This window comes from Diadema antillarum, unplaced genomic scaffold, assembly GCF_040938485.1.
Source record: "Diadema antillarum isolate AM-2024a unplaced genomic scaffold, OU_Dant_1.0 seq00000403_RagTag, whole genome shotgun sequence".
In the NCBI taxonomy this organism is placed as follows: domain Eukaryota; kingdom Metazoa; phylum Echinodermata; class Echinoidea; order Diadematoida; family Diadematidae; genus Diadema; species Diadema antillarum.
This window is the reverse complement of record NW_027271393.1, coordinates 705,931-778,019: the sequence shown is the minus strand read 5'-3', so window position 1 is coordinate 778,019 and position 72,089 is coordinate 705,931. Positions and strand designations below refer to the sequence as shown.

General features: G+C 38.9%; 2 protein-coding genes across 3 annotated transcripts; both read left to right on the top strand.

Moving 5' to 3' along the window:
• Positions 1-15,281: 15,281 nt before the first annotated feature.
• On the top strand, positions 15,282-31,445 carry LOC139732190 (uncharacterized). 2 transcript variants are annotated; one of them, XM_071643064.1, is made up of 12 exons: positions 15,282-15,416; positions 16,702-16,786; positions 17,525-17,547; positions 18,067-18,228; positions 18,761-18,868; positions 19,790-19,823; positions 21,332-21,812; positions 23,464-23,504; positions 24,016-24,125; positions 24,558-24,707; positions 28,614-28,827; positions 29,201-31,445. In XM_071643064.1, exons 1-12 carry the CDS (start codon positions 15,282-15,284, stop codon positions 31,432-31,434), a joined length of 3,777 nt encoding a protein of 1,258 aa, XP_071499165.1. In that variant the 3' UTR covers positions 31,435-31,445. The 2 variants fall into 2 exon arrangements, with proteins under 2 accessions (XP_071499165.1, XP_071499166.1); XM_071643065.1 differs by having other exon boundaries at positions 15,392-15,416; positions 21,392-21,812.
• A 7,795-nt stretch (positions 31,446-39,240) lies between these two features.
• LOC139732188 (normal mucosa of esophagus-specific gene 1 protein-like) lies at positions 39,241-65,318 on the top strand. The gene is made up of 5 exons (XM_071643062.1): positions 39,241-39,436; positions 58,189-58,272; positions 60,965-61,053; positions 63,402-63,462; positions 64,261-65,318. Exons 2-5 carry the CDS (start codon positions 58,210-58,212, stop codon positions 64,336-64,338), a joined length of 291 nt encoding a protein of 96 aa, XP_071499163.1. The 5' UTR covers positions 39,241-39,436; positions 58,189-58,209; the 3' UTR covers positions 64,339-65,318.
• The last annotated feature ends 6,771 nt before the right edge of the window (positions 65,319-72,089 follow it).

Sequence of the window (72,089 nt, the reverse complement as noted above, 5' to 3'; positions counted from 1 at the left end):
TTGATTGTAATTTTATTGGCATTACACCATGTTTGAACTTTATGCAGGTTTTCGTGTACTTCATTCACATCAATTTCTTTTTGGCGAGCAGCATAAGTATGAAAAACATTTGAATCGTCAACAAACAATCTGAATTTAAAGAAAGAGGAAGAGCGTGGCAAATCATTTATAATATCAAAAAGAGTGTAGGCCCCAAAACTGACCCTTGCGGGACACCACAAGTTTTAGTCTTCGGTGTCGAGACCATTCCTTTATAAGATAGCAGCTGAGATCTGTTGGACAGAATAATCAGCAAACCATTGAAGTGGGATTCCACGAATATCATATAATGAGCCAGTTTACATAAAAGAACATCATGATTTATCGTATCAAAAGCCTTTTTAAAATCTATAAAAATGCCAAGTCAATTTTTTGACGCTTCAGCATCTAGCATCATGCTATAGGCACAATTCGTCTGTTTTTAGCACAGTTCTAGCATAATTGCTTACAGAAAGGAAATCATTATGCGGTGTGTTTTTTTTTTGTACTGTGGTAATTTTTGGGTCCGTTTGTTTGTCAGCCAATATTTTGATGAAATTGACAGTAAAAAGTTGTTAAGACCTAGTTTTTGATTGAGCAAATAGGGAACAAAGAATTTGGAGCACATTTGGGGGTTTGTCAATTAAAGCTAGAAGTGAGGACTTTTGTTGTTGCTGTTGCTTGTCAGCTGATTGGGAACCAAAATCCTCAAATCCGATCGGGCATCATACAGGTTGAGATGAGGATTCAGCTTGTAACGTTTAACAAGATATAGAAACCACTCTATGTAATGGTAAAGAGCATACAATTCTAAAAGGAGAATCAAGAGTTTATTTGATGAAAATCGGTTTTGAAATGACTGAGATATCCAAAAATAAAGTAAAACAAAGAGATCCTGATAAAAGTCGCGGCCTGGCAATTTTGTTAGGATCGCTTTTTTGGATATCTATCCATTTCAAGACCATTATTCAACAAAATAAATGTTGGATCCTTCTTGCATATTTCAAAGGTTTCCCATTTTCTCATAAAAAAACAACAACAAACAAACAGTTATGAACCTGACGTTAGGTCTCAACCAAAACTAACGAGCCTAACCTTGCTCGTCAGCCGCTTGGAAACCTCAATTTAAAACACAAACACACAAACAAACAAATCCGATTTGGCACCATGATTTTGGCACCACTATTTCTAGAAGTTTTAGAACGTTTTCTGCTTTTGCTTGTCAGGCGATTGTGCACCACAATTTGTTGCAAAAAAAAAATTTGAGGACATTTTTGGTGTTTTGCTTGTCAGTCAATTGGGCCCCACAATTGGTTGATATGATTTGACATAAGTTCATGGCGATTTAGCATAATTCAACTCCGGCCGCCTCAAGCACAATGCCCCTTTTCACGCTGGTCGTTCTGCCGGTACCTCCCCTGGTACAATCAGGGAGGTTTGAGGTACTAGTATACAAGACTTAGGAAGGTGAATCTCACCCAAAGAGGTTCTATACCACTGCTGTAAAGGCCTATATAGAACAGGGCCAGCGCGCGGGGGGGGGGGGGGGGAGGGGGGAGGGGGGCGTTTTTTCATGGTGTAATCATTAGGGTCCCTCCCCCTTTTTTCAACCCGGAAGTGGCACCCGAAAAAAATGTGGTTAAGCTCTTTTGTTGTTGTTTTTTTGCTTGTTATTCGATTGGAAGCCGATTGCAAGTTATACGATAGTTTTCTCTCTTTTTTTGAGGGGGGGGGGGCAAGCGATGAAACCTTGACGTGGTAGAAGAAGCGCCTTTTTTCCTTTTTTTTCTTTTTTTTTTTTTTTTACTCGTTAGCTGTTGAAATCCGGAAGTGGCACCAGAAATATAAACTGCCCCCCCCCCCCCCCAATACACACACTTTTAAACATGTGGCGTCGGCCGTGTAGAATCTCTTTGGTATCGTCTTCCTATAGAGAGAAAATAACAAACAAAAACTCTCTGACCAGGCACTGACAACGGCGTAGCCAGGATTTCATCTTAGGGGGGGCGGTTAGTGTGCGAGGGAGCGAAGCGACCGAGCCCGAGCGAGCGGAGCGAGCGAGGGGGGGGGGGGGGGGGGAGGGTGTGGGAGGGGGGTGTCCCCCCTCCCACGGTGAGAACTTTTTGCTTTTGATGTTGTAAATGGTGCAATTTGATGCATGTTTTTGCGCGTTTTATCGACGTGAAACAGTTCCACTTGTTTAAGGTAGCAGTTTATTTTGATGTAGATTATCATTGAACAATTTGCCTATAAAATGGTATAATTTAAATACACTTCTTGTATTAATTCTTTTCACTGAATATCATGAACGCGACTGAACCCGAGCGAGCGGAGCGAGCTAGGGGGAGGGGAGGGTGTGGGAGGGGGTGTCCCCCCTCCCACGGTGAGAACTTTTTGCATTTTGATGTTGCAAATGGTGCAATTTGATGCATTTTTTGCGCGTTTTATCGACGTGAAAGTCCCACTCGTTTAAGGTAGCAGTTTATTTTGATGTAGATTATCATTGAACAATTTGCCTATAAAATGGTATAATTTAAATAAACTTCTTGTATTAATTCTCTTCACTGAATATCATGAACGCGACTGAACCCGAGCGAGCGGAGCGAGCGAGGGGGGAGGGGAGGGTGTGGGAGGGGGGTGTCCCCCCTCCCACGGTAAGAACTTTTTGCATTTTGATGTTGTAAATGATGCAATTTGATGCATGTTTTTGCGCGTTTTATCGACGTGAAAGTCCCACTCGTTTAAGGTAGCAGTTTATTTTGATGTAGATTATTATTGAACAATCATTTGCCTATAAAATGGTATAATTTAAATAAACTTCTTGTATTAATTCTCCTCACTGAATATCATGAACGCGACTGAACCCGAGTGAGCGGAGCGAGAGAGGGGGGAGGGGAGGGTGTGGGAGGGGGGTGTCCCCCCTCCCACGGTTAGAACTTTTTGCATTTTGATGTTGCAAATGGTGCAATTTGATGCATGTTTTTGCGTGTTTTAACGAGTTGAAACAGTCCCACTTGTTTAAGGTTGCAGTATATTTTGATGTAGGTTATCATTGAACAATTTGCCTATAATATGGTATGATTTAAATACACTTCAGGGCTTTTTACACTTGTGTTTCTTAACCCCGGACTTTCTCTGACCCAGGACTATCGTTAGTCCCGTACCAATTTTTCAGCTTTTTACACTCGCCAATTAGTCCCGTACTATCTCTTGTCCGGGGCTAAGGAGAAAACTGACCTTTTTACACTCGTATTTCTTAGCCCCGGACTTTCCAAACCACATGAATATTCATAATTACGCTGTGTACTGTACACGTACACGCACGCACCGGCAGCACTTGATTGCCTCGTTTCTGATTGGTCAGTGAGGGTCGGACTTCGTCTCCGTCGCTTAGCCCAGGATTATTTTTTCGTTCTGTTTACACTCACTTGCTTGGCACCGCAATTGCGGTGCTAGCACCGCAATTGCGGTGCTAACCCCTGCTATTTTGCAGGGCCAGATAGTACCGTACTATCGGTGGGGCTAGCCCACTTTGGCAAAAACGAGTGTAAACAGAAAGTGGGCTAAGGATATAGTCCATGGGCCAGGCCAGATATTGGTACCATCTGAGGTGGCAAAACCTTTTTGGTGTCATTTTGTTTGTCGGACATAGATATGCCTATTAAGCTATGATAGCAATTCCAAATGAGTAGCTTAGTCATAGTTAATGAATTTTTAACCAATTTGGTCTCGTTGTTATATCCCTATACTTCTGAATCGAAACTAACCGCTATACAAAGAAGAGCACTGTCTTCTGTATGTTCCATAGAGCTGTAAAATGCAGCTCTATGGTATGTTCACAGGTGTTCTATTGTAAACGCGGTGCGCTTAGTCTTTATTCAAGGCAGCGAAGGGAATATCCAAAGGTTATGATGTCCACAGCGCTTAGTCTTTATTCTAGAGGGCGAAGGGAATATCCAAAGCGTATGATACAGTGTATATCCTTTTATCTAAAAACAACAACAACAACAAAAGCAATTCCTCGTGAATTTTACCGTATCTTTCAATTATTTATCATTTTCCGGCGAAAACGCTACGGTGAAAACGCTGATACCACGCCAATGTCGCTTTATTTCCCTCCAACGATATAAGATATGCAAAAACAATGTACCGGTACACTACAATACATTATAATGAATGATAATATTGTAAACGAACAGAGTGATTTTTGTTTAAAACTGATGTATTTGTTGATAGGGTAGTATAAAAACAGTATAGATAATCCCTTTTATGAGGAACTGTAGATATGATAACGGTACATTGGTCTAGATAAAGACTAAGCGCACCGCGTGACAGCGGTGGACATCATAACCCTTTGGATATTCCCTTCGCTGCCTTGAATAAAAACTAAGCGCACCGCGTTTACAACAGAACACCTGTGGACATACAGAAGGCAGTGCTCTTCTTTGTATAGCGGTTTAGTTTCGATTCAGAAGTATAGGGATATAAAAACGAGACCAAATTGGTTAAAAATTCATTTATTATGACTAAGCTACTCATTTGGAAATGCTATCATAGCTTGATAAGCATATCTATGCCCGACAAACAAACTGACACCAAAAAGGTTGTGCCACCTCAGATGGTACCAACAACCCATTTTTCGGGTCTTGGCCCATGGACTAATAGTCCCGTACCAACGGTGGGGCTAAGCCCCCCCCCCCCCCCCCCCCACCCCCCTTAGCCCCACTGTTGGTCCGGGGCTAAGCAAAATTTTACAAGTGTAAAAAGCCCTTTCTTGTATTAATTCTTTTCACTGAATATCATGAACGCGACTGAACCCGAGCGAGCGGAGCGAGCGAGGGGGGGGGGGGGGTGACCCCCCTCCCACGGTGAGAACTTTTTGCATTTTGACGTTGCAAATGGTGCAATTTGATGCATGTTTTTGCGCGTTTTATCGACGTGAAACAGTAACACTTGTTTAAGGTAGCAGTATATTTTGATGTAGGTTATCATTGAACAATTTGCCTATAAAATGGTATCATTTAAATAATCTTCTTGTATTAATTCTTTTCACTGAATATCATGAACGCGACTGAACCCGAGCGAGCGGAGCGAGCGAAGGGGGAGGGGAGGGTGTGGGAGGGGGGTTTCCCCCCTCCCATGGTGAGAACTTTTTGCATTTTGATGTTGCAATGGTGCAATTTGATGCATGTTTTTGCGCGTTTTATCGACGTGAAACAGTCCCACTTGTTTAAGGTTGCAGTATATTTTAGTGTAGATTATTATTGAACAATTTGCCTATAAAATGGTATCATTTAAATAATCTTCTTGTATTAAACAATTCTTACACTGAATATCATGAACGCTGTCTGTTCAGCAATCAAACAGAAAAAGCACAGGGTGTAGATAGGGGCATATCCCCTCCCACACGAAGGTGATTTTGCGTTTTCAGACCTGAAATTCAGCGATCATGTGTAAATTTTTGGTGCAATACTTTTTCATCGAAGTGAAATCACGGAATTTAGCTCTTATTCCGAATGTACACCATCTGTATGTATAAAGTGTGAGGTAGAGCTTAGGGGAAGGGGGATTCCCCCTCCCGCTCGCGGAGTTTTTGCGTTTTTAGAATTGAAATAAAGCGATCTGGGTATAGCCACAGTCTTTTTCTATGCATGGCGGAAGGAGGGGGGGGGGAGGGGCGGGCGAGCAGGGAGAAGGCGTGGGCGAGTGTTATCTCCACCCTTCTCTTCCGATGGAGCTTTTGCCTTTTTAAGGTTGAAATTGAGATATCTCGTATACGCATATTTGATGGAACCAACATTTGGGAAATCAAAAAAAAAAAAAACTGATGGGGCGGGGGGACTGAGGGAGGAAAGGGTCGATTAAAAAGGGAAATTCCCCTTATACATGAGGGAACCTTGAGTTTTTCGGAATATAAGTGATAAGTCTTGTGCAGTCAGAATTATTCATATTTTTTTTTTAATCTAAAAAGTGTACTAAGCTAGGGAAAGAGGCACAGAGGGGGAGGGTTTGGGAGGGGGATACCCCCTCCCAAGCACGAGAAATTTTGCATATTTTGAATTGAAATTCAACGATCTGGTGTACACTTTGAGTGAAATATTCAAAAAATATCTTATTTGATGAAAGGTTCAAAAGGAGACCCGCTTCATGTGCATGCATACAATATACACGCATTTTTTTTTCCGCCTCCCAAATCCCCGGTCCAAATCTTAGGGGGGGGGGGGGGGCGACCGCCCCCATCGCCCCCCCCCCCCCTGGCTACGCCAGTGGGCACTGAGAATTTTAAAAATTGTACCCAAATGAAAAAAATTGAATGTTCTCGTTTGTGGGACTTTTTTTGGGCATGTTAATAGTGATGGTTCGGCAAACAATATAGTAATTATATTTTGGATCAAAAATTTATTATCTATGGATTGGTTGAATCAAGGAGGTTTTATGCATGGAGTTCCAACTGCAATGGCTGTAATTATTCAAACAGTTGTCAGATTTCTATTCGATGTACAAAAGAATTCCACAGGTGCACTTATGCCTTTGATGATCGATGTTCCAAGCCGCCGTCTTGCTGAGCAATCTGAAGATTCATTTTGAACGTTATCATAATGTTGGCCATATTTTGCTTATTTATTTATTAAATGAAATGGAATTTCACTTAATGATAAAGCATGTAAAACAAAAGTTAATCCCGTCCAGAAATGCGTGCAAAAGTGTAAATCAGAGCTGTATCATGTGAAAAAGGATTCTGGATTCCGGATCCGTCACAGCAATGGTTTTGTTGGATCTGTCTTCGGCCTTCGACACTGTAGATCACAGAATTCTTGTCAATACACTTAGAAGTTTGGGTATCCAGGGACAAGCTCTCGAATGGTTTAAATCATACCTATCACACCATTCACAGTCTGTTCTTTTGAATGGTGTCACATCGTCTTCAAAGCCATTAGGCTGTGGTGTACCTCAAGGCTCTGTTGGCGGGCCCACCCTTTTTTCTATCTATTTGATCGGTCTGCGGAAAATATTTCAAAGGCATTCTGTTCGGTATCATCTATATGCAGACGACATACAAGTTTTTGTATCTTTTCCACCACATCAAATCCAAGCATCTCATGCACTGCGCTGTCTAGAAAATTGCATCATTGATATTGATGCTTGGATGAGGTCTAACTCATTGTTTCTAAACCACAGCAAGTGTGAATAATCCTTTTTGGTTCTAAATCTCACTTGAATAAGTTGGATATTAATTGTATTTCGATTGTAGGTAATGATATTCCTCTGTCAAAGTCATGTCGCAATCTGGGTGTTATGTTTGACTCTCACATGGCTATGTCCGATCAAATCACCAACATTTCTAAATCAGTCCGTTATCAATTGCGCAATATTGGTTTTATTCGCAAGTATTTGACTCGCTCTGCCACGGAAAAACTTGTTCATGCACTTATTTCTTCACGCCTTGATTTCGGTAATGGTTTGTTTTTCAATCTACCAAACTCGCAAATTGCCCAATTACAAAAGCTACAAAATGCCGCTGCACGTATTGTTTCTTTGTCAAGTAAACGCAGTCATATCACACCTATCCTGAAGAGTCTTCATTGGTTGCCTGTACAGGAGCGTATTCGGTTTAAGATACTTCTTTTGGTTTATCATGTTATTGAGGGAACAGCTCCTGATTACAATGTTTGTTTGTTTCGTCAATACCAACCTTCACGAACTCTTCGATCCTCAACTTCAGGTCTCTTACATATTCCGTTTTCTAGGAAATCTTGGGGGGAACGAGCTTTCGCTCACGCTGGACCAACACTGTGGAATTCACTTCCTCGTGAGCTGAAAGACTCGAGCTCTATAACATCTTTCAGGAGTAATTTAAAATCCTATCTGTTTAGCAGTGCATTTTGAAGACCAGTGTCTTTTGAACACAGACTTTCATGTCTTTTTTTTCCTGCTTCTTCATCCTTCTTCTATTACTGTGATGTACTTGTATTTTCAATCTGTTTGCTTTGATGTACAATTGTAAAGCGCCTTGAGCATTTAATCAAAGTGGAGAACGGCGCTATAGAAATTGTATGTATTATTATTAAAATGTTTAAAACGGTGCCATCCAGGGAAGCTGGTGTTTCACTTTTCCGCTTAATTTCCACAAATGGGTGGAAATATCTCTATGGAAGAACAAGATCAGTGGTGAAAATGATTTGCATGCTTGGCGGAGGTCTGCGCTCTCAGAGTGCTTTTCTAGTTCCATATTAACTTTTGGTAGTGATCCGAGAATTTTTGGAGATATTTCCACCGATTTTTGAGTTGTCTACTTTTTGAGTTATTTTGCGCACAGACAAACGAACGAACCGTAACCAACGGTAACGAAAACATAACCTCCTCCCTTTTTCTAAAATCGATTGGGGACCCTATCCCTAAACCTAACCGTAATCCTAATCCTAACCCTAACCATCAAACCCTAACCCTAACCCTAACCCTAACCCTAACCCTAACCCTAACCCTAACCAAAAACCCTAACCCAACGTTTTTCCCATAGGTTGCGTTTATAAGATTTTTGAAACACTGATTCTACAGAAACACTGTTTGTAAACGCACTATTTTGCGTTTACAAACAGTGTTTCAACTTGCAGCTGAGGGTTTATGACGTAACAATAAGGCTGTTTGGCCATACCCGGGGCACCGGTTTTTTTTTTTAAGACGGCACAGATTGGGGCAAACACTGTTTATGTGACGTCATAATGCCTTGCGCGCACCCTGTTTGACCTTTTGCCTCCCCAATCTGCGCCGTCTAAAAAAAAAACACGCACCCGGGCACTAATCTGATATATCTATCAATAAAGAATTATACTTGAAGATTATTACACTCGGAGAAAGGAAATAAGACAGTTGTGACTCCATTCTCTTGAACCTCCTTGGTTGAAAGAGCTTCACGTGATTATGGGTATTTTCAGCTATATCAGCATGTTTGACACTCCATAAAGTACTATTTCGATAATGACGTCACTCCTATGACGAAATTTTGCAAATAGAACACTACAGTCTTGAGTCAAACCTGCCTTAGCGACCACCTGTCTATAGCGGCCAATGAAAATCCCCCCGAAAGAAAAGCCATGTCAAAGGAAACCAAAACCAAAAGAGAAATGTGGATTGAGTGAAAGCAGCAACATTATTAAAACACATCAGTGAAAGTTTGAGGAAAATCGGACAATCGATGCAAAAGTTCTGAATTTTTAAGGTTTTGGTGTTGGAACTGCTGGATGAGGAGACTACTAGAGGTATGATGTCATATGGACAGCAATATAAAGAAAGTATAAAGTGAATTCCACAAAAATTCACTTTTCTAGCTTAATGAAAGAGCACTTGACTAATCGCTTTCAGAAAGCAGGGGGAATAATTGCTACCCTTAACATATGTCAGTATCAAGTTGATGGGATGTGTAATTTTCATGAAAAATGAATTTTTGTGGAATTCACTTTATACTTTCGTTATATTGTTGTCCACAGATGACATCATAACCTCTAGTAGTCTCCTCATCCAGCGGGTCCAAAACCAAAACTTTAAACATTCATAACTTTTGCATCGATTGTCCGATTTTCCTCAAACTTTCATTGATGTGTTCTACTATTATTAATGTTGCTGCTTTCACTCAATCCACATTTTTTTCTTTGGGTTTTGGTTTCCTTTAAAGACCCTGTGTATAGCGGCCACCTACCTAACCCGGCCAGCGGCCACAAATTTTATTTTCCGCGATTTCAACGATTCCGCGATTTCAACCTGTCTATAGCGGCCACATACCCGATAGAGCCGTAGCCGAGCCGATAATTCAGCATGTTTTTCTGCTTTGTAGCCGTGCCAGTCATTCCTGGGTAACGTTCAGCGATCGCCACCGCTGCATTCATCACTCATATAGTCATAATAATGTACTAGTGTTGAGTTTTCTTCACGACTGTAAACATGCTACTGTGCAACAATTTGATACTAGTAGTCACCGGCATTGTTCAATGCATGAAACACACGTGTGCATACTAAATACACATACATGTACATGTAAGTACTTATAGATGTATACAACGATGATACATGTACATGTAAGCAGTGCACACAAAAGTTGGATAACCTGTCTATAGCGGCCACCTGTCCATAATGGTCATTTTTTTTCGTCTCCCTTGGGTGGTCGCTGTAGACAGGTCTGACTGTATTTGCAAAATGATGTCACAAAGCATTTCTGAAATTGTGTGCGCAGCTTTGCACCGTCACTCTATGAAATGTAACAATTTTTACAAACAATTATTACGTCACAAAGCAATTCTGACATCGCGCACTGCATGCGTCGAACCGTCACTCTAAAATGTAACAATTCAAAAAACAAAACAAAACAATAGTGACGTCACAAAGCAACTTTGATATTGCGCGCTGCTCAGTCTGTGAAATGTATCAATAATTCTTGTAAAGCAGTTGTAACATCATAAAATAAATTCTGACATTGCGCATTGCTTCGTACTGTCACTCTGTAAAATGTAACATCTTTGAACTAAACAAGATTATTATAACATCACAAAGCAGCCTGACATCGTGCGCTGCTTACGAGAGTCCCTTCACAACATCGCATCCCGGCCACCACTATACGACACGACTTCTCGCTTCGCACTTCCCCCATTTCCCCCTTCTTTTATTAAGATTTGTGATCCAAAATATGAAATAAATATACTTTGCCTTGAGGGTTTCTGGTTAAAACTATAGGCCTCGGTGTCTCCAAAAGAACTATTCACTTTCGGGGCTGCGCCCCTCAGTGAATAGTTCCTTTGGATTCACCTCTGCCCATGATTTTAACCAGAAACCCTCAGGCAAAGTATATTTGTATACTGTTTTTAATCTCAAATTTGATCCTCTATCTATAGTGATTGGTTGAAAGAGCTTCAGTGTTTGTGTGTATTTTCAACTGTTCTAGAATGTATAGCCTGTTTGACACTCCATGGTATACTATTTGGAAAATGACGTCACTGTTTATAACGACATTTAATTTCCAAATACTAGTACAACTGTACATGTAGTGTACTTTTTGTTCGAAATGATGTCACAAAGCAATTGTGACATCACAAAACAATTTTCTGACATCGCGCACTGCTTTGAACAGTAACTCTGTTTGAAAGTTTGAAAGTTCATTTTACTCAACAACCCATACTCTGGGTATCGGAGTCCAATGTAAAAACATATATCACCAGGGGCGGATCCAGGAATTCCGTAAAGGGGAGGCGCCTTTACGAAATTGAAAAGGGGCGCACGCTCCCCCCCCCCCCATTTTTCTTTTGTTTTAACAAAAAACGCAACTGATCACATTATTTATTCAATAATACAGAGTTCGTGTTGTGTGCTTGTAATAAATATCTGTAAATAAACTGTACTATAATGTTAATAACATAATCTGCTAGAATCTCACACAGCTTATTGAAGGAGGCAGACATAACCAGAAGAAGAAGAGTTGCAAATAACTTAACACAGTTGCAGGGGAGGTGAGACTCACTTCTCATCCCGTCTAGAAACCTTTTGTTTACGTCATCAGCTTCCAGCTATATACGCGCAGCTTGAACTCCCAAGTTCATTGACCACATCTGCAAACGATTAAAAAAAGATCCTTAAAAAATCCATAGAAATTTCCTTATCACTACCAAAATTTAATCATCTGTTCCTCGTGTCATTATCAACTTTTTTTCTACAAGTTTCATTCAAATCCGTTCACAACTTATTTAGTTATTTTGCAAACAGACAAACAAACAAACAACTTAATTACAAACGCCGATGAAAACATAACCGTCTTCCTTGGCTGAGGTAATAATATCAGTATTACTACTGATAATGTTGATGATAACGATAGTTATATTAATGATGACAATCATTATTTTTTTCCGTAATCTTTTATTGATTCCATAGTCAATACAATTTCATGATAAATCGAATCACATGTATTCCAGAATCCACGATTCTGGGGCCCGTTGCATAAAACTTACCGTTGAATTTCAATGGTAACTACCGTCAAAATTAGGTGTCACAGCCAATCAGCATCAAGGATTATAAAATTTACCGCTAATTTGAAGACTTACCGCTAGAAAGGAGCGGTAAGTCCAGCGGTAAGGGTTTTATGCAACAGGGCCCTGGAATCCACGATAATTATTGTTACTAATCGATTATTGTTATCATCATCACCACTATCATTTCCGTTGTTCCAGTAATTTTCATTAGCCTGAATGATTGTTGTTGTTTTAGTCACTAATCGTTATGATCAGGGGACCGTTTCATGAAACTTTTTGTCAGTGATTTACACTGACAACTGTTAAAAGCTACTGAAATCCTTGCGTCTGATTGGCTGATAGCAAATTTGTCGGTGAAAACGTCCGACGAACTCGTTGATGAAACACCCCCAGGTCTATGCTATACTCTCCAAGCAATAACAAATCCAACAGTTGCAAGGGATTGTGACTTACAAAGAGATAAAAGATCTGCCCTTGTTTTTAAAAAGGCGTATGGACTTGTAACAATCATGCAATGTACATTTTTTTCGAAATATCGGACGAGATAAGGGGATGAATTATTACCCGTCAGTGTTCGATAAAAACACTGATGAGTTTTGTGATCTCACTCACAGGTGGGTTCCCGCAAGCGCAAGGAGTAATATAGTTAACTCTCTTTGTTATTCGTTAATTTTGTATTACTTTTTTACTTTTATCTCTCCGTAATACATTTTAGTTATAGGTCTATCAATCTATCAACGTACAGTGCCCAACACCTGCAATTCAGCTCCTGCTATTATGCTGGCTGCGAAAGGATGCTATATGTCATGCGGTGTAAATATCAATTCATGTATATACATGTAGTATACCATATGACACATTTCGTTTTGAAATTCATGAATGAATAAAGATCATTCAACTCCTTGGTTCCTTTTTGAGCGAGTGGGTGTGCTTCTGTTCCTGTGAGTGCATGAGTGCGTGGTGTGCTATGTCTGCGTCCGTTCGTCTGTCTGCAGTGAAATATGTCTCGGCCTGTGTGTGTATGTGTATGTGTGCTTGTTTGTTTGTTTGTTTGTTGTAAGCTAGATTCTCTTTCTATATTTCAGGTCATTCATGGATAAAGAGGGAATATATGTATATATATATATATATATATATATATATATATGTATGTGTGTGTGTGTGTGTGTGTGTGTGTGTGTGTGTTAATGAATGAAGAAACAAACTGGTAATGCATTTTTGGCTAATAAAGAATGAGTTTATTCGACTCGAATTTTCGGCGTCGTACGCCTTCTTCAGGAGTATTCATACCGTCATTGTCAAGACTCCTGAAGAAGGCGTAGGACGCCGAAAATTCGAGTCGAATAAACTCATTCTTTATTGGCCAAAAATGCATTATACCAGTTTGTTTCTTCATTTCTTCGTGGAGCCAATACGTGAAATCTCAACATGAATGCATATTGGTATATACTGTATATATATATATATATATATATATATATAGTATATATAAACCCCTCAAAAAAGTTTGGAAATCTGATTTTGATCAATTATTTCTCATTTTTCCTTAGAAATAATTTATTTGTGCTTAGTACCACACAAAGATTTATTAATTCTCTTTCAAATGATACCATACTTGTAATGATTATCGTATCGTCATGGAGGCGCCCGGTGCAGTGCTTACAAATATGAGGTAAAGTCAGAATTTAAAAGCTGCAAAATGGCCCAATTTTTAACGTCCCTAATGGAGTTTCCTTGTTATGAGTGAGTTCCCCATTGTTTCTTTGGTGTATGGAGTGAAACATGTATGCGTTCAACCAGGGAGGTGAGACTCTCACCTCCCTGGTTCAACCAAACAGATAAACAAACACACATATATACACACACACATACACACACACGCACACAAACACAAACACAAACGATCATGACTTAAACCATTTCGTCTCACAGAACCTCACCATATTAACCACAAAAAAAGACATAAAGAAGTGAAATGGCATGGTCTTGATTTTAGTGGATTTTCATCTTTATTTTGTCCTTATCTGGTCGTTATTTTGTCTTTAATTTATGTTAACTTCGATTTTATATTGTCAATGAACATGATCGGGGCTCAGTATCTGGTGGACGACCCAAGTGCTTGCACCACGGCCTGGTACCGTGTCCTCATGCTGTTGATTAGCTTCGTGATTCGCTGCTGAGGAATGGCGTTCCACTCGTCAACCAATATCTGACGGAGTCCTGCCAATGTTGTTGCATTTGTGACCCTCTTCCCCACAGCTCGGCCAAGTTAATCCCAAAGATGTTCTGTGGGGTTGAGGTCGGAACTGCATGCAGGCCAGTCCATTCTAGTGATGCCCTCTCTCTCGAGAAAGTTGCGCACAAGTCTCGATCTATGTGGTCTTGCGTTGTCATCTTTTTGAAGCATCTCAGCTTCAATTTGCCCTATGGCGCGGGCTTTTTGAACATTGCTTACACGTGGTATGATGTACAACCATAAAACTTGATGAGTTATCAAAATTACCTGGCATGGCACCACTGAAAACTTGAATGTGAAGTTAAAATGTCTATTGAAATTTGCCTTCATGGCTGACCAGTTGAGAACAAAAGACATAACTCAAAAGAACATGTTCTCTATTTACTCTTCACGACCATTCTCATTCTAGGAATGTTCTTGTTCATTTTGCAACTTTTCAATGCAGACCTTATCAGACACTTTTAAGCACAGCCCTTTACTTAACGGCATAAGGCATAATCATAATGAGTAGAATATCATTTTAGAGAGAATTTAATAACCTTTCCATTGATATCAAGCACAAATTGTATAGTGCTAACAAACTGGAGACATTTACAACTGAAGTCAGATTTCCAAACTTTTTTGAAGGGTTTATATATATATATTTCTGACAAGGTCAAGTTGGAATGTTACGACGTGTGTGATATATATGGGATAATACACGTCACAATAGTGCGTTGATATCTTTCTTGCTTTCTTTACTGTCAACTCCGATTCTTTTTTTCTGTTTGTCTATAAGTACGGAGAACCCAATGAAATGGATGGAACGAAAACAAAAAGGGATACAGATTGGCAAAAACATACATGTACATATGATACTTGATACACGAGGAGTGTGAAGGTTGAGAACTTTGCGAAACTTTGTTTTGATATCGGACTTTGTACCGGTTTCCGCGCGCTTGTTTGTCTACTGAGGATCGAGCGAACTGTGCATATAAGCGTCACTCATGTCACGTGGTTAATTATTTGCATAAACCATCATGGCGACATCAGAGGACGGTATTGTGCGACGGAAAATCACAGAATTGCGAGTCGTCGATCTCCGACTTGAGCTTGAAAAGAGAAGCTTAGACAAGTCTGGGGTGAAAGCTGTGTTAGTAGAGAGATTACAGAAGGTAAACTGTTTTGCTTACTCCTCAATTTGTTAGCCCTGTATGACTTTCAATCGTCGAAAGCAGTGACAAGAGTTGTTGGTCAGAACGCTCGTCGAATTTGTGCACTGGTACACTATTGTAGGGCCCGAGGCCTACGCTGTAAAAACGGACAAGGAAGGTAGATGTGTGCGGAACTACACACGTTACAGAGTGTGGCGTGTTTCTGACTCAGTAAATTATGTAAATTTTATTTCATCATGGCGCCCCCTAACCACGCGCCATGCTCCTGAGTCCTATTTCTGGGATTTAAAGGGTTGGGATTAAGGGGTTGTTGTGGCATAAAATATGTAAGACTAAGAGTACGAAACTGCATGTTGTGTACATTACTCATTAGCGCCATGACCCCATCGTGAAGACTCATGCGCGATGCCACATGGCCAGTGGCTTACTACATGTATAAAAGTTTACGAGCAATATCTCGCAGCAGTCTCCGCTGTGAGCTATGAGCTGTGGAGCTCCACCTTGCCCAGTCGGTCGGGTTGGTAATGCTGTGTCGGCAGAACATTCCTTACCCGATTTAGCGGAGTAGAACCTACCTCAGTACCTGATTAATCGCAGAATATGTTTCATTGATCTTTGATCATGTTGATGTCACTCACTATTGCACTAGACTACATTTAAATGTATGACTGTATCACATTTACTGCACAGTACAGACTACTGTACAGACTACTGTACAGACACGGTGTGCACGTGTGGTAGAGGCTGTATCACAGTCGCCTTCATAGCCTAGGCCACACAGCTTGTCAAAAGCCATACAGTAGCCTTCTCAACTCAGAAAGTCAAAAGCCCCAATTTCATTTCTCATGTAAAGTTATTATTGCTGTCAGTGTCATTGAAAAGCAATGGACAAACCCGACAAAATTATGTTTGAATTCTGTACCTTGTCAATTGTTGCTGCTGTTTTTCAGAGGCGTGTCATTCACATTTGAATATTTGCGTCTTCATCTTCATAATACCAATACTTTTACATAACATCAATACTTTATAAAAGAACAATAACCTGAAAAATGATATGCTGCAAAAGATAATCCATGGCCATGCCAAGACTCATTATTATTTAATGTCATTCACGAATGTATTACTGCTACCTTCTTCGGACAAGCCACATTAACAAGAGTAATATGACATTGTTAATAAAACTAGAAGAGGTCATACGGTCACAGCTTTCTTTGCCTGACAAAATACAATTGGGAATTTGTGTTTATTGTGCCTGCCGCTTTTACTCATTCCTTCTCCTTCTCAGGCCTTAATAAGTGAAGGTGCTGACCCCAATGAAATCATTATTGATGGAAGTGGTGCCAAAGGGGGGTCCAGAAAAGCAACACCAAGTAAGTATTTATTACTTTGTAATGCTACACTGTAATCGCTTCTACTTCATTTTCTCCCCGAGTCAAGTGGCAGACAAACGTTAACATCAGATACTATTTAATATGATGATGGCTAGAGAAGAATTTATTTATTATTATGTAGTACAAATTATTTGCATATTTTGTTTACTATTCAAGGAAGACTGTGTAGAAACGTAAGATGAGGAAACTCAAGGATTAGCAAAGAATAGAACTTAAGCTATTACTTAGTATGCATTATATTTCTTTTCATGTGATAACACTTGTTTTTGCCGTCATTGGACCTAGCAGATTTTTTCTGCTCCAATAATGACAAATGACCTGTTTAAGACATGTTTTGGATAGCTTAAATTTTGAAGTTCAAATACATTGTACAAGTACCCAAATTGCTGTATAGAGAGATGGGTAAGGTTATTGCTCTGGTCAAGGTGCACACTTACCTGTACTTTAGACTGAAACATATTTTGAACATTATGTTAGTGCTTTTCATATATTTCAAAATAAAAATCATCATTTGAAATTGGGGATACAACTTTTACCATATTATACCCCCCCCCCCCCCCCACCGAAAAAAAAAAAAAAAAATGTGACAGAACTTTAAAATTTGCTCCATATTCCAAATGCTTTGAAATGGAATTTGATCATTAAATGCTACAAAAATACTATTGAAAAATTCTCTTTCTTTTCAATTAAACCTGTGACTTCTCTTCTCATTTTCAGGGAGGGCTGTTGGAAAGCCAGATGTAAGTGTCCCAAATATGTTACGAGAGATGCATTTATTTCAGTTTCTTTGTGTTTGTATTGCTGTTGAGTGGACAGACATTCACTGAAACATTATGCAGGAGGAACCCTATATTGTGTGTGTGTGTGTGTGTGTGTGTGTGTGTGAGAGTGAGGAAATCATTCTTCAAATTATTATGAATGTACAGTTGTACATTAGGAACTGCCAGAGTATTCTGTCATAACACATCTGAAAGTAGGTATTGGTCAAAAGAGGATTAGTTTTATTTTGGCTTGATTGCTCATTGACTATACAATGTAACATTGACGTACCCCTAGAGCAAAATTGCAGTCAGTTTTGTGTACCAGCAACTGCAAGGGCAGTGTCATCAACTTAAATTGATAAAATGAAAACATACACTGCACTTGTTAGTGATCAATTTACCAGCCAGAGTAGAAGCGTGCATGCTTCACAATGCTTTCCTTTTTTCTGCAAAGTCCTGTTAATGTTTCTTAACAAAACTGCCTGGGACCTTTTACAGGGGGATCATGAGGAGCAGATGGAAGAAATGGAGCCAGAGGAGCTGATGGATGGTGAATTCCTGCAGGTGGACTCCACTGGAGACCAATCCATCGACGGCCTGTCGCAGGAAGAAGACCTCGCTCTGGATGGCATCACAGTAGAAGACCAGATGACTGACGAGGTGGGTGCTTTGCTAATCCAAAATGTGTAACTTTGCATCACCACAAAATGAAAACATTCTCAGAAAATGTTAAACTTTAAAGTATTTTTGAATGTTTGGACACACCACAACCAAGACATAATGAATGTGAATATGCATAAAAGCAATTTAGGCAGTAGAGTGGCTACTCAAACATAGGAATATGAAAATGGTGTGATACTTATTCACTAACAAACATGTGTCCCATTGCCCCAAAACATAATTATAGTGAATATTGAATAAGTCAAACTGGGGGTTTGGATTTTGAATGAAATCTAAACTATACTTGCAAAGAGATTATGTGATGTCTTCTGTCACATAATTTTGTTGCATTTAGAATGATTATAGCATAGATATATTCTTTTCCTTCATTTTGTATAGTGTCCCACACTACCGGTGCCGTAAACGAATGAGGGAGAGAATGCACATGGCAAATAAAAGCTGAAAAGTGATATTGATGGGATATTCAAACAAACAGGATAGTAATTTCAAACTGTATTGCACGTTCTTGTAGGATGTCATGGGTAAGATGCAGCAGGAGTCTGCCCTCGATGAGGATATGCCACCTGATGATGATGCCATCAACATCACAGCAGAGGACGACCAGCTTCTCACGGAAGATGTAAGTCACATGGCGGTAATATGACAGAAATTATCTGTCATCAGACTTGGTACATACATACTTGTACTACGGTGCACTCCCATTATAACGAACACGATAATAACAAAATTCCAGTTAAAATAACAAAATAAAAATCCAGGTCGCAAAATAATCGGCTCTATGCTTTTTTATTGTTTATTTGTTCAGTTATAATGAAATTTCGATATAACAAAAGAAAACTGCCGGTCACAAGGACTTCGTTATAACGGAAGTCAACTCTAATTCCAGAACAATCGTAATCGAAGGCAAAAAAAAAACAAAAAGAAAATACAGTGTGATGTCATTTTATCTTTTTAAACAGTTAAACGTGTGTTTTCATCACATATGATGAATGACTGCTGCAAGACATAACTAATTGAATAATCTGGCAAAATCTGCTATGTGTCACTGGTCAGAATTCATGGTTTAATCACAATTAACTTGGGATTGATGCAGTAATTAATTTGATGCTTATGACATTTTTTTTTTTCTGTAAATATCATTGTCGTAAATGCGACTGGGGAGTCACCTGAGCTATTGGGAAAAACATGCCTGTGTGAAGTGGTCAAATAAAATTCTGAATGGTCATAATTTCATGTAGGTTTTCTATCAGTGCATTTATACTGGCAGCAAAACATTGAAGGTCTGTGGTATCATGAAAATTTGGGAAGATGACAAGAGTAGCTTAACTGAGATACCTGGTACACTGATTTTGCATGACCAAGGAAGGATTCAACAATTCCACTGTAACATGAAAATTGCCCATGAGACTTTGATTTGGACCAGAATGGGATCAAGAATGAGGTGGTAGTCTTGATAAACCAGACAATTTCAACACTGTATTGTGTAGTGTACAGGTCTGCTGGTTTAACTATTGTGATTGTAATTTTGTTTTCGTTGTAGGAAGCCATTGGTGATCAGTCCGAGGAAACAGGAGGTAAGGATTTTAAGTCTAGTTGAAAATAAAAAAGGGTGTTGTTGGTGGAGGGATAGGATTTCATGTGATATAGAATTTCTGATCTGTATTTAAATGCAAACTTTGCTGTGTAGAAAGAGGGCATGTTTCTGTGGCTTTTTTTTAAACAACTTTACTAGAGGATTCAATATAGTGACTGAAATGAATTACACGTCATAAGGGGTCAGCGTCTCCGGGTGCATCGTTCAACAGGACTTTGGTGAAAAGAGGTACATGCTGGAGTGATCGGAGAGCGTGCCTTCTCTACACCAGTGCGGCTAACGTGTGTAAGGTGCTGTTCTCAAGATGTGGCATCAGTCAACCTATCTGGTGCAGTGGAGCTAATTTAGCTTGGCGATAAATCTCGCATGAGCTGTTAGGCATAAAGGCTGAGTAATTTGAACTGGACTTGGCATGTCTCCAGGATGGGCAGAAAGAACATATGTGACAGATACTAGAAATTCAACTAAACAAGAGAACAGATTAAAAGCAGGGAAGTAACGGGGGAAGATACTCCAGTGTATACATACATGTATATATATATATATGAGTGTGTATATATGAAAAAAAAAACACTGACATTGCTGAACGACATTCTGGAGGACATCGGGAAGAATCAACGTTGGCTGAATTCGCACTATCCAGAGCACAACCTGATGTGAATCACACATCACGTCTTTAGACTTCATGTGTATGGCAGCATAAGACCGATGGAAGTGGTCATCGTGCAGTGGAGAGCTGTCTGGTTACTTGCAGAAATCGTCACACTACGCTTTGGTTTCCTGTAAAACTGGATGGAGGTTCTCATGACTATTCAGACAGGCAGTGCGTGTCCTCGACAAGCTGCCTGCAGCAGAATGCTGTTGGAAATGGAGTAGCTTTCACTTGGAAGGTTCGGAGGCAATGATGGACTCTTCAGTAACTGTAACACGCATTTTATCATGTTTTGTTACAAAGTGATACTGAGACTTCATACGGCTACTACACAAATAATCCAGAACACGTGAAGAGGAACATTCAGTGGTGAAGACAGGCTATGTTCCAGAATATGTTATCTTCTAATACAAAACGCTGGGTAGCCAGTTCAGCCTGTGTTCCTCAGCTCGAGTGCATGGATTGAAGCTTATGGCTCAGAGGTTTCTTCCTGAAGAACCAACCCAGCGACTGCCTTCTCTTCGAGTTAAACAAAGCCACAGAAACCTCTGCTCTACTTTTAGTAATGTTTTGTTTGTTTTTGGGGAAAAAATTCAATTTGCAAGTACTAGTGCATCATGTCTGGCTGTAAGTTTTATTTCCTTTCTGAGATGTTCTCTCTCTGAGGCGTCGAGGTAAGTATGATTCTGGTGTGATGAGCAAGGAGAGCTGGACCAGAGGCTGGCTGGCACCCGACCTGCTGCACATGTTTCATGACCGGTGTTCCTAATGCTCTTTTGTTTTCAATCACTTCCCATGGCATTCAGTAAAATGTGTTCCGTGTGACCAAATTTCAGCAAAAAGCATTTTGGTTCCTCTGGCTACCCCCACTCACGGAGATCAATTTGAAACCACAGCAGTGACCGATAGCTCGGCGACAGAGCAGGGCGGTGCCGGCGAGCGCCGTGACAACAAGGCGAAGACAGAGCCGACGGCGCCCGCGTCCGTAAAGCAAGAAGTCGATAACGAGTCCCTGATTGTCCACGTGGACGAGCCCTCGCTGCTGGAGTTGGACGCTGACCTGACCAAACCGGAGGACAAGGCACCCACCGAAGAGCCCGGCAATGACACCAAATCGGAGAAGGCCACCAAGGAAGCGAGCCAGGGCAAAGAGAAGTGGGAGTTTGAGACCCAGGAGAAGACTGGGGACGGGGAGAAGAGCGGAGAGCCAGTACAAAAAACAGAAGGAGACAAGAATGCTGACAAAGAGGCAGACAAAGAATCAGCGGGGGTGAAAAGTGAAACCCCTACAACTGGCAGTGACACCCAGAGGAGAAGGTTTGTTACCATCACATCACTTTTTTTTTTCTTATAAGTGATAGTTCCAGGTTTTTACAATAAGAAAAAAAAAAGGCGTGGCAGGCAAGAGACCTTGCATGTTTCCTTTCACATGATGACAGCAAAGAAAGCTGCCTTCTTTTTTTTTTTTCCTGGCATCATCGAAAGAGCCATGCGCACTGTGACACGTAGTTGGTAATAACTGAGCCGAAGACTTTGCCGACAACTTCACCACTTAGCCTGTCAAAAGATCATACGGAGGTTCTTAAAACCAGCTAACTGCTAGCCCAATGCAAAAGTGTCCAAAGCCACTAAAGGTATATAAGTGGGTCTTGTGGGACAAGTGTCTGGCTTGTATGAAATGTACACACACAAGATCCAGCGTGGCCCAGGAATAATACTAGAGTGACAGTCATGACACATGCTGCACTGTGATCATTACGATGCAGAGAACACTGCGATCTTACCCGCCATTACACGGACAGCTTGTACAATATGTAATACTTGTGGAGTCATGTCTGTGCATGTAAATCTCACTCTTCTCATAGAATCCACTGACAAAGTGAAGAAAATATGCCTTGTTGATGCCCAGCCAAAAAGAAAAAAAACTAAGCAAAATGCAAATACACAAAGAGATCACATATTACACAAACACTTTCCATGTCGCTGAGATCACATTGGTCAATGAGAGAATGTACCAGTAATTCACCTCGTGTAGTAGATGTGAAGTAAGGGGTACCAACAAAATGATACTACGCGTACATGGTGATAATTATCAGTAGTATTGTTATTTGCAAATCTACCGCTTTTGTTTTTCGGGTTTTTTTAAGAAAGGTGGGAAGGGGGACGCCTTACTTGTTCGAAACAAAGATAATAGCAACAGGATTAAGGTATATTTTGCATGAACGTATGATGTATACAGAGTTCTGGCAGAAATCGGAAGACAAGGAGCCTGCAATGTTCAATATGTATGTTTTCTCCATTGAAAAAAAAAAAAATGAAAATATGTATTAAAAGTAGCTAGAAGATGGCAAAAAAAAAGATAAACCATTGTTCAGTATTATTTGCTCACAGAATTACTAACATTTCCATTCATATTTGTGAAGATGATGCTGCATGAAAGGAAAGCAATTGAATTACAACAGCCAGGTATCGTAGCATTTTCATTGAAGTAAGATTATATGAGGTAACTCAAAACGTAACCTTCAAAAAAGAAAAAAAAAATGCTTGTAAGTGTAGTTGCGTGAATTCCAATTTGTGATGTATCTTTTTTTTTTTTTTTGAACGGAGCAATGTAGAGTGATGTTGGCTGTGAGTTTGATTTTTAAGTGTTTTATTGTGTTGGTGTGTGTTTATTACTGCATTGATCTGTGCATTCACACTGACTGTCCAGTGTTTGTGCTGAGTGTACATAGCTGCTGTAATGAGACGTGAGCAAGTGGACAGAGAGCTGTTTGTGTGTCTGTCTGTCTGTGTGTGTATCTGCCTGTCTGTGTCTGTGTTTGTGCGTATGTGTGTGTGATGACTAAAGATAAAGTGCACTGTAAATCACTGCAGACAGAACAGCTTGCCAGGCAATGAATGGCATGCTGTCTCTGCTCTGCTGTGAGGCTGGGTTCTCATACTTCTCCCCTTTGCTTCCTCTCACCAGCTCTACTGGGACTGGCTCTGGCAAGCCTGCTTCTGAGAAAGGTAGGTCTGGGTTGATTTTGGGATGAGGGTTGGAGTTTCGGAAATGAGTATATCTCATTCCATTCCCAAGCATTAGGAATAAGACCATTACCATGTGTGATGAAGTGATCGGTGAATGTTGCCTCTAGTTGTGACGTTGCCCTGATGTACTCTTTCTATCTCTCGTAGGGGAAACATCATTTTAGTTTGTCCAACTGAAATAAGTCAAATCTCAGAGACTGATAAAGTTTTGAATCATCCTGTCAAGTAACCAAGTTATACATCCCCACCCAGTTACGTTCAGAAGTATTTTGTATTACTCAATAAGTGTCATTATCTGCCTGGCATTACACTGAGAAGTTGTTTTTGAAACAGAACAATGGCAGAAAAATGGATACTATACCTATACTGCATTCATGCGCAATGTAGTAATTTCTGAATTGATATACCAGTATCTTACTGTTACATGGTATGGCAGCATGAAACATGATATTTACTTCTTGACAACCCTGTGCCCCCTTCCTCCTTGCAGATCGACGCCCAGGTTCTGGCAGGAGTGGTGGCCGTAATCTGTGGGTGTGCAACCTGTCCAAGACTACACGGGCTGCTGACTTGAAGGTTGCTTTTAGCAAGTATGGAAAGGTGAGGTGATTTGATTAGAAAAGATCGTGTAATTGATGTACTCAATTGACAGCCAAAAATGTATGTGGCAAGGACCTTCTCTCTAAATAATTTGTATGCTGTTGCTTATTTTATTCACTTTTTATATCATGGGCATAATGCAATGACCATATGGTCACTGGCTTGATTGGGCAATTATTAGTTGAGGAAGTTCAGGCTTCCGTGTTGCCTATAGCACAGGAAAAAAAAATTGGTACTTTGCGTTTCTGTTACAAACGTAAGACGTTAGTTATGAAGGAAAATTTCAGGTCCCCAAATTATTACATGAGGATTGTATATTTTATTTCTTCAGTTACAACAAAATTTTGATATAGTTTAAAATAAATGAAGTGCCAGTCTTGAGGATTTTGCTATAAAAGGAGTCACCAGAAATCCTCTCTCTCTTTCCTTCAGGTTGCTGGAGCCAAGGTGGTCACCAATGCTCGCAGCCCCGGCACACTGTGCTACGGCTTTGTCATGATGTCTGCCAGCTCAGAGGCACAGCGGGCCATGAACCACCTCCACCGCACAGAGCTGCATGGAAGGATTATTCACGTTGAATGGGTGAGGACTAGACACAACTGTCACATAGTCTTTGCTGCTCTTGTCATGTTTACATTATTACACTTTTTCTTACTGAAGTTCTGTCCCTGGTGGTTGGAGACTACATATTGAGGTTATGAACTGTTAAGTTGGCAGTTATTCTATTTATTCTATAGAAAAAACAAGCACCACTTCTGTTGAATAAAGCTTGGAAGAGAAAAACAAAAGATCAGCCATAATCATTTCATTGTGTAATTCACACGTCACTTACATGTTTCCCTGGAAATGACCTATCCAAAGAAGAAGGCATTCAAACAGTGCACTTCATATTCTTCAATTCACCATTGATAAACACAGATTTTCAAGGCTATTGCCTAGATGCTAACTGCTATGTGTAAGGTCTAGTGACAAACAAACAATCCAGGAAAAAAAATGATCAGTTGCAGTTCTCTTTACTACAGTGCACTCCCGTTACAACGAACACGGTTATAACGAAATTTCGTTATAACGAAGTAAATCTTCTGGTCCCAAAATTATCACCATTTAAGTCTATGGTATAAAATTCGCTTATAACGAACACGGTTATAGCGAAATTTCCGTTATAACGAAGTCTTTTCCGAGCGCCACAGACAAAGAAAAACAAAAGAAATGTGCTCCGTTATAACGAAATGCGAATTGCTTTCGAAAATTCGTAGCGGAACAAGCATTTATATCGTCTCTGCATGGGTGGACGCTTCACACCACTGTGTGTTCGCTCCTTGTGTCACGCACAGTTTCTTAGGGGAACTTGCGTTTATTATTGTAATACAGTTATCCCATCACATTTCACATAGCTTTGCAGTGTATGATGAGTATTCAGAAACAGAATATGATATACCATATACCATATATATACAGTCAAACTCGGATACCTCGAATTCGTCGGGACTGAAGAAAATGGTTCGACGTACGCGAATTTCGAGGTACGCGTACGTCGAATTTTCTTCGACTTATCCAATGTTTATCGATGTTCGACGTTTATCGATGTTCAACATGGTGTCTGTTATAGTGCCTATTGATTATTTGCATGTTTGTCAATTTGAATTGAATCAACTTTTATATGAATGAATTGAATGAAAATCGGAAATGAAATCAAAATTTCAGAAATAAAGATTTTGGTGGCCCGATCGCGCCACCAAAAAAAGAAAAAAAAAGTCGGATGTTTGCCTTTACTTTTGAAAATGAACAGCGGTAAGATGCTAAAATAAAGGTCAGAGGTTTGCGTTTAATTGTGGAAATGAATGACGGTAATATTTGACTCGGTATGATACTAAAATAAATGTCGGATGTTTGCTCATACTTTTGGAAATGAATAACGATAAGACTCAGCTCCGTATGGTGCTAAAACTAATGTTAGATATTTGGTTTTGCGTTCGGAAATGAATAAGGATAACATTCGGCTCCGGAAGACGCTGAAATAAATGTCGAATTTTTGCTATGACGTTCGGAAATGAAAAACAATAACATTCAACTCCGTACGATGGTTAAATAAATGTCGGATGTTTCCTTATACTTTCGAAAGTAAATAGCAATAGCATTCGGCTCCGGAAGATGCTAAAATAGATGTCAGATGATCGTTTTTATGTTCGGAAGAAAATAGCAGTAATATTCTGCTCCATCATGTCCATATGATGCTAAAATAACAGTATGATGTTTGCTTTTAAATTTCGAAATGACTAACAGTAACATTCAGCTACGTTTAATGGTAAAATTAATGTTTGATGTTTGCTTTGACGTTCGGAAAAGAGTAACAATAATATTCAACTCCTGACAATGATGAAATAAATGCTGGATGTTTGCTTTTACGCTCGAAACTAAATTGCAATAACATTTAGCTCCGGAAGATGCTAAAATAAATGTTGAATGTTTGCTTTGATGTTCTGAAGTGAATAACAATAATATTCAACTCCGTACGCTGATAAAATAAATGCCGTATGTGTGCTTTTACGTTCTAAAGTAAATGTCAATAGCATTCAGCTCCGGAAGATGCTAAAATACATGTCCAATGATTGCTTTTACGTTTGGCATATTTGGAAGTGAACAGCAGTAACATTCTGCCCCATACGATGATAAAAAAAATATTGGATATTTGCTACGGTACATTTCGAAATAAATATCACTAACATCCAGCTATACGTTTCATGGTCCAAAATGTCTGATGTCTGCCTTGACGTTCAAAAATGAAAAACAGTAACATTCGGCTCCGTGCGATGATAAAATAATTGTCAGATGATTCATTTCACTTTCGGAAGTGGACAGCAGTAACATTCGGCTCCGTTCGATAATGAAATAAATGTCGGATGTTTGAAATGAATAACGGTAATATTCTGCTCCGTACGATGCAAAAATAAATAACAGATTGTTGCTTTATCATTTGGAAATGATTAATGGTATTAATCCGCTCAGTTAGATGCTAAAACAAATAGGATTAGGATAGTATTCAGCTCCGTAAGATTCTAAAATGAATGTCGGTTGTTTGCTTTTACATTTAAAAATGAATAACGGTAACTTTCGGCTTTTTACAATGCTAAAACAAATGTCGGATGCTAACAAATGTCAGCAAATCCTCCCATTTTCTAATTTCAAACGTAAGTTTTGACCTCCTCAATATATGGGCATCAACTTTCATAATAATCTCTACACCTATTTGTCAAATCTTTAAACACAGAGTAAGATGATTGAATTTTCTATTCATTTGTTTTAGACATGGGCATCTGTATCACTTCAATAATGCTTAATATTAATTTGCCTATATTTAGTAGGACCGATTTAGTTTTTCTAATGTTTTTCCTGATTTTTTTTTTTTTTTTGGTCACCAGATTTTACTTTCGACCACCAGAAAATAAAAATCAATGATATTGGTGGCCCGATAAAACTTAGTGCGGAGCCCTGTGTATTCTATTCTTCATTGTGATCGGCCTATACTTCCAGATTTTCATAATCGCATTGCTGGAAAAAAAAAAAGTTTCTGTACTTGCGTTCTCGGGGAAGTAAACTTCGTGAAAGGCAAAAAAAAAATAGTTTAAGAAAAGGCACTACGAGGGAGATTGATGTTTTGACAGTGGAGCGTGATTAATGGCAAAGATATAACTGTCAACGTAAGCAGGTGCGCCCCGACGGTTGAGAAATCTACGCGCACGGTATGACTGTCTCGATTAAAAATCAAAACACAGTGGTTAAAGAAAAGCAAATGATGAGGCAGCGCGTAGTGCTATCGTAAAGCACTCCATTGGCACGGGTGCTATGTGCATACCATGTACGTGTGTTAGTAGGTGTTGGGGATTTTCCTTGTCAGCTGTGTATCGGGTATTTCTTCTTGGGCGCGCGATTGTTCTGGTCTCAGAATATTTACAATCGAGTGTGAAAACATTTGGACATGTCTTCGCTGTCCACGCGCGCTTAATCGGAGATGCTGAGTGATGTTTGCAATTTCGATTCGAGCAACATGCTGGGAAAAACAATAAGTTAATTAAGATCGGGACATTAGATTTCCCTTCGAGGTAACCGAACTTCGAGTTATCTTTTTCGAGCTACGCGAATTTTAATACACGGAAACTCCATAGGAACAATCGGGACTTTCATTTTGCCCCCGAGGTAAGTGATATTCGGCTTATCCGACGTCGAGGTATCCGAGTTTGACTGTATGGTATATACGTGGTTTCCTTGTTTTCGGTATATATCGTATCTGTTCGGTTATAACGAAATTTCGTTAAAACTGCCGGTCCCGAGCATTTCGTTATAACGGGAGTGCACTGTACGCGTCTGCTGACGGGTCATGTTACTTGTGTCTTCATTCATGTAATGTGTGTGAGAGTGTGTGTGTCCCAATGGTGTGCAGTAAGTATGCTATGACGTTAATCAATGTCACCCTCTGCCCTCTGTTGTCAGGCCGGCAATGACCCTGTGCCCGGTGGGAGGAAGCCACCCCTCATCCCGCCATCCCTCCTGGCTGCAGAGAAGGAGAAGGAAGCCAAGGAGGAGGCCAAGACCAGTGCTGCTGATGCAGAGAAGGCTGTGAAGACGGAGACCAAGATTGAGCTGGAGATGGAAGCTGTTAGCCCGGAGGCTAAGAGTGATAAGGAACCAGATTCCACCTCCCCAGGTGAGTGTTCTCTCTTAATTAGTTTCACTCATTATTTCTCACTGTTTGGAACACATTGCTGTGTATTGTGATAGCATTGGGCTGTATTCTTTGCTTTATCAACACTTCCATATATGTGGTTTAAAAAGAAATTAAATTTTCACACGAAAGATACATGTTGTATCTATGTACCTCAGGGAATTCAGCTTTTATAGTACAGATGGGTAGAAAATAAATGGTTCTCATGAGAAGTGATTCCACTTGTGTATTTGAAGTTAGTCTTTTCTTGCATAGTTCTGAAGGTGATGGCCCCCTCTTGTGACAATGATCAGTCAATATTTGAGGAAGTCCTAATTGTATGTTGTCATCTTCTTACCTTGTTCTCATGCAACAGGTAAGTCCCCAGATAAGCTAGATGAGAAGCCTGCCGTCAAGAAGGACCCAGGCTCAGAAGAGAGATCACAGGAACGCAGCGCCAGCAAGGAGAAGTCTGACAAGGAAAAGAAAGAGAAGGAAGACATCCTATCACTGGACAAGATCAAAGAGCAACGTGACAAGGAAAGGTACAAGAACCGAGAGAGAGAAATGAGAGAAACCGAGCGACGCAGGGAGAGAGAAAGGTCGGAACAGTTCAGGCGACAGCGAGACTTGCTGAGACGCCGCACGCGGGAGGAGGAGTTGAAAATCCGGAGAGAGCGGGAGCAACTGAAGATACAGCGCATGCAACTTGAACAGGAGAGAATAGAGAGGGAGCGTCTGGAGCGGGAGCGAATGCGTCTCCAGCAAGAGAGGCAGAGAGAACATGAGAGGCTGGAGAGGGAGCGGGCACTCAACATGCAACTCCGCATGGAGCAAGAGCATCGGTCTGCCCTCAAGCGTTCCTTGGATGCCAGAAGCCTGCCGATGCACGACATGGATCCTTACATGGGTGAGCAGAAGAGGAGGATGGCGATGGAGAGTGGGCTGCTCGCTCCGTCAGTCGTTATTGGACCGCCAATGGAGATGGCAGGGGGCCTGATGAACAACCAGCGGGGTCCAGACATGGGAGGAGCTGAGAGGAGGTTTGACCGTCGGGATCACCGTGGAGGAGACCGTCGGGACGAGCCAGCTGGCCGGTTTGGGGCAGGAAGATTCCGTGATGATCAGAGAAATCACCGAGATGACAGAGGGGGCCCGAGAAGGGATGATACTCGAAAAGAACCTGTGAGGAGGGATGACTCCAGGAGAGAAGACACCCGGAGAGGTGATGCCAGGAGGGATGAAGGAAGACGAGATGATTCAAGACGAGATGATTCAAGGCGAGATGATTCAAGGCGAGATGATTCAAGGCGAGAAGATCCAAGGCGAGATGATCCAAGAAAAGATGTGCCTCGCCGTGAGCCTCAACGAAGAGAAGACCCCCCTCGTAGAGAAGAAGTTACTCACAGGAGTGAGCCACCACGCCGGCACTCAGATAGCAGGAGGGATGACTCCTACCAGAGGAGAGAAGTCAGAGAGCAGCGAAACAGTGCCCCAACTCATCAGCGGCCTGATGTCCATCGGCGAGAAGATGCACCGAAGCGAGAAGAACCAGTCAGGAGGGATCAACATCAGGCTGGACGCTTTGGTGGAGAGAAGGATGAAAGGCGTGTCATTGCCACCACTCGAAATGTGACAGGTCGGTCAGAGAGGTATGATTCCCGAAACACCCGCACAGAGAGTCATCAGTTCAGTTCCCAGCAGAGTGAAGGTGGATACCAAGCTAGAAGACCAAGAACGGACAGGGAACGCCCTCAGCAGGAGAACTCCAGAGGGAGAGAAGCGGAGAGAGACAGAAGTGGCTTCAATCAAGAAAGAGGTCGTTACGATGCTGGAGGAGACACACACTTTTCCCGTCGATCCCCGCCATCAAGGAACAGACCTCAGCAGACAAGAGAGTCCTGGAAGCAAGACCATCACAGCAACATGTCCACCTCTGACACCAGACGAGTGACGGGTAGCCATGACTCCTGGAAGCAGAGCCAACAGACCTCCCAGCCGTCCAGTGACCGCAGAGTGGAGCTGAGAACCATAGACCACCACCACGAGCGTCCTCCAACAAGGGAGATCGTCGACCACTCCTCAAACTTCAGTCGCAACAGCAGCAGCAGGATGCAGAACTACCAACAGGACCTAAGCCAAGACAGCTCTGGATGGAGCTCCAACACGGACAACCGCTCCATGGGCGGCTTCTCCGACAGGTCCATGATGCGGGACACCATGCAGAGGCACAGCTCCAGTAATGACATGAGCTCTGGGATGATGGCCAGCAACACCCGGTCAGACAACAAGTGGAACAGCAGTCGGATGGACTCGTCGGTGACTGCACAGCAAGATAGGTGGGCTGGGGGCGTGTCCCTTGGTGGCATGTCATCTTCTCTGGCATCAAACATGGGGCAGACCTCCCAGGGGGTGAGTAACATGCTGAGCAGTGCTGGCCCTTCTGCCTTTGGCCCTGGCTTCGACACCACGGCTCTGGGTAGCTTGATCAACAGCATCAATGGGGGTAGGACCTCTGGTGGGTCTAACTTTGGAATGGATAGTCGTAATATAGCGAGTGACAATCGCTTCGACTCTTTCCAGAATGTACAAGGAATGCGCAGGTTCTAAGGTCATCTCCCCCCCCCCCCCCCTTTATTATTTTTGTATACAATCACCTGCTTCAGTGTATTCTTCATAGACCTTGAGTACCCCTTCTCTGAATAAGCTTGTGTGTATCTCTCTTTCTCTGTGTTATGATTCATTAAACTAATCAATAGACAGAATTTACTGCCAGAGTATGATTCCTTTTAGTCATGTAAACTGTAACTACTTTATGACAACTTGCAAAGTAGTCTAAGAATTAGATATAGTGCATGTACATTGTGAAACATTTTTTTTTTTTGTGGCTTTGAACTTGATGCTATGATTTTGCACAATGAAAGCCCATTTTCCCTCCCTTTTTTAATTTGTAGATTTCATTGATGATTCTGTCGTTTGTTGTGCACTGTCTTAAACACAGTCTGTGATGTTCTTTTCCGGGTTTGAATCTGTCAAAGAATTATTGTCAGTCTGAAAAATCAGTGCACCATAGCATAGATCTGGGAAGTTGATCAAAATGATTTGAGGGGAGAAAAAAAAAATGTTTGATTTGCACAAATGTTTATGTGACAAAATTCGGCAGGATATTACTTGAAGTTGGAAGCATTGTACAATATTGTTTACCTGACTGAAGATGTGTAGAATTTTCCATGAAAGGGAATTTTTCCCCATGTATAGTAATCATAAGAGACAGTTTATTGTACATGTTATGTGATGATTACTGTCTTGTCTCTATTGTCAGCAGTGTATGCAGTCATTGTCAGTTTCCATGAGCACTGGGATCAGGGGCAGAATTAATATTGCATGATTTTGTTGCTTATCTCCTGTGCCCCAGTCCCAGCAAAACCTAGCACAAGTACCTCAGCACATTGGCTGTCAATTATGTTAGCATTGGTAGAGATGAACATGTGTGCATCTAGTACAATTGAAGACTCGATTGACCCTATTTGTGTAATGTACAGCAGAGTAGTTGAACTGAGACTGTGTGATACTTGAAATGTTGAATGTCTGTGTAAATTTCTCATATTGGAGTCATGAATACACTGTACAGATGTTGTGGGGTTTGGGGTTTTTTGTTTTTGTTTTTGTTTTTTTGTGCAGTACAGTGAATGACTATACATGGCATTTTCGATTGCATAATATAATCAACCATGACACCTGAGAAACTACATCTGATCGTGCGACTTGATACCACTTTGCAAACTTTTTGCGCTGTACTTTTTATCTGTATCTTTTACATAACAATTAGGATGGCTTCAGCAGTGTTCATGTTTTCTGCAAAGAAATCCATCATACACATATATAAAGTCTAGGATGATACACATATTGTTAATATGCAAAGACTACAAGAGCAGATATTGGCTTCAAATGTTATACATTGTACTTTCATGGAAAGCACAACTTTGTAAGAGTTTAGAGTTAAGAAAAAATTACCAACACTGAGATAACACAAGTAAAATGTTTAAGATAACAAGTAAACATTAAATGCTAATTACATACCTGGGTGAATCCATAACTGCAATGGCTGTTGGCTATTTAGATGTGGTTGTCCTTCAATGTATGCATGTATTGTAAGCAAAGTAGAACATGCTTTTTGGTTGTTCTAATACTTAACTGACAAAATTTTAATATCAGTAGCATGTACCAGATAATCTTCAGTACAACCAAATCTTTGATTCTACTGCTGCTGTTAAGTCGAGCTGTGAATGTCAGCTGAACACTTCAGTACCTATATAATATACACAAGAAAATGATGTTAGCATTGATGGTGTGTTTATGGTATCTAGTTAGTTCTGTATTTTTTGTGCACTAACATTGGTTTGTAAATATGCTTTGTCTTATGCATAGGGAAATTGTAAGGAATCTTCTTGGTCTATGTTGTAAACGCAAACTTCCATCTTCATGAATGAATACATACTGTCAAAATTCTGCATTCTATTAGCACAGGAGAAAAGCATCAACTTAAGGCGATGTCATTAACATGTATGTTATTTACATTTATATGTCGGACCAATACGTTACTTTGGGGTAGGCAAAAATTTTACCTATGCTTGTCATGTTTCACTGTACTAGGTTGACCACTCAGGAGTGTAAGATTTACAAATTTAAGATCTGCTGATTCGTCTCAAATCTCTGCACACAATTTGTACTGTATTGTTGATTACAATTTGTATGCACGCATGGGTTCAGGAATCACTAAAATCAACCCAATGCAATATTCGGTCGACTTTGCCTGAGCTGACATTGCACAGATCAGAAACTTCGCATAAATCAGCTCTTCATGAAATTCTCATATTTTCCTAATTTTCTTTTTCTTCTCTATTGTGCAGAAAGACAGATAGAGTCTAGAATTGAGACAGTTAAATTGCACTATTCCTTCCTTGCTTCCAGTGGCCACCAAATTTTGTACATCTTATGAGACGGTTATGTGGACATACATGCATACACATTTCTCTTTCCTATTGTGCTTCTTATGTGTGAATACTTTACAGAAATTAGTGCAGTACACTACACTGTGTGGTATAAAATTTCCTGTGACACTAACAAAATTTCCCAGCAACCACTTTCACTTTGCATCGAAAGCAATTGGTGTGGATGTTTGATGTGACAAAAAGAACATGATTACAAAGAAATGTTGTCATTTCCTTGTCTGTAACTTGTAAGGAATTCCCAAGTTCATAATGTGTTGTGTTCCTTTGTTCCTATTCCCTCTTCTTCCCACAGTATGCATTGTCCACACAAAGTGGTACATTGTAGGCAATTTATTTCTTTTTTCTGTTCATTTTTCTTCTGAATGTAGAACGATTAGAACGATGTGGTGGGATACTGACAATGTGACTAGCTAGCAAGAATGAATACAATTACAGCTGATCCTCCAGCAAGATTTGATGGGAGTTACGCAGTGGTACTCGGTGTACCCAGGAAGACAATTGGATTTACGATGAAAGTTCTTCTCCAGTATAAATGTATGTGTATGGAATTATGAGCACTTGCATGGCCTTCTCCTGTTCTTTTATTTCTTCCCCGATTTCAATAAAATTTAAGGCCATTGATATGTACTCACTGGTTTCATCATTGTCTTTGCTAAATGTCGTGTTTTGTCTTATCTCTCAATCATATAGTACACGTATAGATCTTTTGAAGAATTGAGACAGGAAGGTTGGGTTTTGTCCACAAATTGTGTGATGTACTTGTACATGGATGAAATAACAGCATGAAAGTTTTACATAAAGAGTTGTACTGTATACAATGTACCAGGTTGTAATTCACAGTAACATTGCATGAGAGGAGTATGATGAATGTATTATGAGCAGTTGATGATGCATCTCTTAAATTTGGGAATACAGCTAGCGCCTAACTCACAAAAGTCGAACTTTGACAAATATTTGGCGTTTAGAGTAGGAAGGCAGATATGAAAGGATGAATCTGATAATGTATTAGCAACTGTGTGTGTGTGTGTGTGTGTGTGTGTGTGTGTGTGTGTGTGTGTGTGTGTGTGTGTTCAACTGTTAATTGCACGCACAAAGTTTTATTACTTGCTATTCAGTGTAATGTGCTGCACACAATCTGTCTTAAAGTAATAACACTGCAGAAAATGAAATACATGTACAACACGGAAGCATAGGAAACTTGTCACTTCCTCATATCATGTCTCATACCGCACAAAATAAACAAGCATCACATGATTATATTACAGGGGAATCTTGAGTGAAACTCTAGTGCAATTTCCGACATGCATCTTGTGTGTGTGTGGGGGGGGGGGGGGTGGCATGTAATTGATTGTTGGATACAGAAGAAACGGCAGAGTAAGAATGCCAATAGGTTCAAGACTAACCTTAAAGGGATGGTAAAGCTTTGGTTGAGATCGGGATTCACGGTTTTAACTTTTTGAGAGATAATTAGAAACCTCATGAAATATTAAAGAGCATACAATTCTAAAAGGACTTGCAAGTTTATATGGTGAAAATTGGTTTTGAAACGGCTGACATATCTAAGAACAAAGAGATCTTTTGTATCTCACAAAGTTTGACGTGAATCCCCATCTCAACCAAAACTATACCATCCCTTTAAAGGGGTGGTACAGTATTGGTGGAGATGAGAATTGGGCTTTTAACTTTTTGTGAGATACCAGGAAAACACTTATGATATAGTACAGAGCATACCATTTTAAGAGGAATTCAAAGTTTATTTGATAAAAATCGGGTTTGGAATGACTGTAACATCCAAAAACAGAGTAAAACAAAGCGATCGTAATAAAGTGTGGGTCCCACACTATTAGAATCCCTCTTTTTTGGATATCTCGGCCATTTCAAAACCAATTTTCATCAAATAAACGTTGAATTCCTCATAGAATTACATGCTCTTTCATATTTCATAAGAGGTTTCTCATTATCTCACCAAAAAATGTTAGAAACCTGAAATTAGGTCTCAACCAAAACTATACGATCCGTATGTATTTGTTTCATGTGCATGTAGTATTTCACCTCCACACTTCCATCTACACATCTTCATTTACGTATCGTACATGTACTCGGTGCATTGTGTATTTTATGAAGGTTTCACTCTACTGCGTATTCTTTTCCTTCACCTTTTGCTTTTTCCTTCCGTGTTAAATTTCTCACAGGATATGCTCCTCAAATGACGTAATACATGTACCTACGATGTGTTTCTCCTTTAATCTTCGTCGACTCCCTTCTCTTCGCTTCCAGCGTTTTTTGTTTTCACTCGCTACTAGAGCAAGAATCATTTTGCTAGAGAGTATATTTCCCGTAGATTGGTCGATCTGTGTGAGAAAGAAGAGGGTGTAACCAGTCTGAACACTTTAAGGGATAGTAGAGTATTGGTTTAGATGAAAATTGGGCTTAAACTTTTTTGTGAGATACCAAAAGAACACTTAAGAAATGGTACAGAGAAATTCAAAGTTTATTTGATGAAAATCGGGTTTGGAATAGCTGAAACATCAAAAAACAAAGTAAAACAAAAAGATTGTAATAAAGTGTGGGTCCCACACTTTATTGGGATCACTCTGTTTTGGATGTTTCAGCCATTTCAAAACCTATTTTCATCAAATAAACATTGATTTCCTCATGGAATTACATGCTCTTTCATATTTCATAAGAGGTTTCTCATTATCTCACCAAAAAATGTTAGAAACATGAATTTAGGTCTCAACCAAAACTATAATGATCCCTTTAATGTAACGGTCAGTGACAACTTCTGCATATAGCTGCTTCTCCCTTTCCTTCTTGTCTTTGTCTTCTTCGTCTGCCTCTTCTTCTACTTCTCATTCATCTTCCATTTCCCCTTTCTTGTCTTACCTTCTTCACGATACTATGTCTATGCTACCAGTCTCCATATGAAAGATGATAGAGCGCCGCCCGCTTCGCGGCCTCTATCATCTCTTTGCTCCGTACTGACTTCTTCCTCTATAGGGCTTTTTACACTTGTAAATTTTTGCTTAGCCCCGGACCAACGGTGGGGCTAAGGGGGGGGGGGGGGGGGGGGGCCTTAGCCCCACCGTTGGTACGGGACTATCCTTAGCCCACTTTCTGTTTATACTCGTTTTGCCAAAGTGGGCTAGCCCCACCGATAGTACGGTACTATCTGCCCTGCAAAATAGCAGGGGTTAGCACCGCAATTGCGGTGCCAGCAAGTGAGTGTAAACAGAACGAAAAAATAATCCTGGGCTAAGCGACGGAGACGAAGTCCCACCCTCACTGACCAATCAGAAACGAGGTAATCAAGTGCTGCCGGTGCGTGCGTGTACGTGTACAGTACACAGCGTAATTATGAATATTCATGTGGTTTGTAAGTCCGGGCTAAGAAATACGAGTGTAAAAAGGTCAGTTTTCTCCTAGCCCCGGACAAGAGATAGTACGGGACTAATTGGCGAGTGTAAAAGCTGAAAAAAATTGGTACTGGACTAACGATAGTCCTGGGTCAGAGAAAGTCCGGGGTTAAGAAACACAAGTGAAAAAGCCTTATGTCGATGAGGGCCAGGGGAGGCGGTTGTGCGAACAAGGGTCAATCACCTCATATCCGCAGCAGAAATGGTCCTAGAATTTCCAGCTGTCCCATTATGTACGGTAGTAGTCTGCATCATGTTATGAACGTGACACACACACACAAATCTCGCACATACACAATGTTGATGAACAATACGTTCATTAGTCTTGCATGGTGTAGTAGTATACTTGGATGTGTATATATGGCAGTCCAGAAGGGACGTCCCCGAGTTTGTCAAAACGCATTTTACATTGTCTGTTGAGTAAGTGATGAGGAATGCGGAAGTGGATAAGGAGGTGAGTTCGCGTAGGTACGTGTCCTGTGACTTTTCTCCCAGGAAATCGTGAAACACCACACATAATCCACTCAATAATGAAAGCAATATCAAATAACCAAGAGAAATATGAAAGATGGAACCACAATCGAACCAAGAGGAGGAAATTGTGGAGTTATCATAGTTTCATTGCAATCAGATAAAATCTAAAGATGTATGGAGTTGTGATTATCTCTTCCTTGTTCATGTCTTCGTGAAAGTCATTTTTGGTCAATCTCATCACATGCACATTGGCACGAGGCTGGCTGTGATGTCTGCGCCTGTAACTTTCCTATTGTCGTTGGCTGTTTTTTTTTTTTTCTAGTTAAGACAATCAGTTAATGAAAACAACTACAACAACATCCTTTTGAGAACTAATTGCTTGCCATGGCAAGTTCCATAGGTCTTATTTGCAACCTTTTAACGCAGGGTAAACAAACAAACAAACAAACAAACAAACAAACAAACAAACAAAAGGCTAATAAGAAAACTTCCTGTAGTTTGAATTCTTCCTAACCTTTGCATGTCGGATTATACATAATTCATAAACAAGATTTTTTTTTTCTTGTGGAGCTTACAAGAATGTTAATGACCTTTCCAATTGGGCGAAGTTCACTGCTCTTTTGACTAAGTTTGGAGTTTCTGTAAAAACAGAAAAAGATATAACCCAGAAACTATATCTTTGAGATGACAATTCTAGATAATATTATGTCTATGTGATTCTTAGCTTCTTAGTGCTGGGGAAGATGTGCCCCAACATGTTCAGAATAGTTGCTTTGTTATTTCCCAGTGTTATATTATTCACTTACGCATATTGTTCGTGAGAAATGAAACTGAAAAATGAACTGAAACTAAACTGAACTAGAAGAATCTACATCAGATTCTCAGAAATGCGTCATTGGTGACGCCCGCTTGTCGGTGATAGACCGTAGGTGGCGCAAATCTAAAAATCGGCCTCTGACAAACGTTCGTGGTGGAGTCAGCGCCGAAAAAGACCTCTATGGATTTTGTGGCGGTGCCGCAGTGGTTGAAGGGAATATCGCGTCGCCATGGAGAACTAATCGACGCGCTAACAAAAAGCTGCAGCATCCAAAAGGGTTGTTAGCGGAAAAGGTAGTGTCGGCTCGAGTTATATCCACGAAAGGTTGAAAAACTATAGGCGTCGAGCAAGTAACAAGTCGAATCAGCGAATTAACGAATCAATTTCATCTGCGTGCGTCATCTACTTCTTTTGGTTGGCGCAGGCACGTGAGAAGTCATCAGCCTATACTTCTCTACTTCTCTTCCTCCTTCCTTCTCTCTCTCTCTCTCTCTCTCTCTCTCTCTCTCTCTCTCATTCAGAAGTAAATTCAAAACCGCGGAGATTAGAATAACGATGCAGCAGAAGTACCCGGATTCTCATTTGCATAATTCGTTACTCGCTGTAAGCGTGAGAGTAATTTTCTGGCCTACGTGCATTTTGTCACGTCCTCTCGCAATGGCGGTTAATATTAAACGCCGGCCGGCCGGCGAAAGTCCAAATTTCAAGTGGAGAGTTTCGCCGACTTATCAGCGGAGGATTTTTGTCAGGGAGTTGTATCACTGGAAGTCACCCCGCTTCAAACATTATTGATGAGTTCAACGATATTTCAAAGGAAAACATTCCACGTGCCGAACCGGGAATAAAATCCACTGACTGTGACGGAAACTTTTTCCCTTTTTTAAGCATAAAAGGTATGAATATTTCTTCTTTTGGCATATTTATATTTTCTTAAGCGATAAATATTTACATAATCATGTCCAGGACTTAATCAGCTCTATTGATTCTCTTTTCGTTAAGCTCGTGATTTACTTGATGGCAGACCGTCTAACGGATCAATACGGTGCGCGTTACCCACTTTGGTTTTTTTTTTCAACATTGAACAAGTCAATCGAAACTTTCACAAACAAAGTGAGGATTGATTTTCTCTTTATTTCACCTCAGATCACGAGTTTTATTAGATCTGCTCATCATGCTGTAGTGATGGTGCATTTTGAAGTGGTTGAGAAGAGAAATCTCTATCTTTCAAGGCCGCATCGCTCCTTCCTCCCCACTTCAATGTGCCTCTCTTTTTTCACCTTCACCAGATCATTATAAAATACGTGAACTCCTTTGCGAGTATTCTTTACACAGCATCGATCAAAATGTGTTCTAGTTCTTTTCGCTGTTTTTTGTGCTGTTGTTGTGTTGTTTTTTTTTTGCTTCCGGTAGTTGTCTAATATTTTTATCTAATTTATAATTTCTGCCAATAGTCCATGACGGTTCAATTATAGATTTATGCTGGTTCGTTGTTTTGTTTTTCTTTTTTTCCCTCAATAATGTCTAGCTATTCAAGTTTATATGTTTTCAGTGACCGGTCAATCACTTATCATTCCAAATCAAGAATATATAACAATGCCCTATATTCAGTATAGTAACATATGTATAATTGTACGTACCTGGGTCCCGTTTCATAGAACTTGTTATCAGTGACAACCGCAAATTTCTATGACAAATTTGCTCTCAGCCAATCAGATGCAAGGATTTCAGTAGCTTATAACAATGATGAACATGATTTGAAATGTTTGATGCATATTATGTCTGCATCTTCGTGTATTTCGTGTTTTTTTTTCCCTCTCGTCCATTTGAGGAAGTGGGCTTACACATGCGTAACGAACGAGACGGCTGTACACGTTTTGAAAATATGGAACAAGTCAATAGGATATAAGAAAATAAGTATATGGACGCTGTGTCCTGAGCAAAACTCAAGAAATAATCATACGAAATTGAAAACAATCATATTTCCTAATTATTAATAACAATACGATATATACGTTGTGAACTGATATTCCTCTCCGACGGACAGGCGTATCTATGAGGTCAACGACGCTAAATTCTACATCGTTTTACATAGGGCCTAAATATAATACGGATGTTGCGATACTCATGATGATAAGTATAATCATGTACACTAAAACAGAAGCATAAAGATTTATCTATAGGCCTATGTGCAAGAAATAAAGAAAAAATAAAGGAGAAGGAGATGAAGAAGAAGAAGAAAATAAGAAAAACAAACCTGACATGCGTTGTCCGTCCACACGAGGGGGGGGGGCTTTGCTTGTCAGTTTGTATGTTTGCCCAACTGGGGCAATGTTTATCTTCGTGGGCATTGACAAAACTACAGCGGTGTATGACCGCGGGGTGGGGGGGGGGGTGGAGGGGGAGGTGGGATTGTGGTCATTCCTAAACTCAGCTAGGGTGCAACTAATCTGTCATTCATAACCAGGATCAATTCGTGTCACGCTTACTATGTTTCTCAGTAAACAATGATCGGGCTTCATTCGGCTGGTCACTCCCGCAAGACCGCTCGGCACGTAGGCCATTCTCTGTTCCGGGTTTCAGTGGCGTGGTAAAATTATCATGCAATGTGGATGTGGCAGAGGTGGGCGGGGATGAGGCTCAAATTATGTATCTCTCAGATATTCCTTACTTATACGTCATGTATCACATCAGCAATTTGATTCAGTGCGTCGTGGCGCAGAAACTCGACCTATTGTAAAGTAGCTGTTTTGTGATCTTTGCCATCAATCATCAATTTGTGATTAATTCTGTTCAGACACACTGCATAAAATCTAGATGGAAAGATCCAATGTGAGCCTACTTTCAGAAAAGATAGAACCGGAACAGGAAACAAACTATAAACAAACGAACAAAAGAAGAGAATGAAAAGTAAAGATGTATGTATATCATGTGAGCATAGGCACCCTCGTTACAGTTCTTTATTCTTAAGGTTTGTTTATCCGGAAATGAAATGCCGTTCCATATTCCGAAGGGTTTGTTGACACGAAAATAAAGAAAGGATCGTATGCATGTTTTGGAAGAACGAACCATATGAATTCATTTGCGGATTAACAAACCTTCAGAAATACTAACGCCCACACATCCTCCACGCATCAACTGTATCTGGCAATAAGAATTACAAGCATAATAGCACCCAAATGAATAAAAATTCCAGTACCATCGCGTGTGGTTGCATACCTTCGATGTACACACTCAACTTGGAGCAATTTTGTGTAGTAGACTACAAAAAGAAACAAATAGGAGAAAACAATTAAGCATTACAAAGCAAAGTTGTGTGTGTGACCTTGTTCAAAACGCGGGGTTACAACAATAAATTATTGTAGTATACCATTCAGAACCAAGATCAACGGCACGCGTAACTGCCTCTTCATTACTCGCAAGGGGGTACGTCTTGCACCCTCTTCGCAAGTAGTCCTTCTCTTTTCGACCATAATGAAATACGACGGGTCGTGTTATGGACAGAGAGATAGGCAAAATATATATTACCATGATGAATGTCCTACAACGTTGGAGACGTTGGCTTGGTTAATATCTGTATGATTTCAGTAAGTAACTCTCTCCCTCCCTCCCTCTCTCTCTCTCTCTCTCTCTCTCTCTCTCTCTCTCTCTAATATATATATATATATATATATATATATAATCAACATAAGGAAGTAATGTTTGTTGTGGACGCGTTGTAATCTTGTGAAAAGACCACTGACTTCGAACATGCGAAATTCGAGAAAAAGAGGCGAAAGAAAGAAATACTTACGGTATAGTTGGATTATTAATAGATAGGTAAACAAGGAAGGAGAGGGTATTGGAGTGCATATTATCATCGTATGCATTTCTTGTTTGTTCCGTTAAACTGACTGCCTGTTACGAGATTATGGAATATGACTCCACACATGATCCGCTTTTTAGGTGCCCAGAGACTATGGATTTATCAGAGATGTCATTTCCATGTAGTCAGGGGGCGGGGCTAATGGAGCGAAAAGTGACGTGGGGCTCATGTTCGTGATGGATCACAATTCGCTATGCAACTGGTTTCCGTTTCCTTTTCAAATCTCAATTGGTCTGGCTGCCTAGCGACTGTTGTCACAAACACATGATTTTACGGTTTCGGGGGGATTTTAAGCGGTTGATTTCGATATGACCCAACTCAGAGAAGGAATTCCATACACGCTTTACATGTCAACAGAAAATCTAATCCGGGACTTTGGTATAACATCACGCACATAATCGCACAAGGCGGAACTGTAATATAACTCCAAGATTACAACACCCTGGCAACCACGCATTCAACATATTACAGTGTACATTTTCCCTGTCAAAACTAAACCTACGATGGTGTAGAGTAGTAAACAGGCGGGAGGTAAGCCATACACTGACCATACAACCGCCTTCTAACACTTCTTGTGCTTTGATGGGGTGGAGAGATAGGAGGAATATATAGATCGCGATGATCTATAGATGTAAGCAAGGAGGTGGGCCACCTCCCTGATGTAGGTTATTGTGAACAATCTGCATACACCTTGCTAGAATAATATAGCCATCATTTTGCGAAACTTTCGCAAAATAGCAATACATATCATAGTCTACGAAGAGACAAGGGAGGGGAATGAAACTCCGCGTGAGGTTGACTTCAACAAAATGTTCACCCATAGGGCTTTGTCAACTGACAAAAATGACAAACCCTATAGGGCGACAATATGGTTGAATATCAACCCCACGCGGAGTAGGTGTCTCTCCGTACTCTTTCCCCCTCCCTCCCTCCACCCCCCCCCCCCCCCCCCAAAAAAAAAAGAAGCTCCGAGCAGATGCGATGGGGGTCCCGCGAGCGATAAAGCTGAACTTAGCATGGATACGCGAATCATTGATCTTGGTTATGAGTGGTATTTATTTGTATACAATTCCGAAATTTCTGAATGACAGTATAATGATTATCCACCTTTAAGACCCGGTCACGCACCAATAGCTTGTTGTTGTTTACTCTTTTCCCAGAAATGGGTCAATTTTTGATGATTGGTGATGTTATTATACACGTACAGTGCGTACACAGTCACGCACACCAAATACCTTCCCATGCAGTACTAGAGTAACTACATAATATCTGTAATTTGTCATTATCGTTGTTGCGATGAAGATTTGCATATCATAAGCCTGTGTATATGCAATTGTCACTATAAATAGGGAAATTATTTGGTGTACATGGTCTACAAGAAATAAAAAACCATTGACAGTCTATCTAAAAAAAAACCCAAACCACAGATACAATACGTCTCAGGACAAGTTAATATTTCACAAATTTATACAAGTATTCTCTTCTTTCTGTCAAATTACCTGATTTTAACACCTTCAATCTCTTACACAATGTTCGTGTCGAAGTAAAAGTAATTAGATACAGAGACAAAGTATATTCACACAGATAGATATCAGATACATAGACAGACTAATAGATAGATTGGGTGATAGATGGATATATAACAAGAAACAGAAAATGGCGAAAGGGAAGGTACACGTACAGAGAAAGAAGGAAGGTTATCGCAGCACTGCTTAAAACGGATGATTTACAATTTCCAATTATGAGCTAGAACGGACCTCGCTTCATCGATCATGTCATTGCAGTCATTAAGAAGGCCATGCAGCGGGCTTGACAGATGATAACATAATAAGAGGCTTTAAAGGCATGATATCAGCCATTGAATATAGAGTCTTCAGAGAAAGAGAAAGAGAAAGAGATATTGAGATAGACAGATAGATATATTTAGATGACAGATATAGATAGACAGATAGAGAATAGATGCATAGATAGATAGATAGAGATAGATAGACAGACAGATAGATATAGTTAGATGATAGATATAGAGAGATAGATAGAGAATAGATAGAGAGATAGATATAGATAGACAGATACATTTAGATAGATGATAGATAAAGATAGATAGATAGATAGATAGATAGAGATAGACAGATAGATAGATTAAGACAGACAGATGGATAGATAGAGATAAATAGAGATAGAAAGATAGATAGAAATAGAGGGATGAAGAGGTGAAGTACCAGCTAGAAGATACAAAAAAAAAAAGAAAAGAAAACAACAACAACCCCTAAATGTAGGACTCTAAGATTGAGTTTCAGTCGAATTCGGTGTTGGTTGCAATCACAAACAACCAGAGGTCCGGGTCAATGTCAAACAGAAATTTCCAGAGGAGACATCAAATACTCCGGACCAATAATCTATTTTAGTCGAAGATGGAATAAGCGGCGTTGCGCTCACTCCGACGAACCCTATAAAAGGGACGATCGTGCGGTTTATTGTGGCATTTTGCAGGCACGGCGTGTGGTGATGTGGATTTCCAATGTCACGTGGCTGAACAAGATTACAACATCATCTGACCGCCAATATTGTCTCTAAAAATCAGTTCAGAAGACTATAAAAGCTAATCCCGACATTTCAGTTGGTTTTGCTGTTTCCGATGCCCTTCATGCAGGACTGTGATTACAGCGAAATCGCCTATTGTTACAAGATCATTATAAATCTCTTGATTCCGCGTTGCACAATGTCATTACTAATATGAAAGCTGTTACGTCACAATAAAGTAGAATATTGCCTGCAATGAATGGTGCGAGTCAAAATATACAGTCATTGTGATGTGCAAGTTTATGTCTACTCTAGAAAGATCAGAAGTGTGTCTAGCTGATGAAACTGACAGATAAGCAATCGTTTAAATTGTTCACCCTCTAAAAAGAGATGATAGTGATCATGATTTTTGTTTTAGAAAAGATTTGGGACTCGGAAAAGTTTGTGTTATTTCTTCATCATAATCATTTTTTACAAAATGTTAATGTACGAAATATCTAGAAGGAAACGAGTTAAATTCATATTTTCATATTTCTTTTAAAGCGCATAAGCCATGGTAGCATTCATCGAGTTTTCATTACAAGAGTCCGAAGGTTCAATATCCAGATCAAAAGTAACATTGCTATTTTCAGTGAGTGTTCATGATATAATTTGTGGGGGAAAGTGTACGGAACACTGTTGGCAGATTTGACTAAAGTGGCCTAAGTGTAAGGATCCCTGTATGAAACCCATTACGCCACGTCGAACAACGTCTCCATTCATCCCTGCAATTACTGACTTATAACATAATGGATACTGTAGTCTATGCTTAAATGAAATGAGATAGAATACTGGACCGGTACTTTCAAGCCGCAGTCCACTTTGAATTCATTTTTTCTCATGCGATAGAACATGTGCATAATATGAACTCTTCATTACAAGCTTTTCGGCACAAACTCCTTTGATGAAATGAATCTTTCCTGTGCAAGAGACATTGTGCACTGAGATGACAAAGAACTTTATAAAGGGCACAAGTTTTACAGCATCAGTTCCCTTGCTGAACCAATTCTTCAACATCTTCAGGAGATATCCGGAGTCCGTGTCATTCCTTTCTGTGACTTTCAGTCTGGTTCTGCCCCGTCCGACAGCACGACGTGTTCAAGTGGCTTTGCCTTCATTCTTGAGTGGTTAAGGTATCTTAATGACACCATGCACGGACCGCTGCGGTAATCCAAAACTGCCGCGGGTACTAAACCCATCCAAAGCCGATCGAAGACTTGTACGACGGATAGTTTGAACCTCTTTTGAATGTGTGTGTGTGTGTGTGTGTGTGTGTGTGTGATTAAGTTAGAGTTTACTTTTGTATTTACGTGTATTTCAAACCGTATTCAAGATTCCCACAAGCATTGTTAAAGCGATATTCCATGTGCAATGGCAAATATTTAATACAGTGTTCTCCTTCGGAAAAAAAAGAAAAGAAGAAGAAGAAGAAGAAGAAGAAAGAAGCAGATTGTGTTGTACACACTTCTGAACTGTAATGCTTCGCGAGCACCATTTGTCATGCACAATTAACTGTGTGATTGAGAAGATGGTCGGGGTTTCTGCCTTGCTCAGTTAGTCGTAATGATGCGAAACTCATAACAAGGGTGTTAGGGCTAATGAGGAAAAGGCGACCAAAGTGAGGGATGATTATTATTTTTCCGGGAGGCGTACCATAGTCTCATTACCAAGGTACGGTACTGTCAGTGGAAATTCACGTTGGTTTATCATTTTTCTCCTCGCTGAACTGATAGTCTCATGCAAGGCAATCAACATTTTTTTTTTGTTTAGTTTTGTTTTTGTTTCGTTGTATATACCCCCGAATCAATAGATTTGAAGGGAAATACCAATTAATGAGAGTAGACTCCCTTTTAAACATGAGAACATTGTATTCATGTTTCATTTCACCGACTTTGCTGAAGCTATCTTCCGCCATGATAGGACAGAATTTCGTGTAGATAATTATAGCTAGGGAAAATTAGTCATGAATGTTTTAAAGGGATCATTACGCCCCATAAGATTTGTTGCGCACTCACCGTATACAACCAAACAACGAGTAGTGCACATGAATTTATTATTTCAATGTCCTCTGGGAATAAAGATGAGCCAAACATGATTATCAGTAATTTGTATTTAATGCCAGCCCCCCCCCCCCCAAAAAAAAATAAATAAAAATAAATAAATAAATAAATAAGAATAAAAATGAATAGAGAAATAAATACGGAATCAAGAAAAACAACAGAAAGAGCGGACAATATTCAGAATACAAAACATAATCATTATTTCTATCAAATAACTTAACGATAATGATATGATTATCATATAAATAACGTAATTGATTAATGGAATGCCTGACATAATGACCCTACATTCAGTGCTTATCGCATTCTCATCAGCGCTCTTGAGCCAAGAATATATCAAGGGAAGGGGAAAAAAGGGAGCGGTTGACAAGTGACAATTCTCGTTGATCTTAGCAAGGGCGTTCGGAGTTCCTTGATCTTACGCTAACTCGTCCGCTGCGCGCATCATCAGACCAGTGCATGCATGGAGAGGAGAATGATGATGATGATGATGACTATCAAGATGTTGCTTGCTGGTGAGAGATGACGATGCGTATCTCGTCAACGAGAGCGATGAGGGAAGAGAGAACATTGGCAAAGTTTTCGGCATGCACGAGGCTGCCGTGAATGGATATATCGTCACTTAAAGGGGGAAAACAGAAACCTATGCGTTATGCATAATAATTATATGCGATATCTGCTATAGGAAAATTACGCAAGAATTAAATGCTCATGTTTGCTTTTAGTTTATTTCTTGTATTTTGAATTGCCTATGACATTTCTCGATATCCCATAATATGAGAAGACACATTGTATTTTCGTGATATTTGTCACGAGCTCCATAAACTGCAATTCGTTTTTTTCATGACGGATGAATAATTATATACTATCCATCTCCATAAACTAAATAAACAGTGAAGACAAACACGAGGTATAAGAGGTTACAGACACCATGATTTAACCTGTCACATTGCTCTTGAATAATATTCACTTTTTGATGTAATGTTTTCTAAATATTCCAGAAGATGCGTGTACCATATTATCTTTGCATTTCGAATCTAAAGATGCAAAACCTCCATCATTATCATGACATCCGGAATACCCCACTATCCACCCTTGCTTGCGTGCCCCCCGCCCAATGAAAATGTAATTCATGCTGTAGAATGATATTACTAATGAATCAGTGACTATCGTAGCAATGCGTGTGAGTGGGTGTGTTCAGGGGGGCGGTGATAGAGAAAATTGTGCCCACGGAGTGATGCATGGTACGGCAAACAGACCAGTGAGCCGGCGGCGCCATGAAATCGCCGATTCATCTCAGCCAACATTGGCCAACAGTGTAAGAGGTCGAAGACACAAGACAAGGCACTAATATAGCACAATGACGTACGATTATACGGAGGCTGATAACCACAGTGATGAAAGGTAGCAGAACTTGCCCTCATTAACATCGACGGGCAAGTCTGCCAGATTGTGTTCATGTGTGGAGTGAAGCTCAATGTTTCTCTACTGTGAACATTATACCACGTAACTCAAGTCATAATAATATGCCTTTTTGTGCTTTTAGATAATTGAGTGGCCCACAACACATTCACCAGCTTCTCTTCTTCGTGGTTCTTTCTTTTCCGAGAATAAAGCATCGATTTATTTTCAAACTTTAACATAGTTATGCCTTTGTTTATAACTACATTTCCGCTTACATCATAGCGTGTACTTTATTCGTATATCTTTTTCCATTATGTTTAACATTTGCGATTATTGTATATGAAAGAATTTAAGTGATATTGGAAATAGAATATTTGTATTGAAATTGAACGCTAATCATCTTTCTTTAAATAGTGATATTTCTATGTGTATCATCGAAACCAAGAAAAAAAAAAATAAGACGCAAAACGCTACATGTTCCTACCCCGCCCCTACCTCTCTCTTCCTGCACGGATATCGCTGTTTCTCTTTCAGTGTGGTTTAACGTTCACTGTATAATAAGCATTCTCTTCATGTCACACCCGTACACTCATTCCTGCCAAGACCGGATTTTCCGTGAGATACTTGATAAGCAGACGATGAGAATGGAAAGAAAAAGCTTGTCAACAAGTTTATTACAACAGTTCAGTTCAGTTCATGTTTTTATTTTTCTCCATCGCAACATAATCAATAACATATATGCACATCCAGTGTACTTGAAAGTCAAGAATTTCAACAAAAGTAGTCAATGAAAAAGGGGTACATTATACTTTAGAAGGGGCTCATACAATATAAGCATTATAATGATAAGTCAATCAGAGGATGGAGATGGGGGACCCACTGAAAAAGCGAAGCTTGTAGATTGTGGGCCCCCCAGTTGCAATATACAATGTACTTACACACACACACACACACACAAAGATATTCATGGTCACCTTTGCTTAAACATGTTAACCGAATTAAACATAAATACCTACATACATAACCCCGCGGAATTCTATGCAGAAAGCTAAAGATCTTCAAACACATCGGTCACTCGTTGGAAGCATTTTTGTTGTTGTTGTTGCTTCCGGCCACCAACCGAAGTGTATTGGACCACAGTCTAATGAATCCGACTAGTGTTGGTCGACTATCAGGTCAGTGTCAGACATGTCGGGCGTGATCAGATGAGGCAAGATCGTCCGATGAGGATCACGCGTTACATATCTAACACTGACCTGATAATCAACCAACACAAGTCGGATCTATCAGACTGCGATCCGATACACTTTGCTAGCAAAAAAAAAAAAATGTTTCCGACGAATGCCAATGAAAGATAGATAGAAAGAAAGAAAGAAAGAAAGAAGGTAAGAAAGAAACTGTGTGGAATGAGGGTAGTGCTATAGCATTATTACGATGAATATATTAATGGATTGTTGAAAGTGACGTCTTACAGGCATCAATCCACGACGGTCATTGCTACAGATTTCCTCTCCTATACCTCTCTACTACAGTGTACTATACTTCTGCTATAATGGTGCTAACCACAAAGTTATCATTGGCATCAAACAGATTACACAGTGCACGTATCAATACTCGGCATGTGACCTTATACATAATGAAAGAACCCATGCAGCTCTACAAATTAGCAATAAGCAATCAATATGTGTAGGGTGCCTTTCTGATGACTAGATGTTCAATGCAGTTACATCATTAGTATATCCATTGAAGCGCCGGCAAGAGCAGTATAGATTAAATCGTTTAGTTTCTATATATTTGATACATGCGCTCTAAAAATGCGTTTTGTGATCGAAAAATGATAGAGAAATATCGACTTATTTGAGCAGGGAAAGCGACTGGTGTGTGGAGATACACTGTAACACTTTTTATATTGCCAGTATAACTAATATTAGTTACGCTGCATGTAGCTTTATTATGCATGTGTAAATCATATGGCCAAAACTACAGACACTAAATAATTATGCAGGTTCGTCGTTACATTGTTCGTATACATTGCCACAATATAATGCAATATCGTATAAAACGCACATCACTATCACTGTTCAAACAGGACTTCGGAAGGCTGTATGATGAACGTAGAGACCCGAAGTGGGAGGGATAAAAATAGATCAAATGATTTGATGTTGACTTATTTAATATTTGCCCAGGGTTGAACACTTGCATTGACAGGTGGCTGTTCGACTAGTCCCGAAACATGAACTAATTCATATTTGCTGTAGGACTGGACTTGTGACCTTTTGCTTGCTAGTGTCTCGTCAACGGTACCACGGCTAGGAAGTGGTAAAAGAAGAAGATAACAAAATAGCACACACACACACACACACGCACACACGCGCACCCAACAGCAACACCAAACCCTCAATTCAAGATGCAGTACACTACAGCATTGTTACACGTGATGCGTGCCACCTATGATAAACATTGTCAGAAATACATTACCATGGCTAAATCTATCTAATTTTGTCACACTCACTGAAAATGAGATTCGAAACTCGAAGCTTTACCATTGAATGATTCTCTGATGCACTCATGATTTCCCATCGATTAAAATGATAAGGCTTCTGTTCTCACGACGATGTATACCTATTTGAAATTATTAATATCAAAGTGGAAACCCATTTAATGCTTAAATTGACTTTAATAACAATAGTAAAATCCATCAAACAGAAAGCGTGAAAGTTTAATTGCAGAATTTCATATGAAATGAAAAGCCTCCCATTTGCTGGCGCATGAATTTTCACTTAATGTAATTTCTTGACATGAAGTCAGGAAAAAAATGTCGTCCGATTATGAAGAGCTTTGTATTTGTTCGACTTTATATTTTATGAGTAAGTGTCCACATCCTGTAATATACCATGCATATACAAAACAAGAGGAGTGTATTGTAGATTATGAGCCATTTCAGCGAATGGATGAAATATCTCAAATGTTCCGCACAGTAATCATAAAACAAAGATATTGTATCTTGCTATGACAGACTTGATAATTTACTTTCTTAACAAACATGGCGGAAAGGGGGGGGGGGGAGAAAAAATGTAGTTGCGATCGTCCAAATTGTGCAGAGGGTGGCATTTGATTAAAAAAAAAAACTGCCATAGCACATTTTCACCTCTCAACGTTAAAGGGACTGTACAGTACTGGTTTAGGTGGGGATTCATGTTTTGAACATTTCTAAGTGAGATACTGAGAAACCTCTTATGAAATATGAAAGAGCATGTAATTTTAAGAAGGATTCAACGTTTATTTGAAGAAAATTGGTTTTCAAATGGCGGAGATATCCAAAAAAGTGATAATGATAAAAGACTACAGGCCACGGCTTTTATTAGGATCTCTTTGTTTCACATTGTTTTTGGATATCTCAGCCATTTCAAAACCGATTTTCATCAAATAAACTTTTGATACCCCTTAGAATTGCATGCTCTTTGACATCTCATAGAGTGGTTTCTGGAATATCTCGCAAAACTTTAAAAGCTAAATCCTCACCTCGACCAGAACTGTACACACCCTTTAATTATCATCTTTCTCTCACTTGATATATTTTGTTATTAAACACAAACAATCAGCTTTCAATAATACTTTTTTTTTTCATTAAACAGGACAGCGTGGCTTCTTAGTTTCATCGGCTTTTTAAGCATCGTCAGAAACCCCGAAGTTTATTTGAACAAAGAGACAAACAGAAGAGAATAGAGTTTATAGAAAATATTCATGTCAAATTTGCTAGAAAGTGCATGGTTTATTCCAGCTGACACGGATTCAATATAAGTATAAATATAGATCAGTGTAAATAATGTTTTGCATGATCCATTAAATTGACTGTTTGGCCTTGGCAAAAGCTTTCTTTGTAGGTAAACAAATTGGATTTGACGGATGGTATACCCTCATCAGAAGATGTTATTACATCTTCAACGTATCAATTATTCGATCAGCTGATGGACTGGTGTAAGATCATACATGGGTAAATACCGGTTCGTGTCATTGTATGTGCCCCATAATTGTATGTTGCTATCGTTTTAATTATGAATATGTCTACGTATATGTCTCGAGTCTGACGACAGGAACACTTTTGTTTGGGTTTATTGTTCCTGACTTCAAATATTTTGAGTGATTTATATTGATGAATCTTGTGATTCAAGGGTGTATAAAAGCTCCACACTTGTGTCGAACACACAGCAGAAAATCACTAAAAATAATTACATTCTGTGTAAATGATTGCTGAGTGATTTTAAACATTTTGAAAGGGACGATGCATCAGGCCTATAAGTAAGTGGTGTGTGATGTGTGTGTGTGTGTGTGTGTGTGTGTGTGTGTGTGTGTGTGTGTGTGTGTGTGTGTGTGTGATGTGATGTGTGTACGCATGCCTCCGATCCTTTTACCATGGAGCCATACTGTTTAGTAGCTCCATGTTTTGACAGTATAACTTGTTCTTTTAAACTAATCAAATTTATTCAAATTTGGAATTCAAGTTGTTTTATGGCAACTGATTGACAGTTTGCAAATCAGTTGCAATAATCGGATCTACATTACATTACGCGCACCGTAACCAGCAGGCTACAGGGATGTAATACTGCCCGTGTCCCAAAATGTCAGCAATCTATACACAGCATATTTCCTTACCATGAATTTAGATTTAGATCTGAATTTTCCCTCTGGTCAGCAACCTCAAATGAGGTCGAACACATGGACATTTCTTGACCACTCCGAAAGTTCGTCAATCCGAAACTGAAATGAGGTTCGTTTAATTATTCCAAAGCTTCGTTAATCCCACAATGAAATTAGGTTGTACATGTATTGCATTGTATCGTATTTTATTTTCCGTCATAAAATGATATACAAACACAGATATATAGCATGAAAAGATTCGTTAGGTGTGTGTATGAACGAAATCTTCAGAATTACAAAACCTTTTTCATTTCGGATTAACTAACCTTCTGAACAAGGAACCTTTTTTTTTTCATTTTCGGATGAACGAACCTTCAGAGTAACAGCTATAACCAAATATAATATTTTGATACGTGTAAGTGATAATTATGTGACGTGTTCCCATTGTTATTTGGACAGGGGGTTATTCCTTTTTGTCTCTTTTTTTACCGTTTTCTTTTGAAATAAATGTGAAATAGGCATGCAGTATGATTCCATTACTAGGGCCCATTTGCATGGCCATGCTGTGAGAGCTATTTTGTATGTACGAAAGAAATTAAACTTTGGGCCCAAAATCGAAACATTGAGAAGGAATTGTACAGAAGTACGCATAAAGAGGTAAAGTAATACAAGAGAGAGAGGGAGGGGGAGGGGGAGTAGGACAGAAAAAAGGAAATGGTCGTAACAAAATAATAAGATATTTTGTTAACAGCATGCACGTGTTTGAACTTTAAATGCATTAGCCTCTTCACTATACAACATGCAGCAAAATTAACACACACACACACACGCACTCCGCTTTTATTAAAAAAGAAAAGAAAATGCGCATTGGAATGGACTTGGTCTCTGGAGTTTTTACGTGCAGTGATTCTGTATGAGACAAGTACCCCTTTTTCAATCCACTCCAAATTCACTTTTCAAAAAACACGCCAAGATAGCGCGACTGCATTATCGCGGCCCTCCATACATCATACAACATGCTGAAGTGGAACTCTCGTAGAATACATTGTACATAATTTGCCGTGCTGTGCGGGGGAAAAGGCACCCGAAAATAACCACGAACAAGAAGTATATATTTTAACAAGACTGACGAAGTCTGTCGTGCGAATTCCGCTCAGAATGTTATTGGCGACACCTTGGCAATGTCACGTGACGCAATCTAATGTAAACCCACTTTCAATACTTCCCCCTTCGCCCCCTCCGTGTCAATACGCTTGGTAAGATTATTGACGTGATGGGGAGTGGGGGGGGGGGGGGGGGGGGCAACACAAAAGAAACACGAAAGACAGTGATGTATCTAAAATACAGTACTCTGGCGTTGTAGTCGGGAAAGTAGAGGCTTTACTTGACATTTCGTGATGAATAGACTAACGTATACCCCCCCCCCCCCCCGACCCACCCGCCCTATCCCTGGTATCCATACCTGGTATCACATTTTATAGATCTGCGGGTGACTACATCTGCCAGATGAAAATAGCTAGTCTTGTTTTATATAGTTATTCAAGTGAATCTCTCGTAATGTTGAATCAATGTCGCCTCTTATCAACGAAATGAAACTTTTTTGGTGTTGTTTTCTATGTGTAAAATGATATCACGATCTGGTCATCAAGTATGAGCGAATGCATGCCTTTTCTTTCTTGCAAGTTCCATAGCATGTCTTAAAAATATATAATAATGTAAGATCGTAATCAAATGATTTGTTCAAAAGTTTTTTTCATATGATTAATGAATTCATCTAAAATAAAATTTATATTCTAAATCCATCACCGCCCTCGATGTATCTTTTCGAGTCTCCAACGCACTTGCACAACATGCTGTTGAAGCTATTAAAAACCTACTTGACGTATATGTCATAGACATGCGTGGGAGGATAGTAGTCAGTCTCTATGTACACAGGATTCTTCTCCCTTCTCTATCTCCCCTCTCTCGCTCCTCTTTACCAGGAGACGTATCTGGAGTTTCTCAAGATCTTCCTCTTTTCCAAGATCAATATGTCGTCTAGGAGCGATGTTTTGCCGTATCGCAATACCACGCTTTATTTGGGCTGTTAACTGCAACTTGTCCTGTCGATTTAAATGTAGCGGATAAAGCAGGAGTCGGTCACACTTAAAGATCTACGTGTGGTTCTATGCAACGAAGAATGGGCGATATATGAAACTCTAGGCCTGCATGGAGAAGCTGCACATTTGAATGTTACCATCATTGATTTGATCACTAGATCTGATTACGAGGTATTCGATTTATATGTAATGAAGTAAGAAAGCTTGGCAGTATAACTTCAACCGTCTCCTGCACCCCCTATTTGTTTCTGTGGTATTTGTGTGTGTGTGTGTGTGTGTGTGTGTGTGCGCGCGAAAAGTTTAGGAAGCTTCGTTTGGAAAATTGGAAGTTAACGTGACACGAGTATAAGATGCGTATCAATTGAAACTGCTTTATATACAATAAGAGAGAAGAAAAAAAAAATACAGCTGAAGCGACATGTAAAGTTACCTAAGATTTTTGCCAAAACTCATAACTATTAATTACGATCTATACGAGCTACAAGTGGTTGAGGTAAAAATTCAGCTTTTAACTTTTTGCGAGATATTTAGAAACCACTTTATGAAATGTTAAGAAGCCTACAATTCTAAGAAGGAATTCAAAGTTTATGTGGTGAAAATCGGTTTGGAAATGGGACAGATATCTATAAAACAAAATAAAACAAAGCAATCCTAATGACTGGTGGTTCCCACATTTTATTAGGATTGTTTTGTTTCGGCTATCTCAGCCATTTAAAAACCAATTTTCATCAAATAAGCTTTAAATTCCTCTTAGAATTATATGCTCTTTCATATTTCATAAGAGGTTTCTCATTATCTCAAAAATGAAATCATCATCATCAAAAAACGTTGGAAACCTCAAACCCCATCTCTTCCGAAACTGTATCATCCCTTAAAAATTTCAATAACCGCTGACGTAATCCTTGGACTGCTTCTTAAAACTTGTATTCATTATCCTTACTATTCATTCTTCATCAGACCATATATTCTTCGACAAGTTGTTTACAAAATCCAAAACAGACAATTATACAGCATGCAAGTAATGTATTCTTATAGCGCTCGAAGGTGTAAAGGGGGAGGTATACAGGTGCGAGTGAAATAGAGCACTTGAGACATTCCACATGATAAGAAACTGATCTACAAGCTATATGATCAAATCACGATTAACTCGATTGCATATAATTATATACAGCACTGTTGTTATGTCGCATTCTTTGAAAAACAATGTGAAGATTATTGTCTATTCATTTGTTTTTACTTAGCTATCGACCTAAGATCTAATTCTCCCCAGTGATGGAAATCAGGGAATGCAATTTTATCAGGAGAATCTGCAGAGAGACTTGAATCTGAAATAGAGTCGGAATGGGAATTGCAGAGCCCTAGTCAAGAAAATTGCGTGGCGCTGCAATCATTACTTGTAATGTTTGTCTCTCTCGCGTCTGCCAAGAGGAGCAGCCTCTCTCCCTGTCTCTGTCTCTCTGTCTCTCTCTCTCTCTCTCAACTTGTTTGTCTGTCTGTGTCTTCTTTACCCATGACCTTCATCCACTCTTTATTCAACGGCAGAGTAGGGGAAGTACATTGATGATTCTGGTGCATCTGGTGAATCAGGAGCAATAGTATATTTAAATTCTCTCTTTTTTTCTGTTTATAACTATGTATTCATCCCCCCTCTCTCTCCCATTCTCTCTCAGTTTAATATAATGTAAGACGTCTAATATAATAAAATATAACATAATATAATACAATATATATGATTCAATATAGCAAAATATAATATCTGCTCACATCTCACGTTTCACCTCCACAAAGCAATAAAAAACAATAAACCGATAATGCATTTTTGGCCAACAAATCATAATTATCTTTAGGAGACTCAAATTTTTGGCGGCCCACGTCTTCCGTTCTTCAAGACATCTGTTTACGGCGTGAGACGCCAAAATTTGAGTCAAATAAACATGTAATTTATTGGCCAAAAATGTATTACCAGTTTGTTTATAGGTATTACACTTTAATCAAAGAAATGTCGATGATGCCACACACATCAGATGTCATTCGACAGCACAACCTTTTGTAATGTTTGATTTTGCCTGTTTATCAGTGGAATCAAACTTGTTCCTTCCTATCGTATACAAAAAACAAATACACGTACATAGCCTTGAATTGAATTGTACGGTATTGTTGAGACGAGCTTTTGGGGATGCTGGGCAAATAGGAAAAGCGTTTGAATGGCTGGTGGACAATCTTACAAGCTGTCAGAAATTATTTGATAAGTATTCTCCCGGGTGAAGCAGGTACCGTTTGTTTTCCAATTCAGCGGGAATTGATCGACAGGTAGTGTCTTTCAGCAAACACCCATATTGCATTAATGCACACACAAACACACACACATACATAATACCCTTTGATGAATACCGCGTACACACCCAGATTATACACACACAGCCTCATCCGTCGTCTCTCTCATTTTATACCCAGAAGCAAAACGACAAGCAGTATACAGGGTCAATTGATGTATATAGCACATCAGCCAACAAGAAAAAAAAAAATAAATAAAAATCACATGCTAGAAGCTTTTTCGACGTCTAACAAAATTAAGAACGCAAAAACATGTTTTCTTTTTATTCAAACAAACGCGGAAAAAAAAAACAGACCCGGAGCTGCTTTAGTTTGAACATGGAGCTAATATACACGTAGCTCCATAGTTTGAATGATTCGAGTACATGTACTATATCTTCGTGTAAACGAGAACTTTAAAAGCCATCTTACAGAAACTCCTCACCGCTTTTCATACTGTCTCACTATAACCCCATCCGTATTTTGTCAAACACAGAACACTTTAATTTCAATGTTAAAGATTATAAAGACATGCAAGTCATGTAAATTTCATACAGTATAAAGAAAGATAAATCACAGACAAGTCATAAATATTTCACGATGTGCAAATCACAACACATACACATGCACACACAAACACACACATACACAAATGGATGGGCATGTGTTCACATAATGACATCATGTGCTCTCATTTTTATCTCTTTCAGCTCTCTTCCAAGCAGACCAAAATGGGTCACGGGATTGGAGGTCAAGGTATCGTCGCGAGGCTCAAGGGAATGGCAAACTATGAGGTGAGAATCTCAATTTTTGATGGGAACACTTTAATATTTGAGACCAGTGATGTTGCCATCAAAAAACAACAACAAACAAACAAACGCAAAACCCCCCACAAAAAAACAAAACAAAACATGGAGTTTCACCGCTCCTCAATTTGGCTTTAATTTGGTTTCAAGAATTTTTTTGTTAATAAATTTCTCAATTGGAAAATGTGAATAACTTATACATGTTTTAATAACTGTCAAGTGCATATAAGAGTAAGCAGAATTGAGACATTTTTCCAATTATATTTGTGGGATGCACGGCTGTTAACAGTTTGCAAATATCAAAGTGTTTAAAATTCCATGTCAAATTCTTCGTTACAATATCCTTGAAGATCAAGAACACACATATGTTGTGCATACACATAGACAGATACAATACACTCATACATTTCCTTTTATTTGCTTTGCAAGCCTTTAATATTTAATAAATAATCATTTTCATACACTCTGGGTGAATAATAAAGTAGCAATTCTTAAAAAAGATATACGGTATATACATTTTCTTGAATACATAACATCAGCTGTAAATGAAAAAAAAAATGTGGAAGAAAGTCATCAAGGTTATTTGTGTACTTCTTGTACATTAGTGTACACTGTAATATACCTTCGGAATGTGATTGAACTGGGCTATCTCAAACCATTAATGAGTACTACATGTAGTATGTATCATACAATTTCTTAAATACATGGATAACACTGGCTGTGGTAAATAAATAAAAATGAGAGAAAAAAGACAATATTACTGTGGGCCATTGAACTGGTGTACTAGAGCGTTACTGCAGCTGCAAAGCTTGGATTTATGCCATGCATCAACCAACATGTACTACAAATGTATGTGCTAACATAAACCCTTACAGACTGGACCGCATGAATCTTGAAGACCAAGTATAGAATCATACCAAAGCAAATCAAATGGGCAAAGTTCTTCGTATGTGATTGATGGCACTGTAATTACTCAGGTGACTACTACCAAGTATCGGGGGTTTCACAGAACAATTTTTGCCTGAAGATTATTGAAGCATTTGCACAAACATACAAGTTTTGTCAAACCTCGATGGGCTTGTCAGAAGGACTCGAGCTTCAAGTGCATAATAAAAATAAGTTTCAGGCACACAGCTTAGGCAAAGCTCATACAACTTGTAATTGAAATCATGGCATAACAGCAAACACACCAAAGTTTGCTTTACCATGTTTGCATTTGTTAGTTTCTTTGACCAGGATGTACATCATTCTTGCATGATAGAGTGCACTCTTGAAACAGTTACAGCTTTCTGAAAAAACTTTAGGTTGATGCATCCCTTCATTGTCATACATGTACCAATGCTTGTGGTCTGAAAGAGGCAACAGAGTAAGATGTGGAATAAAATAAAGGATTGGCAGAGAATAAGGAGACAAGGAAGCTCAATTCCTAGTACTGAGTGACTGGTATGTTGAAAAACCCACTTGTGCAATTTAAAGTCAAAAAAAGAAAGAAAAAGAAAGTGTACATCCAAGCACAAAGGCTTTTACCAAAATACTTGAGGCATCTTTATTGCTTTATTTTGTTTTCACTTCCCATAATGTTGCAGAATTGGATACCTTTGTCTACAATTTGTATATTTGTTCCACTTTAACCACAAATATGACGTTGAAGCTACAGGATTTCAGTAGAAAGCACAGTTTACATTGGAAATGTTTCTGTAGGAAAACGTAACATCCAAAATTTCTACTGTGTACAGTGATAATAAAAATGGTTCGTGACTAAATTGAAATACAAAGAAATATCATGAAAATTACAGGAAAATATTGCGTTTCAAATTACTCCAATTATCATCTGTTAATACTCAGCTATGAATTTAACTAAAACAACATTCAAATCTTGGAAAACAAAAGACTGATTTATGAATTACACTGAATAGGCAAGGTACCACTTTACAACCTTTGGAAATACAAATGGATGAGCAATTGTTTGAACAACACAACATTCAATTCTAGTGATGTGACAAGTTTATAAAATAACTGCAATCAGTAGAATTGGAAAAACAATATGAATCATATCATACCACACACCTGCTTCACGCCATAATTCCAATCTTAAATATGGATAATGCTAGTTGTCGTTTTTCTGTAAATTTACAAATTGTAATTCTTTCCCCTAAACTGACATCAAAGTGCCTTGATAATTCAAACTCCACATGTTGTACTCAAGAATTTGTGTGCAGACCATATCTCAATAAAATATGAATTTTCATCATCTCTGAGTCTCCACAAAAAATTAGCAAAAATTTCATTGTGGAAAACTGGCTAAAAAATGAGCTCTAATTATCAGGGTCCCCTGGATTCTTGCTAATGCAGGATATCAAATACAAACGATGCAAAAAAATGTCTAAAAAGCTTCAAGAAAATCTGCTTTCTGGTGTATTATTAAACAAATAAGGATAGGTGGCACCTGTCTACATTCTGGATTAATCAAAAAGCAATTCATTTTTGTGATTTGATTGTCAACTTTGATCTCTGGGTAAAGACTTTATTCAAACATAAGACACATAACATTCCCCCCCCCTTAACCTTGAAAGGCATTCTCTCTCTTGTTGTGTCTCAGAGCCACACAGTGGAATTTAGTGATCGATTTAATGCATTTTCCTCCCCAATTTCATGGTTCCTCCTTCATATCTCACTGTAGCTGGTGCCTGTGATCTTCTGCGTCAGCGCGGTGTGTATGATGGCGACCGCCTTCTCTGGCTACAGTCTCTTCAAGAAGACAGACGTAGCGTGAGTATGATGCATGGCTAATCTCTCTACCACTTGTCCTCCATTGGCAGTCTCCCCGTCAATGCTGCAAAAAGCTGTAACAAGGAGAAGAATGGCGGAACATAGTGAACATGAGCATGTATGCATAAATGTATTACGAGTTGATCTGGCAAGACTGGTATTGGGAGGTTTCTGTCACCTCCCTCTCTCTCTTTACTCTTTCTGTCTCTCTTTCCTTTTCCCTCTATTCCATGAGCATCATGTTTGACCCCCTTCTCTCATTGTATCAATGTCCTGTCGTCGTATCATCGGTTGCCGAAGAGTCAAGCTTTTAGCCTATTGGCAACCATTGGCAACCGTTCTGTATGGTAATTTATAATGCATGTAATTATGTCACAGATGTATGTCTAGTGAAAAATGGTTGAAATTGGAGAAAATAGCCAGAGTGTGTAGTACGGACTATTATATGTATATATCATGTTTGATGATATTGTTGGGGAAAAAAGGGATTGTAAATCATGTCCCATACAGTACAGAGAATAAATTAAATCAAATCAAATCAAATCAAATCAAATCAAATCAAACATCTTCTGTTGAGGAGTAGCACATCGTTTCCTTTTTTTTCTCCTCTTTTATCAGCTTAACTGAAATAACACAAGAATTCAAAAGACAAGACTGATATTACAGCATATCGGTACCTTTGTGATTATATATGGCTACAACACAACTATGCTTTTCCTGTCTTTCTATTTTCGCCCATCAGTATGCCTTTCTCTTTGGGTAGTGTGCATGCCTGATACACTTTTAAATTTTGACGTACACGTGCATACCACCGAATTGGCAAGGAAGGTTGATGATGAGGCGTAAATAGAAACAGAGAAGTGTTACAGTGAGTGAGAGAGAGAAATAGAAACTGAAAGTGAGAAAGGAGGGAGGGGGGAAAGACTGGGGGAGAAGAGGGGGAGGGGGGAGATGGTGAGAGATAGGAGAGGGAGGGAGATGATGGAGGTAGGTACACTTGTATGTCTTCCGTAAACTCCACGTGAAATCAATCCACTTGGCCGGTGGATTGGTTTCTGCTCCAAAGTATGCGCCAACATCTTCAATTTACAAGCCCAGCGGGGAGTCGGTTCAAACTCTAACCCCACTCAGAGTAACATGTTGTGGAGTGTCGGCTGATAGACATGGCAACAACGAGCTGTTGAAACCAGAGGGGAATTTTAACATATTCACCTCAACACTGAATACTGATCATGAATATGTTTACCACTTGTTGGTGACTTTCTTTCTCTTGTCTTTGTTTTTGACATTGAGAAACAGACTCATCAAGTAAATAATGGAGGACTGCATACATGAGTTTACTATTGTCAGATCATAGAATGATAACATTCTAGAATTTAGTCAAAGCTCGAGAAAATGAGTTTGTTGCTGTTTGAGAGTACAGTTCAACATGAAGAGAACATATATCTCAACAAAAGTCAAGTCTCTTCGTACATATATTGGGAAAAATGATTAGCTCGATTGTCACAAGCACATACTTTGCTCAAGGAAACGTCATGGTAATTTTGATGTTTATATTTAGACATATTTGTAGGCCTATAGGTATGAGAAGAGAAGTAATGAAAACACAGGATATGACATAGAAATGGGCTGTTCAGGTCATTGTATGTAACATGTGTATCATAACAGCAAAGTATGTGACCAAAATTCCTTAAAAAGTGATCCATTTTGATGATGAATACCTAACTTTTGCAGAATTAATGCTTCCTTTGTACAGACGAAATTCCAAATTCAAAGCTGAGAAATTAAACAGGGAGTTCATTCTTACATCTCACATAAGCAGCTAATGCTACAGCTAGAAAATTACAGACTATAACTAACCGTCACCATCAAGATCACCATGTACATCGACGACAAATGCTACATTGTCTTTTTGAGTGAACAATGCTGGTTCCTAATGAATGTAAAAACATATGTAATGCAAATGTGATAAAGGGTTTAACAAAGAGAGCATGAATGGTGGCTACTTTTTTTTTTGGGGGGGGGGGGGGGTGCTATCCTCTAATATCACTAAATACCCACACTCTACAGTACAAAGATCACTGATCACTCTTGGGAATTTGAATACTGGTAGATACACAATGTCATATCTCTCTGATTAGTATGGGTAATCTTTGATGGACAGGGTACTAATCATACATCATGTGAGCAAAATGTTTGACCAATTGGCAAGTGTGTAGATAGAGTTTCTTTTGAGGTCAAAAGTGAAGATTTTTAGGTGCCACATGCATAATATACTGTACAAATGAAAAAAAAAAACCTTACACATATACAGTTTTTTGATAAACTAATTTTTATCTCATCAACAGACTCTTCAAGAAGTCCACTCCACATCCCTGGGTCAAGGTCAGGGAAACACAGCCACAGAAGGTAGGAGGGAGTGCTCTTATAACTGGTGATGTTCGTAATTCTGAAGGTTCATTAATTTGAAAATAAAATAAGGTTTGTTATTCCTAAGGTTTGTTATTCCCTAGCACACAAATTTCACACACCTAAAGGTTCATTAATCCGAAAATGAGAAAGCATTCATTAATCCGAACGTTGATGGTGTTATTTTGAAGGTTCATTAAAATAAGGTTTGTTTTTCCGAAGGTTTGTTCATCTTTGAATGAAGTAAGATTCCTTAATCCAAAGGTTCACAATTGTGGTGCATACTACCTTCGAATTTCAAACTTTACTTCTTTTTCTGATTTTTGGAGCAAGCCCTATCGAACCTCTTTTCAGTATTCAAATCAACAAACTTTCGGAATAACGAACCTTCAGAATAACGAACCTTATTTCATTTTTGGATTAACGAACCTTCAGAATAACAAACTGTAACCCTTCCTACAACGGTAGGGGTTCAATACAGTGCTCTCCAATTGCAACTTAGCATGGCTAAAGTGTTTGAGTTTCTGATTGAATTCATTAATGCTGAATGGTAAGAACTAGGTGGTGCAATATTTTATTTTTTCCAATATGAATGGCCTACCAAACCACAATATTTTACCATATACATGTTTTGATATTATATATAATATGTCTGTTCATGTGAGAATATCTGCATGTGTGTATACACACACATATATACCCTCATATACATCCAAAATGTACTTTATGTCCTCAATTTCATGGTCCTAAAATTGACAGAAATTATATATGCTCTTTTTTTCTGTTTTTGCATTGCAGTTCCTCACTCTGAACCAGAAGTACAGGAGCAATCCCGTGATTGAGGAGCTTCAGAGGGAAGTGGGAAGCCGCAAGTAGATAGATCACTCTCGGAATCTTGATGAATCTGCAGGGATCTTCGAAGGGGTTACAGCTAGTTTGCTAGTTCATCATTTGAGTTATACCAGTCCATAGGATACTAAGCAGCACAGAAAATCACCGGCTTCTAATGAAAAGCTGAACGAGAAGCAACAGGCATATAACTTTGTGTGGCACAGCTTACGGAGATGATCACTTTTGCTCATTTCATTTTGACAGGAAGGCTTATGTCACTTATGTCGCTGAAGAAATCCCCTCAAAAACCCTTAGGCAAGATGACATTTGACAAAAGCAATGGATTATCAAAATTTCACACATGGCACTGACAAGAAATGTACCTGACATGTTCTTCAAGTGGCATGAATACGATCAGTTTCTGATTGTGTTTCATGTAACTGTTCATTTCCGGCAATCCCCTATCTAATGTGCTGCAGTTGTCAAAAATAGACAGTTTTTTTTTTCTTGGTTTGTTTGTTTGTTTGTCTCTTTGCTTTTGCTTCAATTAAAGATGAAATAATATCCCTCTCAAGTATTAACCGGAATTTCACACTATATTTCGACAACTACATCAATAGTTTAGAGTATAGAGAAAAACGATACGCAGCATTGTTGATTTTTGGTCATTTTAGTATTCTGAGGACAGATAGTCTACTGCACTAGAAGGGAGATCTGGGTTCATAGTTTTGTTACATGGTATAAAAGTGAGTAATATTGCAGACATTGAAAGTGCTAAGAGAGAGAAAACTTGATTGGTATGACCTATTGCAAAATATCTGAGATTCGTCTCATGAGGTACAGCACTTACCTTGCCTATAGATAGTGAAAACATAATCCATACAAATAATTTCTGTTGTTTCCAACTATTGAATAAATGATGTCCCAGTGTATTATATGTAAATTTTATCAAATGGTTTGATCAGTCAGTTTTGATTTGTATACAGTGACTATACAATGTGACAAGTTTATTTGTTTAGCATATTATTATATATTTCAACAAATTGATGTGCAGTGATTGATTCCTGAGGTAGGTTTAGTAATTTATTCACAGACAGTGCTGGTAATATCTACCTTTTAAATATCATGTGAGAGAAAATGTGATGTGATGTTTATCTCCTCTATGCAGTGATGTATGTATATATTTGAATAGAATCTGATGATTTAATATGGACATGACATGCAGAAAGACAGCAGATAGTGGACTGGCGTGTGTTCACAGTGAATTGATTTAAGTACTAGCTTTGACTGTTCTCACAAACATGCAGCTTTTGTAGCCAAGTAAAGTGGATATTATATGTCTGCATTTATCCTTCTGTTTGGTCATACTTTGCACTTGCAAATCCTTAGCTGGAGTTGACTTATGTTGCTCTTTTTCAGTTTAATATGTTTCCAAAATGAATGGCCAACAGTGAAACACATCTCATTATGTATGGACAGAGGGTGGTAAAAAATAGTATACTATATGCTGTTTTTTCGCGTACAGATATTTTCATGAATGACGAGGTCATGAACATTTTTGCAAAATGTTGTTTTCGCGAATTGACATGGAAGCTGTCGTAAGTGCACTAGTACACCAGAGCATGAGCGACATTTTCATGTGTAACAACACTGTTGTTAAATTTGTGGTCCAACAGCTTATACAGTACTTGAAAACATGGGATAAACATTAGAAAACTTGAGCAGCACTGACAGTTCTAAATACATTGTATCATAATCATCATGGAATGAATATCTTCAAGAAAATCAACTACCGCAGTGACCAGATGTTGGCATTGTACTGCAGAATGCTACCCATAATCATCATTTCCTACGCAACATAATTCATATGGCTCTATAGTTCAACCATTTAAGTGTGCTGTACTGTACGAGAACACTTGAAAGATAACAACGATATATCGCAGTAACATTGTTATTGATGTGCAAATGAAAATCTTTGTCATATTTGCACAAAGAATAAGTGGTGCAAAGTCTCAAATGGCTGTTCAAGGTGTATTCCCCTTAAGAATGGTGCGTACTGAAGACTATTAATGTAGAGTGAGATACAGTACATACGTGCAATGTACTGCACCTCTGATACTCCTAGGTCGAGACAGAGTGATTACTCAGTCATACGGCCTAACCTCACTCGCACCAAGGCAAGAAAGAGATGGAAATGAATGAGAAATAGACAAGAAAAGGAGGAATGTCTGGCATTCACATTAAGATGTGAAAAAATAAATACATGGCATGCTACGTGTCAGCTATACATCATGCAGTTATGGGTTGTGAGTTTGTCCAGTCTGGCAAGTTGATATGACAATTTTTTTTCTTTATTTTTTTTTCTCCTCAGTCTCAACAAAAGTATATAAAAAGTAAATACAGAAAAAAGAAACAATGATACTCTACAACCTCCACCCCCTCCCCTCTTACTGACAGATGCCTCAGGAAATAGTGCAGATCCTAGCAACTCACAATTTTTCGGTCCCCACAGTCTATTTGGCACAACAATTGAAGCTTTTTGTTTTCTCCCTGAAAACATTCAACTGAATTCATTTGTGGCAATTATGGTATTCTCGAGATCCCCTCTTTTTTTCTGCACATGCTCAAAGCATCATGTAGCAACAAAGCAATAGACAAATTCAAATAATCATTCCAGTGTAATGCCACATGAGAACACAGAGTAAATATAGGTATGACAGTGCATTTCTTGGAATAAGTCACAGTGATTCTACAACCATTCACAGTAGTTCTTAACCCTTTAGCAACTAAAGATTCCATACATAATGGCCTATGGTTTCCTAGAAGGTACAGCAATACTACTCTAATTTCAACAATTTTCTAAATTATGTAAAATAACTCACTGCATGTTTATTTTGGTCTATTATAAGTTAAGTTTATTTCAAGTTTCAAGTTTCAAGTTTCTTTATTTCACCAAGCAAAGAAGATATAAAAACAAACAAACACATACAACAACATTAGAATACAATTACAAAATATCAGTTAAACAGTGTAAAAGGAATTGCTGTGGTAGGCAGCAGCCAGAAAGGAAATGTCCCTTATTTTCGGCTGACCTAAAAACATACGTTAAATATCTGTTACCAATGTGTTCGAAGCAAGTAAAACATAAGAACAAGACAAGATTAAGACGTAACAATCAACACACAAAGACAAAAACAAACACCTGATGTCTCAAAACGTAAAGGGTAAAAACTGATACTCTAACTTAAATGAATTTGGTTGTAATTATTGAAGAGAATTTTTTTATAACCAGACTTAAATATATTCAATGAGTTAGCATTGCGTATTTCAAAGGGGAGAGATTTCCACAGAATAGGACCACTGTAAAGAATAGATCGTTGATAAAAAGATGTACGAGATAGAGGTAGGTGAAAATCACTCGCGGTTCGCGTATTGTAATTATGAATTTGATTATTGTATGTGAAAAAGTCCAAAAGAGTTTTTGGTAATATAAAGTTCTTACATAAATACATAAAAATCCCCACTTGGTATTTATACATATCATTCAATTGCAATATTTTCAGGGATAAAAAGAGTGGTGGGGTATGGGCAAGATAAGAGGCATGGGCAATGATTCGTATTGCACGTTTTTGAAGTAGTAATAGTCTTTGAATATGACATTCATGAGCATTACCCCAAACAATTATTCCATAATACAAATAAGGTAAAATTATAGCACTATAAATTGATTTCAAAACAGAATTCGGGAGAAAACTAAGTTTGTACATTACACCAATATTTTTTGATAATTTATTACAAATATAATTAATATGATTTGACCAATTCAATTTATTGTCTACAAAAACTCCAAGAAATTTCAGTGAGGAAACTTGCATGATTTGAGAACCACACATATTAATAGATACAGTATCAATGTTAATTTTTTTCTTTGTAAATATCATAAAATTAGTTTTTGATATATTGATTAATAATTTGTTCATTCGCAGCCAACTTGTAACATATTGCAATTCCTTATTAAAAACCTCTTGTAAAGAATCCATATTATCATGAGACAAAAATATACTTGTGTCATCGGCAAATAAAATGCATTGTAAAATATTAGAAACATTCGGCAAATCATTTATATATAAAAGAAATAAAATAGGCCCAAGGATCGATCCCTGGGGCACTCCACATCTTATGTTTTTATATTCAGAAACATTCTTATCAATTGATACAAACTGCTTATGGTTACTCAAATAACTTTTAAAAAGATTTAAAATAACTCCACGAATACCATACTGATCTAATTTAGCTAAAAGAATATTATGATCAAGCGTGTCAAATGCTTTGCTCAGGTCTAAAAATAAGCCCAGTAAAATTTTCCCGTTGTCTATTGCACAGATCGCCTTATGAATGAAATCAATCAATGCAGAAGATGTGGAGTGCCCCGGTCTAAATCCATACTGATTTTTCTTAATAATATTGCACTTTGTCAGAAATTGAATAAGCCTAGTGGAAATACATTTTTCAAAAACTTTGGAGAAAACGGATAAAACTGATATTGGGCGATAATTTGTCATTAAATCAGGGGAACCACTTTTAAAAACTGGTACAACTCTTGCGATCTTCAGTTTATCTGGAAAAATATTTGAAGGCCTACTAAGAATTCTAAAAGAGAATGGTGTCACAGAAATAATTCTGATATACTTCTGTTGACCTTTGACCTCTTTCAAATTACGTAACTATATTCTACATGAAAACAATAAAAATAGTACAGCATAAAACTATTAAGGAAAAACAAAGAAGATGGATGGTTTCGGGCGGTTCAGTTACTAATGGGTTAAAGTAAGTTGTCACTTTTGAGAACATGGAAACACATCTGTTACAAACTACAAAATTGGGAGACTCTTTAAACTCAGCATATTTTTTTTTTCACACATATAATCAGCTATGCATGAAGTGTCACAATAGAACTGGGTGAAGAAGGAGTTGTTATGAACAATGTTACTACAATTACACCTACCCAACCATTTGATGGTTCTCTGGATTTCACCTGCAGGAAATACAGGATGACAGCAGGAAGTCTTGTATCATATGCCATTAACCATACCATAGAGTGGATGAACATACTAATCCCACTATAGGCCAGGAGCTTAATAATGCATTCAAATTTTATGCATGATGCTTCCTTCATCTACAGTTTTGTCAGGGGACAGCTAGCCACAGCTGTCTATCCAAAGAATAGGTTTTGTGTCAAATACAAATAATAGTGAAAAAGATGACCAAGGGGAATCATTCCTCTAATGAATTTGGACGACAAACATACCAACAAATATAATATTTAAAAGCACATTGGTGTCTACCACTACATGCACAACAGTGACAAAACAATGGAAATTATGTTCCCACCACTGATACATATTGACGATATTCATGCTGACTACTCAAGATGCTTTTTTTTTTACTTAATCATCAAGATGAATAAATGTACAATTGTTTGTGGATCATATATGCCACATATTCTAAAACAACCCTCAGGGTCATCTGGTGTAAACATTCTAGATTTCAGCTCTACACTTTTATGAAAAGCTGTTGGAAAATCTGAAGGTGTATGATACAATTTTCGTCCCTGGGGCTTCCAGAGGGTGTGTGTGTGTGTGTGTGTGCGTGTGTGTGTGTGTGTGTGGGGGGGGGGGGGGGGGGGGGAGTCTATTCAGTTAGCTGGGTCATATGCTAAGTACTGTCTGTGGGCACAGTCTCTCCCTGGATAGACCTCCAGGCAGGAAATTTTGCACATCAGGCTCATAAAACAACCATAAATGACATATTTATGATCCTCCCAACTCATAAATATCTACATCATTGTCTCTCTATGTGACGGCGGACACGTATGGCAAATACACGTGTCCATTTTAGGAGCATTAAAGGGGAAGTTCAACCATATATATATATATATATATATATATATATATATATATATGCATAATATCGGATGTGGGGAGATTTGTGAAACAGATTGGTGAGAGTTTAAAAATGAAATTGAGAAATCCATTCAAAAATTAATTCCATGTGCTGCCCCTTCTAGACTGCAACTTCGTAACAATTTGTGAGGATAAAGGGGATGGCTAGTAACTGATCAGTGGGAATCAGTGGGAATGCTGGGGGATGATTGTTCAAATCCTTGTGGGATTCATTTAAGAGTACATTATATATCTATTGTTGTGTGAAAATCACTTGCTTCAGAATGGTCTCAAATTCAAGTAATGTGCAGTTTAATGTTTCCAGGTTAGCATGCCTGTACAGTGACGGGGTGATCATTTACAGGCCGTTAACGATCGCCCCGTCACTGTACAGGCATGCAGTAGAAATGAATTCGTAAATTCTGTATTTTTAATGGAAAGTATGAGTTCCTTTGACTTGTTACCAACATATGTCACAACAAATATCATTCTTCACAGCTTTTGTATTTTCTCTATCCTCTAACTTGTGTGACACCATGGTTGTTGTAGAGTTTCCACCAAAAGAGGGCAGCACATAGTACATTAAAGGACAAGTTCACCTTAATTAACATAAGGATTGAGAGAATGAAGCAATATTAGTAGAACACATCATTGAAAGTTTGACGAAAATCGGACAATCCGTTCAAAAGTTATGAATTTTTGAAATTTTTGTGCAGTAACCGCTGGATGAGAAGACTACTGCAGTGTGTGAATAACTTAGATGTCACATGCGTACAACAATGTAAGGAAAATATAAAGAGAATTTCACAAAATTTCATCTTTTGAAAAAAGCACACATTCCCCCGACTCGTTACCGACAAATGTTATGGGTAATATTATCCTCCCTGCCTTTAGAAAGAGGCAAGTCAAGTGCTCTTTTATTATGCGAAAAAAGTGAAAATATGTTGAATTTTCTTTACATTTTCTTTATACTGTTGTACGCATATGACTCACAAGCTGTAGTAGTCTCCTCATCCAGCGGTTCCAACACAAAAATTTTAAAAATTCATAACTTTTGCATCGATTGTCCAATTTTCCTCAAACTTTCACTGATGTGTTCTACTAATATTGCTGCATTCTCTCAATCCTTAGGTTTGTGAAGGTGAACTTGTCCTTTAACAATTCATAATTTTTGAAAGGATTGCCCAACTGAGTATTTCATATGTCTTTTTGTTTCATTCACTGAATCCCCATGTGTGAATAAACGTTTCCTTTGACTGCATGAGGTTCAACTCTGGGTTTAAATCTATGGACATTTCAAGGACCATTCAAGGACCAATTTGTCACATTCATGGCTCTGACACTTGATGTAGAAAGAAACCGAAACATTTTATAAGTGTCAACTACAAACTAAAATGATGGTGTTTGAGACTTCTTCCCTTCATCACGTTCATTTTCATTTTTTCTACAAACAAATTCCCCAACCCCGACAGAGAATATAGGGGATAAGGGAATATATACCAAAAACATTTCCCCGACTGGAAAACATGTTCAAAAGTTGTAAGAACTTAAAGGACAAGTTCACCTTCATAAACATAAGGATTGAGAAAATGCAACAATATTAGTAGAACACATCAGTGAAAGTTTGAGGAAAATTGCACAATCGATGCAAAAGTTATGAATTTTTTTAATTTTTGTGTTGGAACCGCTGGATGAGGAGACTACTACAGCTTGTGAGTCATATGTGTACAACAGTATAAAGAAAATGTAAAAGAAAATTCAACATATTTTCACTTTTTTGGCATAATAAAAGTGCACTTGACTTGCCTCTTTCTAAAGGCAGGGGGAATAATATTACCCATAACATTTGTCGGT

Coding starts and splice junctions, on each gene's coding strand:
- LOC139732190 (XM_071643064.1), top strand. CDS start 15,282: ATGGCGACATCAGAGGACGGTATTGTGCGACGGAAAATCACAGAATTG. Junction 21,813..23,463: donor AGTGACACCCAGAGGAGAAG/GTTTGTTACCAT, acceptor TCCTCTCACCAG/CTCTACTGGGACTGGCTCTG. Junction 28,828..29,200: donor ACCAGATTCCACCTCCCCAG/GTGAGTGTTCTC, acceptor CTCATGCAACAG/GTAAGTCCCCAGATAAGCTA.
- LOC139732188 (XM_071643062.1), top strand. CDS start 58,210: ATGGGTCACGGGATTGGAGGTCAAGGTATCGTCGCGAGGCTCAAGGGA. Junction 58,273..60,964: donor AGGGAATGGCAAACTATGAG/GTGAGAATCTCA, acceptor ATCTCACTGTAG/CTGGTGCCTGTGATCTTCTG. Junction 63,463..64,260: donor GGGAAACACAGCCACAGAAG/GTAGGAGGGAGT, acceptor TTTGCATTGCAG/TTCCTCACTCTGAACCAGAA.